This window comes from Lactuca serriola, chromosome 4, assembly GCF_051521515.1.
Source record: "Lactuca serriola cultivar US96UC23 chromosome 4, Lser_US96UC23_V15, whole genome shotgun sequence".
In the NCBI taxonomy this organism is placed as follows: domain Eukaryota; kingdom Viridiplantae; phylum Streptophyta; class Magnoliopsida; order Asterales; family Asteraceae; genus Lactuca; species Lactuca serriola.
In genome coordinates this window covers 95,533,591-95,605,679 of record NC_136411.1, presented here as the reverse complement: position 1 = coordinate 95,605,679, position 72,089 = coordinate 95,533,591, and the positions used below count along the sequence as shown (strand labels likewise).

Below are 72,089 nucleotides of genomic sequence, written 5' to 3'. Positions count from 1 at the left end.
GAATAATTTATACACTATTCTTGCATATGTTCCTTTTTTGGTTCGTATTTTTTCTACTTCACTTTATTTTTTTATTTCACTTTACTTTAACCAATCAGGTGAATTTTTTTACTAGTTTTATTGTCGAATCTAGTTTCTTTAATCTGCTACAGGTCGAATTAACTGATAATTCAGAGAAATTGAAGCTTAGGTCTGAAATTAACCGATTAACTGATAATTCAGAGAAATTGAAACTTTAAAATGCTGAATTAATGATAAGACTAAATATATACTTTTATTATGTTACAAAATAAGTGGAAGGAGGTATTGTCTCTGAGCACCACTAACCTGGTATAAAGAGTGGATAACAGTTCAGGAGAATTATATGAAACCAGCAAAAATACAATCATAAACACAAACACAAACACGTGTCAACTTCGTGACTCAAGTCCAAGGGCTGATGTTGTGGTTGCTGGCTAGCTACTCAAGTTTTATAATCCATTATCCTATGACAAACATACAAACAAACGATAAAGTAATGTTTTTAGTTGTTGGGTTTTGTTTTTTTCCCAAGATTTTTGGAGTTATTTGATTATCTAACAGGATATAGTTGGTTAGGGTGATATAAGAAATGAGTCCAAGGGTTTTAGAGTTTGGTCTGAATCTGATTATATATGGTGGTTTTAGATTTCGAGGGGCAAATCTGGAATGTTTATTTAGTTCCATATTTTGCATTGAAACTCATAGAGTTTAGTGTAATTATAGCATATGGTCTGTCTCTCTGTTTGTCTGTGTGAGATTAATATGAATTCAGGTTGGCATTTGCATTAGTTGTAGGATTTTTATTTTTGGTAATAAACTTTTATCCTTTTTTATATTTGTGATGATTATGTGATTTATGTTTATATTATTCCCCACAAACTGTTTACAATACTAATAATATTCATATTGAATTTTAATGTTTTTAGGTTGTTATTACAAATCTTGAGGGCGGTTTAGTAACAGAACATGAGGTAAAGAAATGGTCAGATGCACCAGGGGATAATCTTGTCAAACATTTTCCTTAAACTACAAGGTTGGCATTTTATTTTATTAATATTTATATTTTTTACCGTGTTCATGTCTTCTTTTTTTGGTCCTATAATATTCTTTATTTTTAATTAATTAATTTTGGCTTTTATCCTTCACAAATTCTTTATCTTTTACAGCGACTTAAAACATAGTGGCTTGAATCCTCTCTCTGGAGAAGGAAAACACTTGGTTCCATTCAAGGTCAGATTTATTTTCAAAATGACGAGTTGTACCCTTGTAGTTTCCAAGATGAACTTCAACATAAGGGTCACAACTACCAGTAACATCTTTTGCAGGTAAATCCCTAGCTTTCACCACATGGACATACATGTATTGCATTTGTCATTATTCAATTCAAAATCGGGTAAAAATCCTTTTAATCTGTGAAAGAATTGATAAAAAGCAGTTTAAAAAAGTTTACATCTTTGGATAAAAGTGCCTCCATGCTAACATCCATCTGAGGATTAACAGTTGCTAATTTCATTGACACAAACTACAACCAAAGAGAACCCAATTTATTTGAAAGAAAAAATCAACATATTTTGGTATTTTTACAAAGAAGTTAAGTACTAGATTAATCTTTAATAACCTCAACTTGTCTCTGTAAGGACTGTATGTAGGTTATAATCTCATCAAGCATTACAACTTTTCCTGTGACCTATAAAATGAAAAACACCATCTTAATTTACATTCAAGAAGTGAAGAAAAATGATAAAAACTGAAGCTTTTTGAGCCATTTTTTATGTTTACCTTGTTACAACTAGGAACAAGATCTTGAAGGAACTTCATCCTCTCACTAATTTTCTCTCTTGATACCTGAATTTGTCAAAAAAGAGAAAGAAATGTGAGATGGGTTTTATGAATTGCATTTATATTTATAAATATTTCACTAATTGTGGTGAATTTAAAGGACTGTTATAGGACAAATTGTTGGTGCTGTTGTTTCCATTAATGCGGGATTGAGGTGAAATCCCTCGGGAATTGCATATACTTCCTATCCTACCAACCAATTCCTTGAGAACAATGCTCTGACCACCATTACCTCAAAGATATCTCTCTGGTCCAATGAATTCTCACAATTGAGGTTAAAGAAGCAATTAGGAAGCTGCTTTGAGCTACAATTCAGCTCACTTCCTTGAATTCCCATTCCAAAGACGGAATTCCAGCCTTGGGGGATTCCATTTCCTTCATTGGTGAAAAACTTCTCCTTTTCCATAATTGAACTGGAATTCCAAATGGGATTATACTTTCTTGGCAAATCTCCTAATGGGTGTCTGGTTTTGAAGAATTAAGTAAGAAAGATTGAAACTTGAGGGTGGAATTGATAGTTTTTTCGGTTCTTGGAATTCACTCAAGTATGTGAAAGATAAAAGGGTAGTGTATGTGAGAGAGAGAGAGAGAAAGAGAAAGAGAGAGAGAGAGAGAGAGAGAGAGAGAGAGAGAGAAAGAGAGAGAGAGAGAGAGAGAGAGAGAGAGAGAGAGAGAGAGAGAGAGATTGGTAATAGGGGAAAGGAAAATGAAGAGGAAGCAATGAAAAAACAAACATTAAAAAGTAGAAGAAATATTTGACTTTGCATTTCTTAGATGTAAGTTAATTTATATAATTTAGTTTTAAGTTATCATACAAATTTATTTACAATAATTGTATTGTACAAAGAAGTGATCAAAACTTATGGATTTCGTATTTACTGATTTATGTTATATCAATAATTTTTTTTTGGTGAGACGTTTTTTATGGAATCATCTAGAAAAATTTCTTTTATGATTTTTGATAGCAAAATTTCTTTATATGATTTTGCAGGTGAGCTTATCTCCTATGACCTTTCCTCCACCCAGGTGGGGTTTGGTCGGTTACAGAAAACATCGAGTCAGTGAGAATGTTGAAGTGTGTTGGATGGGGTGTGATGGCCAGCCATAAAAGTGGCGAAACAGAGGATACTTTTGTTGCAGATCTTTCAGTTAGTTTGTCAACAGTAATAATATTAATTAATATTTTTAGCAAAATTTGAGGTAGTGTTTTGTTATGTTATAACTTATAAATGATACTTATTATGGGAATTTGTGTGTGAAACATGGTCAGATTAAAACTGGAGCTCCTTTTTGTTCAAAACGACTTGCAAAATACAACCATGTAATCAAATTCATCTTTACTTGTATTTATGTAAATGAGTTACTTGAATATATTTATAATTTTAATTTGAAAACTGAAGCTTCTGAGGATAGAAGAAGAGTTGGAGCAGCAACTCGAGATATCATATATTGAGTGAGATGGGCCAATGTACAACTGTTTATCCATATAATCAACTGTTTGGAGCACTAGTATTAAAGAATTATGAAAGGCAAGATGCAACTTTACTTGGTTGGAATTTGATGTACATAGCAGATTAGATGTAAATTTATATATTGTAAGAAATAGAATTGTATGACATTAAATTTATGCAATGGATTCTATTTTTTGTATATGATATTTTATTTTCTATTATGAAACATTAAATACAAATTTAATTTGAAAATAAGTAAATCTATAAATAATATTTTTTTAAAACATTTAAAATTATGATACGCAAAAATGTGTGTCATCTTCATTTATGACATGGCCTTTCTTGACAGGGGCTTTCTTGATACGCATTGCGTGTCATTAACATGCACGTCGTAAGGTTACGACACGCAAATGCATGTCGTCTTGCTTTATGACAGGGTCTTCCTTGATACGCATTGTGTGTCGTAAACGCGCGTCGTAATTGCGCGTCGTAAATGAGCGTCAGTGCGTCGTCTCTCTTTATGACAGGGCCTTCCTTGACGCGCATTTGGGAGTCGTCTAAGCCTTTTACGACGCGCAATGAGCGTCGTAAAAGGCTGTTTTTCTAGTAGTGTAGGTCAAGATAAAACCTGGTTTTTACTTCAAGATATAGCTGCTATACTGCCTAAATATTATGAAGTTAGGAGTAATGTTTAAAAGCATAGTCTAGTAACTTAAGGTTTTAGACATAAAGATGCTTTTGTTGTTAGAGCTATAGGAAGCTGTCAAAGTCTACATGAGTAATTGTATTCATCAACTAAGATTGGGGATCTTAGCGGAAATCCTCTGAACTGTAACTGTTAATCCTGTGTGAGCGAGGAAGTCGTGTATAATTAGTATACGGGCTGACCACCCCACTTGTGACTGTTAGCTACAGTCAACCAAAAACAAGTGATGAACTATCCTTTTATTTGTTATTATTCCGACATCGATGAAGCGTACAGTGTTGTTTCTCATGTTAAATCATGAGTGTATTTGTTCTTATGGTAAATCTTGAGTGTATTGTTCTATCATAGGTATTATGTCATAGCAGCGGTTATAGGCTCAAGGTAGCAAATTGTAGAAACATTATACCTTGTCGTATACAAGTATTAATGTTAAGTATAAGTTTTCCCCTACTTATACCTTAAGATTAAGAAATGTTTAGGTATAACACTTAAATGATAAGTATACTATTATACCTAATGTTGGAGAGTCAAAATGATACTTTCAAAACTATACTTTTGAATGTGTAAAAATGTATTGTTTTATGGAGTCAAAACTTGTGGACTCACCAACTTTATGTTGACGTATTTTAAAATTCATGTGTTTTTAGGAACTTCAAAAGCTGGTATGTATTCGAACAGGAGAAGTTTTACTAGTATCTTTCTGTGCATTAAGAAGTAAGTCATAGTCGGATATTATGTAATAAATACTAGAAAAACAATAATGTAACTTTCAATCATCAATAAAGGTATGTATTTTCTTTAAGTATTGTTCAATGTATGTTATATAACTGTGATACGAAAAATGACGTTACACTACCCGGTGTTTCCGTCGACGGCCAGGGTGTGACATAAGGAATATCCCGAAGTCCCAATTTTCATACCCAAGTCCCGATGGAAGTTTTACACTGCTGAGATTCCCGAGAATCCTGAGAAATCCGTTTTCTCCTGTCGAAGTTCTGCTCGGTTTTCGTCTCACCTTCTTCAATCTATCAAGTGAGTTCATACCCCTATAACTATGTTTTCAAATGTTTTGTAAATGCTTTTATAGACTTTCAGGGGGGGAGTAATACAAGTACACACACGGTTATCCTCGTGTGAAAAACATCAATCTTTTGCTATTCTTTTGTTATATAAATATCAAACACTTTATTTATATTTTGAATATAAATGTTCAATAATGTTATTACAAATGTTATACTTCACATACAAAGTCGACACTACACTAGGGTTTATCATACAAACGAATCACACACATTTGGAAAAACTATAATAGGTATATTATACTAGTTATTCATGAGATTTTACTTACTATAAGTACTATATCAAGGAAATACTTTCATATACAAGAATAATCGAACTTTTCATACGTAAATCTATTTGATACTAAGTCTTGTGAGACATTCAACTTCATGTACTTTCAAGTATGCAATAAAAGTCATGTATTATATACTATAATCTCTTGTAGGGAGAGCGTGATACTTGTGTATAGATCTATACGGGATTGACAATCCCGCACCTAAACTGTTAGCTACAGTTAGACCGCTAGGTCTGGGGTGACAAACGTCATAACATTCCAACGCCTGAAGAACGTTGTTATAGGCAGTTTGGGTCAATAGCGTGGTTATAAAACTCACATGGAGTATTAAAAACACGTTGATTTACGGGGTTATCAAATGCCTTAGTGATGTTATACATACATAAGTCTACTATTCTAGGCATGAAAAACACTATTGCATTACAGTTTTGGAACTTTTAAACTACCACACACTTATGGAAAAATATTGGGCTTCTAGAAGCAAACATTCAAAAACAGTCAGGTCTTGGTAGAAGACTACTTTTATACTAGTAGGAAATATGAGATTTTCTAAGAGTTTTCAAACATCTACAAACAATTGCATTCGATTTTATACAAACATTGACATTAAATACTTATGAACTCACCAGCTTAAACGCTGATCTAGTCTTTCAAATTTACTTGTATTTCTCAGGGATTCAGTAATACAGGTAAACTTCAGCTTTTGGAGAAGTGATGCTAAGGCATCACTTTAAAACTCAATTTGTCATCATGTTGTAATTTGTTTGGAAACAAGTATCATTCAACAATGTAACTTTTAAATTATATATATGATGGTTATTTTACTTTCTTTACTATGTATTTAACTGTTACGATACTACATGAAGTCATCCGCCCTTGAACAATTCCGCCGTTCTAGTTTGGGAGTGTGACAGAAGACAAGAATAAATCAAACTCTATAGTGATGCGGTATTTCTTTGATACATCAATGGTGGTAAGTTAATTACTAAATAAGTATCACTATAAATGTTATAATGTTTATAAATTTTAAATTTATATAGTCATTAATGGATTGAAAATGTTGATCATATAATAAAAAAAATTTCAACAATTCTATATAAGTTATAAAATTTACACAATGAATCTTATTATGATTCACAATATGAATAATTATAAATTTAAAATGTACCTTTTTGTGATTTTAAGAATTCACATATTCACAGTGTGAATAATTTAAAATTTAAAATATACATTATTGTGAATTTAATAATTTTGTTCTTAAAGTTTGATATATATTTATATTTTTTTGCAAAGGCAGTTCGTATATGATAAAAAAATATCCTTTCAGTGAAAGATTTGACAAATTTGAGTTAAATATCAAAGATACAATGAAAAAAGACAAAAAAAACATCTAACATTTGAAAAAGTGGACTTGATAATAAAATATATTTTTTTTCCATTGAAAGAAACGATAATGGATATATTACATCTTTTCAATAAAGTTTAACAATTTAAAATATTAAACAGGTGTTTTTTCCGGTTCATTAAAGAAATCATTTTTACCTAGTCCGCATAAACGTAGAGAAACTAATGGTTGATGTCATTGACAACAGGAATTCACTTGCAAATTTTACAAAAACTTGTCGTGATGCACCTAATGAATTGGTAAGAATAGTAAATTTACATTCTAAATTTTAATATAAATATAAATAGAAAAATATTTTGAATAAAATAATAAGTATAGTAAATAAAAATGTCTTCTTTTTTTTGCAGAAACTATTGTTTTGTAGGTACTTAATGAGTGTCAATCACAAACAAACTTTAATTTTGAAGGGTTTTCAACCAGAAAGGGTGAAATGGAGTTGGTGCACAAGGGATAATGATGTTGACTAAGGAGTTTTTTACATGTGTCATATGGAGATATATATGAGAGATAAAAAATAAATTGGAAATGTGGGTTGCCAAAAGAATAAAAAGAACAACAGTATTATAACGCCCTGATTCTCATATATCGATTTTATATAAGAATTTCCTTGATTTCAAGGTCTACTCGACGAGTTGGTTGCCCTACTCGTCGAGTAGTGGCGGGTTGGTCCATGTGTTTTAGTGACCTACTCGCCGAGTCCAAGAAGGGACTTGACGAGTAGGAGCTGGCAGAGGAAACCCTAAATTCTGGGATATTGCACCCTACTTAAAGGATCACTGGCCTCCCCCAGCCTCCCCTTTACAGCTCCTTAACACTCTTAACCCTAAATCGCGTGTGTGTGTTTCTTTGGTGTGTTAAAGCTTTGAAGAGGGATCTTGGTGAGGAAATATTTGGGGAAAATAAGTAAATTGAAGCAAGAGCTTGTGGGAATCAAAGATCTACTTCAGTTGGCACTCTCTTAAAGGTATTAGGCTATTTCCTTGGCTCATTTCATCTTTAATCTCTTTTGGGTGGGTTTTAGGAAAGGTTTCTTGTGTTTGAGCCAAGATATAAAGTTGCAAGTTCAGATCTGGACTCCCTTTGGCCTCTAGATCCATAAAGTTATCAGCTTTGTCAAGTGTGAGCCTTCCCTCAAGTGTGAGACTTCTTTACAAGCTTGGTGTTGTCATTTTAAGACTTTAGAGCTTTGCATGCACATAAAGTTTGCAACTTTACGTGATAAACATGACTTGGGAAGCTGGATCTACAATTTGGAGCTTTAGCATGGCTTAAAAAATCCTCTGTATGGATGAAGGACTGAAGGGACTCAGCGAGTCGCATGGTCGACTCAGCGAGTCCGATGAAGGTTGTCGTGGGCTCGGCAATTCAGTTGAGTGACTCGGCGAGTCGGCTAGGGTTTTCCCAACCTTTGGACATGTATGAACGCAACAAGTTGTAAAGGTAAAACTTGGCGAGTTCGCCAAGGAATTTCGGCCACTGACACTAGGAACTCGACGAGTCACTCAAGTGACTCGGTGAGTAACTAAGAGTACTCGACGAGTTGAGGTCAACATGGACTGTTGACCTTGATAGTTGACTTTGACTTTGACCAAAGGTTGACTATTGGACTTCTGGGATATTTTGGGAAAATATGAGCATGGTGGGAACATTTAGTCAAGAAGGTCATGATGGATGTTAACTTATTATTTATGGTGTGATATTGTAGGATTCCGGGGAGACAGCAGTCAGAGATTTGCAATAATTCAGCAATACTTGCAAGGTGGGTTATCCTCACTATATCAATAGGGTCTAAGGCACCAAGGTCGGACCTTTATAGATTGTATTCGGTTATGACATGATATGTTTATTGATTACAACGTGGTAGTTAGGGTGGTGATATGCTTATGTGTAGTGACCTGGTTAGGTCGGTGTCCTGGTTATAGGATGATGCTATGTTAGTAACTGGTTAGATCTGTATCTCGGTTATTGGGATGTTGCTATGATTAGTGATCTGTTAGATTGGTTTGACAGTAATATGATATGAGCTAGCGTATGATATTTATGTGTACATGTTTGTTTGATTGGGGTTGGGTTGAGGTGGTCTTGCTTTGTCCTTAAGGCCAACACACCCAGTGAGCAGTCCGGATAGGCTGTAGGCCCTGCGAGGCGGTCCAGTCATGTCGAAGGCTCGGGAGCGGTCCAGATAGGTTGTAGGCCCTGCGAGGCAGTCCAGTCAGTCTGAAACCTCATTACACATGTTGATTTTTGTATTTGTGGATGTGATATGATTATATGAAATTGGCATTTTGGAGGAACTCACTAAGCTTTCGGGCTTACAGTTTCAGTTTATTGTTTTAGGTACATCGGGGGATCGCGGCAAGGCGAAGGCATGATCATACATATCCTCATGATTTGTTTATGTTTCTGGGAGAACTTTGATATTATACATTTTGAAAACAAAGTTGTAATGATTTTAATGGTTTGAAATGTTTTGAAAGTTTAAATTTGTCTTGAAATTTTTGGGTGTTACAAGTTGGTATCAGATCCTTGGTTTGAGTGAATTGGAGGAACATCCGTGTGAATCCAATCTCAAACTACGGAAAAAGATTTTCGAAATAATCTTAAATGGTTTTGAAAATAAGAAAGGAGGATGTGAAGTGTACGATCAGCCGGAGCCAGTAAGTAGACCCCAAAATACCATATAGTTATTTGATATTATGATATGTTAGAACAACATGCTAGTACTAGGCTAGGGATCCTCAGGAATTACATGATAGAAATGTCTGATTACGTGATGCCTTCTAGCCTAGAGTTTCTTTATATGAGATTGACATCAATATTGTAGTTACTTGTGTATGTATCACGGTTGTACATAATTAAGATCTTATGGCCTGCGAATGTTTGATTTGACTTTATGTTCTGTTCTTTTTGATTAGGGCTTAGGGTAGGATCGGATATTCAAAAGTCTATAGGGTCCAGCGTTATGCATGATTAACATACACTAATGTTGCAAGGTTGGTGGAAGTTTCATGAATAGGTGGGTTGTGTGAGGCCGGTAGGTCAGTCGTGATTCAGTTAGCCTTCCTCTAGGAGTAAGGATTGAGCGCTCTCTATGCTTATGTTTATTGTCAGGGTGTTGTGGTGATACTTGAGACAAATATGGGTAGGTGTGGAAGGTAGTATGGGACCATATTACGGAAAGCACAGAACCCATACGCGTATCAAGGAAGTCACAAACCCTAGGGTTTAGTCGGGAGTTGGTTCCCAGTTATTTATGTGGATTATATGACATCTTGTGGTATGTTTCAGAATGGTGATGACGAAACGCTTTGTGACTGGATTCGGTTCAGCATCAGGTTCAGGAGACGAAGGCTAGGAGGGACCAACAACACCTGAGCTTGTGGTGCAGAAGGGTACAGAGGAGTTGGATGCTAGGATTCAGGAGATCCTGCATGATGAGGTTGCTACTACGTTTCGGGGTCCGTTGCCACAGATTTTTGGGTCTATTAAGACCGCCATGGTCAAGTACCTCAATGAGCGATACGCAGCCCTTGCGAAGACGGCTGTCGCTGCAGCTGCATCGACTGTAACAGCGGTAGGGGGAGGAGGAGGAGCCACTCGGGGTTTCCAGTACATGGACTTCGATAACACGAATCCCCTTACTTTCGATGGGACGTAGGACCCCATCAAGTCTATGAGGTGGATCTCAGATGTGGAGGGGTGTTTCTTTACCTGCTCATGTCTTACTGACCAGAAGGTCAGGTGTGCTCTGAACCTGCTAAGGTCCGGGACCAAGGACTGGTGGAGATTGGCAACTGGGTCATACACTGATGATCAGAGAGCTGCTGTTACTTGGGAGTAGTTCAGAGATATGTTCCGCGCCCGATACATTCCACGGGTCGAGCGGGAACGGTTGTCATAGGATTTTTTGAGTTTGAGACAGGAGGGGGAGTCGGTGACGGAGATCACCCGCATGTTCGCAGAGAGGGCGATGTTCTGCCCAGAGTTTGCTTCTAAGCAAGCTCGGGTGACCCGTTATCTGAGCATGCTCAAGACTGGCATCCGTTAGTTTGTGACTACCCAACGATGTGATACTCTTTTGGAGTTTCACGAGGACGCTAGGCAACATGAGTTGGAGATTGAGTTGTAGATGATGGAGCAGCGGCAGGCCCCGGCGCAGTCACAACCGGCGCCTAAGCGGTCTAAGACTGCTGATTCTAGGACCGAGGGTCAGCAGAGCCGCACTTGTGGAAAGTGCGGCAAGAGTCATTCTGGAGTTTGTCGGATGGGAAGTGGGTGCCACAAGTGTGGCAAAGAGGGGCACTATGCTAAGGATTGTCGCCAGACAACCCCTGCATCGGATATACGGATATGCTATCACTGTCATCAGGTTGGTCATGTGAAGACCACCTGTCCACAGCTCGCAGCCAGGCGGCGTAGGCTCCAGCGCCGACTACATTGAGGATACCGGATCGGAGGCCAGCTAAGATAGAGCCTCCAAAGGCTCAGGGGTGTACCTTCCAGCTGATAGCAGAGGAGGCCAGGCCAGCACCGGATGTGGTTGCTGGTATGTCTCTCCCCTTTATTTAATTTATTATAATTATTTTATTCTAATCTGTTTTACCTTTGATTAGGTACGTTTTTAGTGAACTGCTTCTGGTTTGGTTTTATTTGACTCGGGGGCGATTCGGTCCTTCATATATCAGTCGTTTAGTAGGGAGTTCAATGTGCCAGTGGGCGAGTTAAAGTGTCTGTTGCAAGTCTCTATCGCCAAAGAACACGGGATTTCTACTTCTTTGGTCTACCGAGGGTGTGAGTTGTAGATTTTCAAGGTGTCCTTTCCGATAGATTTTATTCTGATCCCCATGGGGGAGGTGTGTGTAATTATAGTGATGGATTGGCTTAGTCGGTTCGGTGCTATGATTAACTGTGAGGGCCAGTGAGTGGTAGTTCGAACCCCAAGTGGGGGAGAACTGATTGTACCTGATAAAAAGAACACCACATCTAGTACGAAACAAACCGCAACTCGAAGTAAGCTCATAAACACTAAAATAGACGAGATCGCAAAACAAACAAGGTAGAGGTTCAATAGAACCTTAGCACTACTGACCAATAAAAACTGTAGGTTTCCTCTTGGTGTAAAAAATAAAATAGGACTCTAAGAAAATAAACACTAAAGTAATGACAAGAAGTTGAAGAACTAGAAGTAGGAGTATACATTCAACTACCTCATGAAAACAACCATTCGCTAGTCAACAAACACCCAACATAACTTAAAACATTTCCAAATCTCATTACAAAAACAAACATAAGAAGAGAGAGAATACTTCGATAAAGCTACGCTATAGGAATAATTTCAAAAGTTTTAGATCCATTAAGATCCTCTCAATAAGGTGCCTCAACATCATGCACTACAAGTTAAATTCTGAGGAAGAGATTTCCTTCAATAAGGGAAGGATGTGACAACCCAAAGAACACATCATAAACCACCTTTAGTATTTAACAATAGAATGTGAAAATATAATAAGGACGACCTTGTAACCATCCGATATATTTTAATATAATCAAATTTTTCGTCCTTAATTACAGCAACCTTTACGCTAAAAAATGAGTGCGCAAAAAGTCGCGTCACTTTGAGAGAAGGTTAGCATATTTAGACTCTTTAAGCCACCGCGATTCCAGAAATATAAATTTCACAAGAATCCGACTTAGTATTAGCGAGATATGGCTTTTATAGTAAATTAATATCTACCATACTTAAAATGTTACAACGACAAAAACTACAAGGAGAATGGTTGACTTTTGGAAATTTTCACCAACTAGGAAATCATAGTACTATTTAAAGTAAGAATTATGAGACAAAGAACGCCTAAAATGGAAGCCATATGAGAGAGTTATAATTTTTATAAAATCATAACGGTAATAAAAACTAGTTGAAAAACGAAAGTCAAAACTAGCCAAAACAACCAAAAGGAAAGTTGTAGAGGACAACAAGACCTACTTAAGAGTCGTTGAAAATGGAGTTCGTATGTGAGAGTTACGAAATTTCAAAGTTGGATTTTTACCGTCACACACGCTCGCGCACAATGCACTATGGGCATTATGATAGTCAATCCGTTTGGATACAGTGTGACGTGACACAAGGAGATGGCGACAGGTGGCAGCCCCCTGTGGCTCATGCGCAAAAGTGCAACACGCACTCCAAAACTTGCTATAAATAGCAAGATTCGGTGGATCATTTTCCTCACCCCTCACACTCGTTCTCTCTTTGCATCGATCCTCGTGTCATTGCCCTGAGCGCCTCTCGAAGTCTTGGATTTCGGTTTCTACCCTACATCAATGACTTCGTAAATTACAAGTGAGTTCACGGCCGGTTTTCCAAACCTTTTCCAAGGGGGGATACCTGTCAGAATGTAACAATATATAATTATTACTAACTTTAGTTAGATAATTGAGCATGGGTGCCTTTTAACAACATTAAATTTAGGAGCTAAGACGTATAGAACCTTTGGCATGATGAAATCTTGAAGAACTTGAGACAAAACGTTGATGATCGAGAGAGCTTTGTGAGAGAACTTTGACTGCTTGGATGAGTTGTAAAAGTGACCTAGGAGAGAGAATTCTCCTATTTTATCCATGGGGTGGTACCTAGTAAGGACGAATTTGTGTGTGTGTGTGTGTGTGAGAGAGAGAGAGAGAGAGAGTTATAAGGACCATTTGTGGGCATAAAACAAAGGGTATTTTTATCACTTCACAAACACATAACAGAATATGTAAACAAATTTAGTCATAAAGACCATTTGTGTGCAAGGTTTGCTCCAAATGGATAATCCATGCAAAAAAAAAGTTTCATAAGGAATATATTAAGGAAAATTGAAAAGCAAAATGATCATTTGTGAAATTTTGTCAACAAAAAGTTTCATAAGGATTGTTTAGGGGATGAAATCAAAACCATAAGGACAATTTGTGAAATCTTGTCTAACTAATACATGGTTCAATAAACTTATAGACTTTTTAAATATTATTGCAAATGGTCGTGTGCAAAGTTTGAAAACTTCATAAATATACCTTATGCGAAGTTTCAGGTAATGTCATAAATGATCCTTATGGGGACTTAGCGTCTCTCTCTAACGGACGTTAGTCATAAGGACAAAATGCAGAAAACCCTTATATTTTCAATTACCTTTCACATTAACTCAAATATTCAGTTTTTTTTAAGAAATTAGTGGTTGTTTTCTCACATGACATTTATGTTTTTCGTTTTTATGTTAATATGGAAACAAAAATAAGTGACGTTGTCTTTTGTCTAAGGTAGAATGTGAAAAATATATCACTTACTTAATGACCATTACTCAAGCAAAAATAAGTGACATTGTTTTTCCATGTCAACCTAAAAACAAACAAGATAAATGTTATGTCTAGAAAAAAAAAAACGGATATTTTGATAAATTTAAAAGGTAATTAAAAATGTATGGATTTTTTCAACATATAAACAAAATATAAGAATTTTTCTAAATGTTGATAGATAAATGGTTGTGCTTTTATGTATTTTGCCTTACTTATAAGGATCATTTTTGTTCAAAGTTTTTTCCAAAATGAACTTTCATGCAAAAAAATAAATAAATAAATAAATAAAAAGATTAGTAAGAACCAAAACTATAGTTAATGCAAATTAAAAAGTAAAATATAAGGACCAAAAGTGTGATTAGCCTAAATTAAAAATTACAAGGACCAAAACATTAATCAATGAAAATTATAAATTAGGGAGGAGGGTACCCTAAGTGGGCTTAAGATAGGTGTCAATGGTACCGAAGGGATAGATACCTTTGTTGGCGGGTTGAGATGATTTATATGATTTTTATTAGGTGAGTGGGAGTACTATCTCGTTATTTCAATTCCCATTAACTTTATATTTTTTTGATTTTGATACTCTCTATATACACACACACACACACACACACACACATATATATATATATATATATATAGGGTTAGGTTCATGTGAGACAGTTTAATTTTGTGAGACCGTGAGACGTATCTTTTTATTTTTTTTATTTTTTTTAGTTAATTCAAGTTCCGAAAATAATATTTAAAAAAAGAATTTTTGGATTTTTCCATTTATTTTGCGTTTTAAAATTATTTTTTAAAATATGTACAGTCTAATATTCTATTAGAATATTTCACGTATTTTAATTTTTTTTATTTTTTTAATTTTTTTTAATTAATTCGAGTTCCGAAAATAATATTTAAAAAAAGAATTTTTAGATTTTTCCATTTATTCTGCATTTTAAATTATTTTTTAGAATATGTCGGTGTAATATTCTATTAGAATATTTCACGTATTTTTCAAAAAAGACGGAATTTTTATTTATTTATTTATTTATTTATTTATTTATTTTATTTATTTATTTATTTATTTTAGTTAATTCAAGTTCCGAAAATAATATTTAAAAAATGAATTTTTGGATTTTTCCATTTATTTTGCATTTTAAAATTATTTTTAGATTTGGTCTCACGGTCTCACAAAATTAGAATGGTCTCAAATGAATCTGAACCTATATATATATATATATATATATATATATATATATATATATATATATATATATATATATCCTCTTTAATAAATGAAGCTTATTTTTGCCACATGTCATGGTTTCCTTTATTTTGACACTTGTCATTTTGTGAGAATTTTAGAAATTTTATTTTTTACTTGTCATTTTATAATAGGGATTTTCATTTTCTTAAATACTTCATAAATATATAGTAATATTAATTTGGTAATAAAATCATCCTATTAATTTGGTAATAAATTTTCATAAATACTTCAAATGATTTAATTTATTTTGCAAATTTTCAAAATATTACATTCTGTTGTATAAAATATTACATTATAAAATATTTCATATATATATATATATATATATATATATATATATATATATATAGTAATATTAAATTTTTATTTTTAATAAACCCGTATAATACACGGGTCTCACACCTAGTATATATATAAAAGGGAATACGTGGCTATTAAATATGGAATGTTGGATATAATTATTTTGATCATACTAAAATTGTTTTATGAAAAAACTAAATGTATTTATTATAACCAATAATGATGAAACTAACTAACAATCTAACATATACTTTCATATAAAATAAAATAACACTAAATAAATGGACATATTTAATAAACATGGTTATACTAAATTTTATATTCAACTATTTCTTAGATACCTTCGTTATATAAAATAAAATAAAGTATATGTGTTCAATTTTGATAAGTTAGTAGAATAAGCAAACAAACAAACTGTATATAAACAAATAAAGTCAGAAGACTTTTTTCTATTCACATATTTAGTTTATCTCCCATTGACTGGTCACTAGCGGAAGAAATCAAAAAAGTGAAAGGGATATAGAGAAACGAAACAGACGTGAGCAGCAAGGGCGAAAAACAGACAGAGCTCACACCAAGGCTTAGATCTATGGTTCGGTGAACAGCAGAGGTGAGGAAGATATGATTTACCAGTGAGATTTGTCCGGTGGGAGAGATAATTTTTCATAGTTTTGTATTTTTATAAAGATTAAGTGAATAATCTTTGATTCTTATAGAGCTCAAAATATCCTATTTTTTTTATTTGGATTCGTCTTTAATTCTTTCCTTAATATCTGGTTGTTTGTTAGTAACTGATTTTATTCCTAACTATTTTAACCTGGTTTGAGTTATTCATTTATTTGATTTTCTTGGATACATATATTATAAAGTTTAAACACCTCAGGGGCCATGAGATTGATTTTTTTTTTTTTTGGATTTGTTACATGTATACAACTGGTATTAGTAAGGAAAAAACCGGGATGGCCAGGGCCCCCCGGCCCTACGCCACTGGATCGTTCGATATACATATTATATCTTTAATAAATATGAATACTTAATCCTTAAATGTATTATTTATCTCCTGTGCTTTGTTAATTCGTTTTATTCTGGCTACCACTATTGCTGCTTGAAACCAATAGTCATGAATTGTTGATTCTTAATATAAATCAATTGTGAAAAGATATATGATTCGACATTAATGATAGAAGTCAAAATATCTGAATTACCATTAAAGTTTTTAATTAAACTTAAATCTCTTTGTTAGTACATAACATGAACATATGTTTGAAGCAATACCTATGTTAGACGTAATATGGCGAGGTGTTATAAGAGAAAAAACAATTAGCATTATTTTTTATTGAAATTCAATATTATCATGGTTTACATATATATTAAACACGATCTTAAAATTTAAAGTAAAAGATATGATAAAATTTACCACAAAACCTCCTTAGTATTGAAGTTCTACACCCAAGATTCAATATATATATATATATATATATATATATATATATATATATATATATATATATATATATATATATCTTCTTTAATTTTCAAAAATATAATAATATCAAATATACTTAATATTTCGTTTTTTTAAATATATTTTTTATTTTATGAATTAATTTATAATTTTCTTACTAGTTTGTGTTTATTTTAAAATTAAAAATTAAATGGGTTGAACGGATTAGAAAATATAGGGTTTCCATATGTTATGGGCTAGGAGGGCTCGAAGAGAAAGAAAAGAAAAAATCGGATGTGACGCTAATGTGACAATTAGTGGAGTGAGTTTGGAATAAATGACGTCTTCCTCCTTTAGATGGATCAAAAGTTTAAGTATTGAAATAGAAAACTAAAGATACCAAAAATGTTAGGCGAATTCCTGCAATTTAAAATGGAAGTAGAATTAATGAAAGAGTAAATTATAGAAATCATCCCTATGGTTCGGGTAAAATTGTGTGTTTGGTCAATAACATTTTTTTTGCAGTCGGACCATTCCTGTGTTTTGTTTTTGTTTCGTTTTTGGTCCCAGATTTGTCACGACCCAATTTTTCCAAATAAATTTTTCATTTTTAAAATAATCAAAACATTCCCATAAACCATAATATCTCAATGACAATTGTTTTTTAAATTCATAACATCAACATAGAGTGTCTCCATAAAAATGAATGAGAGAGTGCGTGCAACTTCATCAAACCTTGTCATTGCCCTTAGGATCAAAAGTACCTGAAACAATCAACAACTTGTAAGCTAATGCTTAGTGAGTTCCCCAGAGCATATCCCACACAATCCACATAATCACATAATCCATATTAGTTACAATATATCTACATAAACCACATAAGCCAAGCATACAACATATACGGATGCCCTGGAAACCCTCCAGGGTCTTACTCCGGGTGCCTCGGGAACCCCCCGAGGTCTTAGCCCAAGGGTGCCCTGGAAACCCTCCAGGGTCTTACTCCGGGTGCCTCGGGAACCCCCCGAGGTCTTAGCCCAAGGATGCTCTGGAAACCCTCCAGGGTCTTACTCTGGGTACCTCGGGAACCCCCCGAGGTCTTAGCCCAAGGATGCCCTGGAAACCCTCCAGGGTCTTACTCCGGGTTCCTCGGGAACCCCCCGAGGTCTTATCCCAATGATGTCCTGGAAACCCTCCAATGTCTTACACATAAGTGCCTCGGGAACCCCCCGAGGTCTTTCATGCAAGTATCACAAATAACTAGCATACCACATATCTCATAACCAACTAGCATGTCACATAACAAATAATGGGTCGGCCTTGGTGCATTCGACCCATTGGTATGGTGAGGAGACTCACCTCTCAAGAATGTTGAACTAATAACATAAGTCCCAACGTGTAGCTCCAACTCAACTACCTACAACCATCAGATGACTGACTTTATCAAAATCCCAAAATACCCTAAAATACCCTGAAAGTCAAACTTGGTCAACCATGGTCAATGTCAAAGTCAACAACCAAGGTCAAGAGTCTATGTTGTCCCAACTCGTCAAGCGCATATAGCAACTCGTCGACTTCCTTCAGAGTCAATAAAACTGAAATCTCGAGTTAACTCGCCGAGTTACCTGAGTAACTCGTTGAGTCCTTTAGTGTCCAGGAGACCGAAAACTCTAATCAGCTCACCGAGATCACTCTAAATCCCGAAAACGGGTAAACCCTGCCCGACTCGTCGAGTTGGCTAATCAAGTGGTCGAGTTCCTTCAGCCCTTTTCATGTTCAGTCCTATCTAGTTGAATCCAAGGCTCCAAACTACAAATCCAGCCCCCTAGGGTGTAGTTACCACGTAAAGTTGCCAATTTTACGTGCATGCAAGGCCTTAAGAGGCTAAAATACTCAAAACTAAGGTTCATACAAGGTTTAGAGCATGGGAAAGGGCCTAGACTAGATAAAGTGGGCAACTTTATGTCTATAGAGGCCTAGAGGTGTCTAGATCTGAAACCATATCCTCATGACAAGTTCAAACCCGAGAATGATACCATTATGCACCAAAAGTGACAATATACTTTCACAAGATGAGATCTAAGCAAATAGTGGTCAAGGTAGCAACTTTATACCTCAAGATGGTTGCCAAAACATAGTAGATGTCGGATCTACTGCCTCTCTCTCTTTACTCCAACTTCTTCAAGCTCCAAATTCCCTTACAACCACACCAAAATTACTCTCCAAATCTCTCTCACACACTCAATAAGGTATAAGGCTCGATCTAGGATTTGTCTGGACTGCAAGCATGATAAGGGAGGCTACAAATGAGCCATAAGTTCTTTAAATAGGGTCCAAATCCCTAAAAATTAGGGTTTTCCTTTACAGCGTCTACTCGTCCAGTTAGGTCTTCCAACTCGTCGAGTAGACACTACGTCCCGCGTCTAAAATGATTTCTACTCGACGAGTTAGAGCTCCCCAACTCATCGAGTTCCAGTCTAAAACCATAAATTCTTGAGAAATAATTGATATCTAAAATGAGCGTTACAAATCTCCCCTACTTGAACTAGACTTCGGCCTCAAAGTCTGCTGATGCAAAAAAATCCGGGTAATGGTCTCGCATCTCAACTTCCGCCTCCCAAGTCTACTCAGAGCCTCTTCGGTGCTGCCATTGCACCTTCACTAACTTCAATTCCTTGTTACGAAGGACCTTACTCTTCCTATCCAGAATCGCAACGGACCTCTCAATGTAGTTCGGGCTCTCATCCACCTGAATGTCGTCCAGAGAAACAACTACGGCCTCGTCTGTGACATACTTCCGAAGCTGAGATACATGGAAGGTGTTGTGAATCTGGCTAAGCTCATCCAGCAAATCCAAACGGTAAGCTACCTTGCCCACCCGGGCGGTAATCCTGAACGAACCAATATATTGGGGCCCTAACTTGCCCCTCTTCTGGAACCTAATGACACCCTTCCATGGTGACACTTTCAACAACACGAAATCTCGCACCAGGAACTCGAGATCCGATCGACGCCGGTCTGCATAGCTCTTCTGATGGCTCTGTTCAACTTGCATCCTGTCGCGCACCTGTTGAATCAACTCATTAGTCTTGAGCTCTACCTCGGTGCTCCCCATGACCTGATGCCCTACCTCACCCCAGCAAACAGGGGTCCTACACCTCCGACCATACAACCTCTCAAACGGGGGTCGGTCGATACTAGCATGATAACTATTGTTATACAAAAACTCTGCTAGTGGGAGGTATGTATCCTAACTCCCTCCAAAATCCTATACGCATTCCCGCGACATATCCTCGAGCGTTTGAATAGTCCTCTCACTCTGGCCGTTTGTATGGGGGTGATAACTCGTGCTGAAATGTAACTAAGTGTCTAGTTCCTTGTGGAACTTCCTCCAGAATATGGATGTAAATCGAACATCCCGATCAAAGACTACTGACACTGGCACACGGTGCCTAACCACCACCTCTCGCACGTAAATATCTGCTAATTTTTCAACAAAAATGCTCTCGGAGATCGGAATAAAGTGGGCAATATTCGTTAATCTATCCCCAATAACCCATATGGCATCCACACCCCTCGTCGTTCTTGGCAACTTCGTGATGAAGTCCATGGTGATATGTTCCCACTTCCACATAGTATATCCATGGTTTATTAATATATTATGAGTTGTAATATATAAATATGAAATCATATTATTTAATTAGTATTGATCAAGAATTAATTTAGAATTAATTTAGTGATCAAAAGGAACTAATTAAATATGGACTCTTATATATAGAGCATGGGCCAAGTTCATTTAGGTTGGGCTAAGCTTGCATGGATAGTCCATGGAGTTTTTAACCCATGGATCCTATGGAAATGAAAGGTCATGGGTATTAGGGTTTACATGAATGTAACCCTAATCCACCATACTATATAAAGAGGTCTTTGGCACATGAAATGGCACTAGTGTATGTGTAAACAAGAGTGGGCCAATTTCTAGTGTGCTTACTATTCTCTCAAGCTTTCCGATGTGTTTTTGGTGATTTGTGATTCCAATTGAGGCTTCCACACTATTGGGGCTAAGCTCATAAAGTTCAAGACTTCAAGCTCCATCAAAAGGTATGTCATCTAACTAGGCTTTTGTAGTATAGCTGCTTCACATTATGCTAATTAAGATTAAAACCTTAGAATATCAAATATGTGCATGTATAATAGAGAAAAAATAGATCCAAGGTTTTTAGAGTTGCATGTACACCATAGGAGTGTTAGAATGCTCAAAACCCATCAGTGGTATCAGAGCCTAGGGTTGTTTTCAATTATACTTGATGTTATCTGCTTTTTAAGGCTGAAAATCAAAGTTTTTTTGTTGTCTGGACAGCTGAATCGATGAGTCCAGGGAGTGACTCGACGAGTCCATGCCTAAAAAGTGCCTAAAACCATCCAACTCGTCGAGTTGGTTCATGCACTCGACGAGTTGGACCCCCAGACAGCATATTTTCGAGTTTTAAGGATGGAATTGGACTAGAATCATTACCCTAAGCTGTTTTTGAACTTATAAACATGTTTTTGATGTGGTAATGATCATTCTAATCCAATTCAAAAGATAATTGTCAATAGATTCATGTTTTTTATTAGTTTAATTGTTAGGCTAATTACATGAAAATTGTTTGATTTGAATTGTCTTGTTCATATGAGTTTAATCTAGATCATAGTTTACCTTGACATATTTGTTTGTTTATTTGATGATCTAAATGGCCTTTAATGGATTCCATAACTTGTACTCAAGTTGTGGAAAACCAAAAGTTTTTTCTTTAAAAGAATTATTAAAGAGTCTTAGGTTATGAACTTGAAAAGTCTTTTCCCATAAATTGTTTTATGAGCTCCATAACTTGTCCTCAAGTTATGGATGTCCAAGAGTCTTGCCATTAAAAGCCATATTAAATTCATATGTTACAGAAATGAATTTTTTTTTAATAGTTTCAAAAATTGCCCTCAATTTTTGGAATTTGTAAAGTATCACACACACTTTAATTCCAAACCCTAGAGTTATAAAAGTTAAAATTCAACCCTTACACTTTATTGTATTATGAGTTAATAATATATATATATATATATATATATATGTATGTATGTATGTATGTATAAGACCAAGTCAGTCTTACCATTAGTAGGCCTCATCAACGAAGCCGGTCTATAAGGGGGTATAAGGTTACTGCTTATAAAATGGCAGTTTAATGGGTGTCCACTCTCACCCACCGCTTCCTTGACTGGTGGAGGGTCGTCAGTAGAACGGGTAGGACAAGGACTATAATTCTCATTATAACTATAATGATAAATATAAAGTAACTAAACCTTTTATAAATTCCCAATCTTAGTTACTTTAGGAAAATGTGAATTTGGTGCTAACCCATGAAATTACACTTTGCACCTTGCTTAAGTCGTTAGTGGAGCGCGTGTGGTTAACCGGCATACTAACTTGGATTTAACAAGGTTGGCAAATGGTGGCTTAAGGTTTATCATAGATCGGTGGAGCACGTATGGTTAACCGGCACATCCATTAGGTGATAAACATTAAGAGTACCAAGTTAATTTTCATGGTTATTCACACCTTGTTTGTGATCCTCGGCATCCCAGTCACAAACTTGAGAGGTCACAATTGAGATTTAAACATGTCATTGAAAAGTTCAATGAATCTCAAAAGATCTAGGAGTTTCAATCCAATTAATACCTAATGCCTATTTCGTTTTTCATGGTGGAAATTGGTGAATCGTCATTCGCCTACCTTCAAATATTTTATAGCTTGGATTATGACATCCCTCTTCTAAGTTATAAAATATTGTGTTGGGTCCTAGCCTTAATATTTCATATTGGGTGTTATATTAAGAACTTAAATCAACTAACTTGAATTTCTCCCATTGAAGATGTCTGGTTCAGACAACTATGATCATCCCAAATCCCTTGGAACAAGCTTTCCTAATGAAGATGATGGCCCGTGGTTGCTGTTGGGTTTTGGTATAATACAACATCCTATGGTGCACATATGTAACGCCCGTAGATTAGGGCTAGTCAATTTAGAGACGATAAGCATCAAAAATGACTTTTTAATGGAAGATTATTTAGAAGGATTAATCTTAACCAAGTTTTAGTATATGTCACAAGGTTTCCGTGCATATAAAGAACGCCGAAATCCGAGTTATAACGAAGAAGTTGTGACCTGTCGAAGTTTCGCGACAAAACTGGCACGACCTAGCGCGACCCAGCGCGACGTAAATAGTAAACTTAAGGTAGATAGATATCTATCCTTAGTGATCTAAACGAGAGTCGAATATTTCTTCGATAGTAGTCCAACGATAAAAAGACAGACGAAAACGGAGTTCGGATGAAGGAGTTATGAGTTTATAACGGAGTTTTCCTGTCCCGGCCTACTAAAGATAATATATAAGTAATATACTTATAATATATTAAAAATAAAGTCAAAATTAGCCAATGGAGTCTAAACGAGAGTTGTAGATCATAATCTCACCTTCACGTCGATATAAAGAACGTCGAAAACTGAGTTCGTATGCGAAAGTTATGAATTTCTGAAGTTCGGGGCGCGAAACCCCAAAACTGTCAGAGACCACGACGTGGCAAGCAGTGCCACGACGTGGCAAGTCTCCTGACACCTCCAGGAGGCCCCCAGATGCAACTTGGGATGACGCATGCAATGAAGACCAAGCCCACGACGTGGAAAAAGGTTGCCACGACGTGGCAAGGGCCAAATTTGCCCTATAAATAGATTTGAAGGGCCAGGCGTTTAGGGTTGCTGTTTTCTCTCTTCTCTCTCCCGTTTTACCTCGATTTGCGTGCCAAAAGTACCCCGAAGCCCCGGTATCATTCCCGAGTCCCGAAGCAAGATCCGAAGCCCCAAGAATCCCGAAGAGCGTGATTCCCGAGCCGAAGCTCTGCCCGCGAGAAGTTCGATTTTTGTGAAGATCTTCCAGATCTGCGGAGAGATACTACTTCTACAAGCCGTAGTGCTGTCCGATCATCTTCTGATCAAGTGGTGTGTAGTTACTTTCTTCTAACACATAAATATTAAGTATTTTCTATAAAATACGTGCTATGTGTATAATATAAAATTGTTTATACGTGTGGGTGTATAGTCCCTTTCATAAACACGGGTATAATACAAGTATTGTTTGAATGTATTAAGTATATGTTTGGGAGAGTGTGTGGTTACTTTCTTCTAACACATAAATATGAAGTATTTGTTATAAAAATACGTGCTATGTGTTTATATATTGTTGTTTATTTGAGATGAGTATGGAATGAATGTTTTATATAGTTTTTAAATGAGTTAAACTCTATATGTATTTTATATCTACAAATATGTTGGGTAGAACATGGGTAGATGAGATAGTTGGTATGTGATAAACTGATGAGGTATGAAAGATGATTAAGAATGATATTGGTAGATGCACCAATTAAGGAATGTTATAAAACTAGCAGATGCGCTTGAGAATAATATCGGTAGATGCACCAAGTAGTAAATGTCGTGATCTTGGCAGACGCGCCAAATAGAGATTGTCGTAACAATAGTAGATGCGCTTATAGGGTAATCTTGGCAGATGCGCTTATAGGATAATCTTGGTAGACGCGCTTATAAGATAATGTCGGCAGATGCGCCTAAAAGAGAATGTCATAAACCTGGCAGTCGCGCCTCATAGTGTATGACGTAATCATGGCAGAGGCGCTTAAAGGATAATATTGGCAGATGCGCCTTATGTAGAAATGGAAGTTTGTGCTAATTCCTTAGGTCAATCCTTAGGAATGAATTAAGGAAGGATAGTTGATTAATAGGGTAAAACCTTAAGAAATAAAGAAGATAATGGTGATGGGTAATTGGGTTGATTGTTTAATGGTTGAATATAATAATTATATTATTGTGGGTCGAAAACCCTATATGCTCACCAGGCTCCCAAGCCTGACCCACTCAGTTTAATTGTATCACAGGTATCGATACGAAGCTGCTTTGCACTGAGAGATTAAAGGAGATGTAAATCTTTAGTGTAAATAATGTAAGTTCTGTTTATGCTTATGTGTCTGTATCGGAACATGACATCCCGAGATTTTGTTATATAATAAAAATACATTTCTTTAAAGAAATGCTTTGATAAATCTTTATCATATTTTGGGAACAAATTTCGCAACTGTTTTCTTTAAAAGATTACTCTGAGTTTAAAAACAAGCATAAACAAATCGGTCTTTTCTGGCCGTGAAATTGGGGATGTCACAACATACAACCCTAAATACCTTGGATCTATGTTTTCACTAATTATACATGCAAATGGTTTCCAAGGCATTAAACCTATAACTAGCATGCATTTGACATAAACCATATAATATACTAGTTAGGGAAACATACATTTTATGTGGCTTGAAGTCTTGATGTATTTGGCCTTAAGAGCTTAGCACCAATAGTATGAAATGCCTCAAATGGAATCACAACACACCTAGTACAAAGGTGGCTCTTGAGAGAGAATTCCATGCACCAAAACACCTCCATATTTCTCTAAGAAAAGAAGTGGTGATTTTGGCTATGGAGTAACCTATTTATATGTAGGATTCCAAGGGTCATGGGTATAACCCATAATCCATACCCATGGGTTTTATGATCCATGGTTCATGTGGCCCAACTCTTTATGTATCCATACATAAACTTGGTCCAACATGGGTCATAAGCCCAACACATATAAATATAACTAATTATCATAATTAGTCCCCATAGATTTAATTAGTCTCTTTTGATCACTAAATTAATTCCAAATTAATTCTTGATCGATACTAATTAAAACATATGATTTCATATTAATATATTATAACTTATAATATATTAATAAACCATAAATAACCTTCTCTCAAAATTCCATCCTAACAAATTGTCCTGATGATATGCAACCCAAATGGATCATGCTACTCTTGGGTCAAGTACATACCAATAATAGTTATGGGCTTAGACATCTAATCCAATAGTTGGTTCATGGAAATTATACTTCTCTTCCTCCTCCTCCTCCAATTATTCTCCCTAACTCACAAGTTCTTCAATAGTTCAAGGTCACTCAAGCCCTATTGACAAGCAAAGTCTATGTGGGCTCACATATTGGAGATGAAGTCACATATTGACAAGTCGGGAGAGTTGGGTGTCAAGATCTTGAGGAAGTTGTGTAACGCCTGTGTTTCCGGACTTGCCATTTGTAGCAATATAATAGTCTAGATTAACCTTTGTAACCCGTTTTGAAATAATAAGATTGTATTATTTGAGTATTATGTGTTTTGTGCTTAATTGCTTAATTATGTGGTTTGATTAATTAAGAATAAAAATAAGCGTCAAAATTTAAGTGTAAAATAAACTTAATATCTTTGGTTAATGTTGTAGTAGTTGAAACGAGGTTTCCGAATATATATAGAACGCCCAAATCTGACTTCGTATGAGGAAGTTATGATTTATCGAAGTTCCGGCTTAGCGGTATACAGTCTGAAATACTCGATTTGAGATCGAGCGGTTTTTAGCCGAAGCAATCTAAATGAGAATCGAAGGTCTCGTTGTTGGTATCGAAGCGATAAAAAGTTAGGCGAGAACGGACGTCAAACGAAGAAGTTATGAATTTATAACGAAGTTTTTCTGTCGCGGCCTATTAAAAATAAATAATAAAAATAAAGTCAAAATTAGCCGACGGAGTCTAAACGAAAGTTGTAGAGTGTGGTCTCACCTTTCCGAGGATATAAAGAACGTCGAAAACGGAGTTCGTATGAAGAAGTTATGAATTTCTGAAGTTTAGTAATCATTTTGTATTTAAATTTAAATCAAAATTCGGAAGCATTATCCGAAGGAGTCACCGATCTGATCCGAGGTACGCCCCGCGTACTCCGAGGGATGTCGACACTCGCACTCGAGCACTTCGGATACGTAAGCAATGACGTTTTGGGCAATACGCCCCGCGTACTCCGAGGCTCCAGCCTCTATATAAAGGAATCCGAAGACAGCCTTATGTCTTGTTCATTTTCTTCTCTTCTCTCTAGTCTTTTGCATCGTTTTTCGTGTCGAAGCTATCCCGAAGCCCCGGTAATATTCCCGAGTCCCGAAGCAAGTCCCGAGATCCCGAAGATCCCGAGAAGTGCAGTTCCCGAGTCGAAGCTCTGCCCGCGAGAAGTTCGATTTTCGAGGAGATCTTCCAGATCTGCTGAGGAATACTACTTCTATAAGCCGTAGTGCTGTCCGATCATCTTCTGATCAAGTGAGTGTATACTACCTTTCATAAACACAATAATAATACGAGTTTGGTTCGAGTGTATTAATTATATTGTTGTTTATAAGTGTGAGTGTGTAGTTATTTTCTTCTAATACAATAATACGAAGTATTTTATATAAAAATACGTGATATGTGTATATATTTGGTTGTGTTATGTGTGAATGAGTATTCACTCTCTTCTATCTTATAGATCTGCTTATTTCTTTATGAGATACGTGTTATGTGTGTGTGTGCCTCATCTGTTATGTGATATATGTGTTGATTAAAGTATGCTATACAGGTTTTCTTTAAACTATGTATACAAATGTATATTTTTATCTACTAATATGTTGGGTAGAACATGGGTAGACCGTTGGTGTGTAATAAACAGATGAGAGGCCTCGTTGTTGTTTGATTGAGTCATCTAGCGGAGTTTAGATGACGACCACTGGCTATTCTAGACAGTCTTGTGGAAACATTAGCAGGTTCGCCACCTGTAGGTGTTAATGAACTTGGGTGTTCATTCGCTGTACTCCATCCCCCTCATGGTTGCCTTATTTGACTTATATTGCTGAGGTACCCCCGAAGCATGTGTTGTCGCCCCGATGAAATATTCTTAGACTAGGTCCCTTATGTTAGTTGTTTTAGGGACATTAAAGTGAGAATAACGGGAATGGGTAATTGGGTTATTGTTGGTTGGTGAAAATTAAATATGATATTTATTGTGGGTTGAAAACCCTATATGCTCACCAGGCTCCCAAGCCTGACCCACTCAGTTTTAAATTGTATTACAGGTAGTGGCGGAAGGGCATGAGATGGATGAACCATCAAGTTGTTTTGTTTACAAGTCTGCATATGTTTATATTTGTTATATGACTTGTAATGTATTCGTTTATGCTTATTGGTCTGTATCGGAACATGACACCCCGAGTTTTGATTATAATGAAAATACATTTCTTTTATGAAATGCTTCGGTAAACAATGTTTTATCATGTTTTGTTTTTGGGAACAAATTCCGCAACTCTTTCAAATCAAAAGGATTTACTCTGAAAATATTTAAAAGCATAAATGAAAATCGGTCTTTTCTGGCCGAGATTTTGGGGATGTTATAGTTGGTATCAGAGCATTAGTTTAAGCGAACTAGGAATTTGTAGGATTTCTAGACTTAAACTTAGAATGCTAAGTGAAGTTTTGAGATGTGTGTCTGTTGTGATTTAGACACGAGCACTAGTTTATTTTAGGAAAGTTGCCTAAAATGCTTTATGTGCTAAATGTTATATGTTGCCATATATGATATTATTTGTTCGGATCTATGGTATGTTGCCGACCGGATCTAGAAACCTTATGTGTGTAGGATTCTAAGCGTACGTCTACGATATTAGAACTAGCATGTAAACGTTTCGGAGTGATAAGGATGATTTGAATATCTATCATGATTGAGGATCTAATTTCACCTTATTCGGTGTAGATCAAAATGGTGAGAACAAGAAGTGGAGTTGGAAATGCTGACGAAAACAGGAATCAACCACCAGTGATTGAGCCAATACCTGTCGTAGCAGCAGCACCTGAGCCGATAACCATGGCTGGTGTGCAATTGATGATTCAGACGATGTTGGATCGTCAGATGGATGAAACTAGACGGTTGCTTCAACAAAATCGTGAAGAACTGTCGATTCGTGTGGAAGAGCCTGAATTAAATGAAGGGCACTCGGAAGGTGGAAACTTCAGTGGGTCTATTGGTCCAGCCAACCCACCGATAGTTAGGCAAGATAACCATGATGGAAGGAATGATGGAATGGGATGCAAGTACAAGGACTTTTTGACTTGTAAACCATCGACCTTCAATGGAAAGGAGGATCCGATTGGGGTTATCGATTGGATCTCCGAAATGGAGCTAGCCTTCATGACGTGTGGCTGCAGAGGTAAGTTGCAAACTATCTATGCCGTGCGTCAATTCCGAGGTGGAGCTGTTCGTTGGTGGAACACTCTAGGGAAGACCTTAAGCCCTAATGAGCCACTGCAATTGTCATGGGCAGAATTCTTGGTGCAGTTCAAGCGCAAGTTTTGTTCGGCTCAAAATCTGTTGGAGTTGGAGAATAAGTTTTTGACATTGACGAAAGGTAGCATGTCAGTTGATGAATACACCAATAACTTCACCGATAAGATGGAGTTTGCCTTGCGTATCGTTCCAGACGAGCTGACAAAGGTGGATCGGTATGCGAAGGGACTTCCATGGGAGTACGAGGTGCCGGTACGTCAGGCACTTACTCTAGAGGCAGCTATCTGGGCTGCCAAGTCTGTGGAGAACATGATCAAGGGGAGAACCACCGTCAAGGTTGAGGTTGGTGAGAAAAGGAAGTTTGAAGGAACATCTGGTTCCAGTAAGAAGAGCAAATTTTCGAAATCTGATTCGAAAAAGTTTGGAGGAAAAGGAGGCGAAGCAAAGTGGTGTGATAAGTGTAAGAAAAAGCACTTTGGGAAATGTAGCGAGGATGTGACCTGCTACAAGTGTGGAAAGGTTGGACATTTTGCCAATGAATGTCCGAACAACAAAAGGATGTGTTTTGGGTGTAATGAAGAGGGGCATATTTTGAAAGACTGTCCGAAGAAGAAGGAGGCAGCTAGGCCCAACATTCCACCAAAGCCAAAGGCGAGAGCATTCCAGATGACACTCGAAGCTGCGAAAGATGAAGCTGATGTCGCTTCAGGTACCTTTCTCGTAAATGATTTACCTGCTCAAATATTGTTTGATTCTGGAGCCAACTACTCCTTTATGTCGCATGAGTTTGGTAGAAAGCTAGCTTTTCCTATTGATAGACTAGATGATGCTTTATTAGTCGAAGTAGCTAGTGGCAAGTTTGTACCTGTTAGCCATCGTATGAAAAACGTCTTGATCGACCTTAATGGGAATAAGTTTCTCGAGGAATTATTGCCTATCGAACTAAATGGTTTCGACATCGTGTTGGGAATGGATTGGCTTAGCGCCAATGATGCCGAAATTTTGTGCAAGAAGAAGATAGTTAAAGTAAACCCGCCTGGAAAAGATTCGTTTATGGTGTATGGGGACAAACGACGAGTGAATTCTGGGATCATTTCTCTAATGAAAGCCAGAAAGTGTTTGACCAAGGGATGTACATCATATTTAGCATTTGTGATTGATGCTAAGAAGGAAAAGAAGGATTTTCCGGAAGTGTTCCCCGAGGATCTTCCTGGATTACCACCTGATAGACAAGTGGAGTTCAGAATAGACTTGTTACCAGGAACCACGCTAATAGCAAAAGCACCTTATCGATTAGCACCGACGGAGATGAAGGAGTTAATGATGCAACTTCAGGAGTTGTTGGACAAAGGTTTCATTAGACCTAGTTCATCGCCCTGGGGAGCTCCGGTGTTATTTGTAAAGAAGAAAGATGGAAGTATGAGAATGTGCATCGATTACAGAGAGCTGAACAAGGCAACAATAAAGAATAGATATCCGTTGCCGAGGATTGATGACCTGTTTGATCAATTGCATGGTTCGAGCTATTTCTCGAAGATCGATCTTAGGTCAGGATATCATCAGCTGAAAGTAAGAGAGCAAGATATCGAGAAGACTGCATTCAGAACTAGATATGGACACTACGAGTTCTTGGTTATGTCGTTTGGACTAACCAATGCTCCAGCAGCGTTCATGGATTTGATGAATAGGGTTTGTAATCCTTTCCTTGATAAATCTGTGATAGTGTTCATAGACGACATTCTGATCTACTCGAAAAGCCAGGAGGAGCATGGCAGGCACTTGCGAGAAGTGTTAGAAGTTTTGAAGAAGGAGAAGCTTTATGCGAAGTTCTCCAAATGTGATTTTTGGATTCGTGAGGTCCAATTCTTGGGTCACGTGGTCAACCAAGAAGGGATAATGGTTGATCCAGCGAAGATCGAAGCTGTGACGAAGTGGGAACAACCGAAAAGTCCCACGGAGATTCGAAGCTTTTTAGGATTAGCCGGATATTACCGAAGGTTTATCCAAGGTTTTTCTTCGATTGCTACTCCATTAACAGCTTTGACCCACAAAGGAGCAACTTATGCTTGGAGTGAGAAGCATAAAGAAGCATTCGAGAAGTTAAAGAAGAAGCTATGCGAGGCACCGATACTTTCTCTACCCGATGGAGTTGAAGACTTCGCTGTTTATAACGATGCGTCTGGTGTTGGATTGGGTTGTGTTTTGACTCAAAGAGAAAAGGTGATAGCATATGCGTCTCGACAGTTGAAAGAGCATGAAAAGAATTACCCGACTCATGATTTGGAGTTGGCAGCGGTAGTTTTTGCTCTGAAAATATGGAGGCATTACCTCTATGGCACGAAGTGCAAACTTTTCACTGATCATAAGAGTCTCCAATACCTCTTTAATCAGAAAGAATTGAATATGAGGCAACGACGCTGGCTAGAATTACTTAAAGACTACGACTGCGAGATACTTTACCACCCCGGTAAAGCTAATGTTGTTGCTGATGCTCTCAGTCGGAAGGTCAATCTTGAAAGGAAGAGGCCAAGAGCGTTGAGAATTGAAGTTGTCTCGACCATTGTGGAAAGTATAAAGAAAGCTCAAGAGGAAGCTTCTGAGAAAAATGACCGAAAGGAGGAACGTTTGGGTAAAACGTTGGTGTTTGGTACTAACGGTCATGGACTGAAGGTATTCCAAGATCGTATTTGGGTACCTAAGTCAGGAGGAATTAGGGATCTTCTGATGGAAGAAGCTCACAAGACCATGTACTCGATTCATCCGGGTAGCACTAAAATGTATAGGGACCTGAAACCCTACTACTGGTGGCCGACGATGAAGCTTGATGTTGCAAAGTATGTGGCCGAGTGTGTGACTTGTGCGAGAGTCAAGACACAACATCAGAAACCGTACGGGAGTTTAGAACCTTTGCCTGTGCCTATGGGTAAGTGGGAAAACATTGCTATGGATTTTGTCACTAAACTGCCCAGAACAAAGAATGGTCACGACATGATTTGGGTGGTCGTTGATCGATTCACTAAGAGTGCGCATTTCATAGCGGCCAGGGAGAAATGGTCTATGGAAAAGCTTGCGAATTCTTACGTGAAGGAAATTGTGAGGCTTCACGGTGTTCCGTTAACGATTGTATCGGATCGTGATAGCCGTTTCACCTCAAGGTTTTGGAAAAGTCTACAAGAGGAAATGGGTACCAAGTTATGTTTAAGCACAGCTTACCATCCGCAGACTGATGGTCAGAGTGAAAGAACAATACAAACACTTGAAGATATGCTGAGAGCATGTACCTTGGAATTCCTAGGTAATTGGGATGAACATTTACCGTTGGTAGAATTTTCCTATAATAATAGTTTTCACTCGAGCATTAAGATGGCACCTTATCAAGCTTTGTATGGACAGAAGTGTCGTACGCCGTCTTGTTGGCTTGAGGCTGGGGAAAAGCAGTTTATGGGACCGGAGATGGTTCATCAAACTGCTGAAAAGTTGAAAATAATTAGGGAAAGAATGTTAGCAGCTCAAGATCGTCAAAAGAGCTATGCTGACAAGAAGCGAAGACCGATGACTTTTGAGGTTGGAGATTCGGTTTTGCTTAAAGTCTCGCCGTGGAAGGGACTTATAAGATTTGGAAAAAGGGGAAAGTTGAGTCGAAGGTTTATTGGACCGTTTAAAGTCCTTCAGAGGATTGGGAATCAAGCTTACAAGCTCGAATTACCCGAAGAACCGAATGGAATTCACAACACCTTTCATGTGTGTTATTTGAGGAAGTTCACGGGAGAAGTTCCCGATATAATTCCAATTTCTGAATTGAGAATTGATGAGAACAAAAGGTTGATTGAAGAACCAGAGGCAATTGTTGACCGAAAGACTAAGAAGTTGCGATGCAAAATGGTTGGGTTAGTGCTTGTCCGATGGAAACACACGAATGGGCCGAATCTCACCTGGGAGACGGAGAGTGACATGTTGAGTCGCTATCCGCATTTGTTTGTTGATGTGTGATTCCGGGGACGGAATCATTCTAAGGTGGAGAAAATTGTAATGCCTGTGTTTCCGGGCTTGCCATTTGTAGCAATATAATAGTCTAGATTAACCTTTGTAACCCGTTTTGAAATAATAAGATTGTATTATTTGAGTATTATGTGTTTTGTGCTTAATTGCTTAATTATGTGGTTTGATTAATTAAGAATAAAAATAAGCGTCAAAATTTAAGTGTAAAATAAACTTAATATCTTTGGTTAATGTTGTAGTAGTTGAAACGAGGTTTCCGAATATATATAGAACGCCCAAATCTGACTTCGTATGAGGAAGTTATGATTTATCGAAGTTCCGGCTTAGCGGTATACAGTCTGAAATACTCAATTTGAGATCGAGCGGTTTTTAGCCGAAGCAATCTAAATGAGAATCGAAGGTCTCGTTGTTGGTATCGAAGCGATAAAAAGTTAGGCGAGAACGGACGTCAAACGAAGAAGCTATGAATTTATAACGAAGTTTTTCTGTCGCGGCCTATTAAAAATAAATAATAAAAATAAAGTCAAAATTAGCCGACGGAGTCTAAACGAAAGTTGTAGAGTGTGGTCTCACCTTTCCGAGGATATAAAGAACGTCGAAAACGGAGTTCGTATGAAGAAGTTATGAATTTCTGAAGTTTAGTAATCATTTTGTATTTAAATTTAAATCAAAATTCGGAAGCATTATCCGAAGGAGTCACCGATCTGATCCGAGGTACGCCCCGCGTACTCCGAGGGATGTCGACACTCGCACTCGAGCACTTCGGATACGTAAGCAATGACGTTTTGGGCAGTACGCCCCGCGTACTCCGAGGCTCCAGCCTCTATATAAAGGAATCCGAAGACAGCCTTATGTCTTGTTCATTTTCTTCTCTTCTCTCTAGTCTTTTGCATCGTTTTTCGTGCCAAAGCTATCCCGAAGCCCCGGTAATATTCCCGAGTCCCGAAGCAAGTCCCGAGATCCCGAAGATCCCGAGAAGTGCAGTTCCCGAGTCGAAGCTCTGCCCGCGAGAAGTTCGATTTTCGAGGAGATCTTCCAGATCTGCTGAGGAATACTACTTCTATAAGTCGTAGTGCTGTCCGATCATCTTCTGATCAAGTGAGTGTATACTACCTTTCATAAACACAATAATAATACGAGTTTGGTTCGAGTGTATTAATTATATTGTTGTTTATAAGTGTGAGTGTGTAGTTATTTTCTTCTAATACAATAATACGAAGTATTTTATATAAAAATACGTGCTATGTGTATATATTTGGTTGTGTTATGTGTGAATGAGTATTCACTCTCTTCTATCTTATAGATCTGCTTATTTCTTTATGAGATACGTGTTATGTGTGTGTGTGCCTCATCTGTTATGTGATATATGTGTTGATTAAAGCATGCTATACAGGTTTTCTTTAAACTATGTATACAAATGTATATTTTTATCTACTAATATGTTGGGTAGAACATGGGTAGACCGTTGGTGTGTAATAAACAGATGAGAGGCCTCGTTGTTGTTTGATTGAGTCATCTAGCGGAGTTTAGATGACGACCACTGGCTATTCTAGACAGTCTTGTGGAAACATTAGCAGGTTCGCCACCTGTAGGTGTTAATGAACTTGGGTGTTCATTCGCTGTACTCCATCCCCCTCATGGTTGCCTTATTTGACTTATATTGTTGAGGTACCCCCGAAGCATGTGTTGTCGCCCCGATGAAATATTCTTAGACTAGGTCCCTTATGTTAGTTGTTTTAGGGACATTAAAGTGAGAATAACGGGAATGGGTAATTGGGTTATTGTTGGTTGGTGAAAATTAAATATGATATTTATTGTGGGTTGAAAACCCTATATGCTCACCAGGCTCCCAAGCCTGACCCACTCAGTTTTAAATTGTATTACAGGTAGTGGCGGAAGGGCATGAGATGGATGAACCATCAAGTTGTTTTGTTTACAAGTCTGCATATGTTTATATTTGTTATATGACTTGTAATGTATTCGTTTATGCTTATTGGTCTGTATCGGAACATGACACCCCAAGTTTTGATTATAATGAAAATACATTTCTTTTATGAAATGCTTCGGTAAACAATGTTTTATCATGTTTTGTTTTTGGGAACAAATTCCGCAACTCTTTCAAATCAAAAGGATTTACTCTGAAAATATTTAAAAGCATAAATGAAAATCGGTCTTTTCTGGCCGAGATTTTGGGGATGTTATAAGTTGGTTGTTGATTAGGTTCTTCAGTCACTTTCTAAGTCACATAGTGAGTTCCTTTAGGACTACTATATGACCGACCATGACATGACCCTTAATGATCTTACTATTTTCTTGATGTTGTTAAATCAGCAATGATTAGGAGCACTGGTAAAGCAAATTTGATTGGAAGATCGACTTCCCAAACTTCCATGGACATTGACAATGGTAACATTGGAAATACAAAAAAGCTTTCTCTTCCCAATGGAAAGGGATCAGCCATAGTCAACTCGGTTGACCAAATGGTAAAGAGAAAGGCTAAGTCTAAGATAGTCTCGTGCACCATTCCTAAAGGGTCCATATGTTTCTATTGCCAAGAGAAGGGGCATTGGTTGCGAAGCTGCCCTAACTACCTGAAAGATCTGAGAGAATGAAGAATCAAAAGGTTTGACTCTGCTTCAGGATCAAGCAAAGGGAAGGTAACTAAAAAGAAGAGTATGATGAATCTAATCGCGAAGATGGATTTCATTCTCATGGTTTGACATCGGATTTTTGAGCTACTACTTAGGGGTTATGATAGATTGCTAGGAAATATGTAATAGCATAGTTTCCATTTAAAGTTGCATTGTAAGGAAAAAGTTTTTTCCAACATTTTTTATAAATAAATAAAATTTGTTTTATTTTATATCTCCTTGCAATGGCATTTGTGGAAAATTGATGTTTGTATGGTTCTAGCAATAATGGAAATATGAATTTGATTCTTTCATTTGTCGTAGTGTCTAAATTTACCAAATAAGGAAAGATTCTCATCACCCAAGATTCAATTTGACAGAAACTTGGAATCATGCAAGTTTTATTGTATGATGAATGTGAATTTTCGTCTTTGGAAAATTAAGACTGATTCCTTGTTCACATGTATATGCGAGTCAAGTGAAGGACTAAGGGATCGAGTATACATTCTTGTGCACTGGTCAAGTCCACCACAAAGATCGATAAGACTATTCGTCATGATTTACTAAAGTTTAGTAAAATATGGTTATACTTACAAGTTTAAGTATAATTATGAAACATTGGAAAAGTTTCGATGTATGGCAAAACGAATGAGAAGAATCAAATTAGGCAGAAAGATAAAAGTTTCTTAAATCTGAAAAGATGGGAGAGTACTTTAGTATCATGTTTTGTGATCATTTTAATGATTAAGAAACCATATCACAATTGGTCTTCTAAGGACATCTTAGTGCATTCCTATGGCTAATAGCAGGAATCATGATATGTTGAAATGGTTAAAATCAAGAAGATGAGTCATACTTCGTTCCAAAAAAATTCTTAGAGTCATACTCCAAGATTGTAACTTGAGTGACAGATCTTAAAGAAGGTTTATAACACTTGTCAAATTTAAGAGTAAAATGTGTTCTACTCTTGAAATTGGTAGGTTGTGATGTTTTGGATAAAACAAAGACCAACTAACGCCAATTATGTGAAGTGTTTGTCTTTATGAGAATCCACACTATCTCTTGAATATTTTTTTGTCAAGGAATGGTTCTTGGCAAGAGAGTCTTATATGACAAGAGAATAGTGGGAGTCTAAAACATCCTGAAAGAGTTTCAAGAACTAATCAAGAATAAAACATGTAGTTTATCACTAGTGCACGACTTGAGGTTTGTAACCTATCGTGTTGACATATTCTTATTTTTGTGCCCATTCCAGTTAAAAGTTGACTATGCATCTAAGTTCTACAAGTTCTCAATTGTTTGCATAACAACTTGGAAGCAATGGTAGGCCTTTGTGCTGCCAGGTGGCAATAATTTAAGATTGCACAAGTTTAGTCCATATGAGTTTGGATTTGTCACTAACCCTGCCTTGTGATTATGGTTTTGACAAATTCACATGGATAGGAAAACATACACCATAAAATCTAAGTGTCATAAGGTTTCTCTCCGATTCATGAAAATGATGATGAGGAAACGCTTTCACTGAGTAGATTTTAAGTAGACAGCAATTGTGATATTTGCATTCTCAAAATCGTTAGTGGAGCATGTGTGGTTAACCGACACACTAACATGGACTTGTGAGAAATGGCAAAGGTCTAAACAATTGAGACTATGATTGCGGCATCCCTTTTCATAGTACTAAAAATTGTTTAGACACACATGTAAGCTATCTAAGGAAAGGTGTATGATTTTGATAAAGTTTTATCAAAGAATCTCGTATCAGAAATCTAAACTTTGGTAAGAAAGTCAATAAAGTATTGATTTATAGAAGTCCAGGTGATTTTTGAGTACATGTCAAAGCTAGTGGGAGCATAACTGTTATGCTAATAATTATCATGTTAGTGGGAGCATGATAATTATGATAAATATTGCAAGTTAGCAATGATAATTATAGAAAACAAAAGTTTCAATTGGGAAAAGTTGGTTTGCTATAATTAAGGGAGAGGAAATTATACTTCATTTCAATTCTAAAAGCTTAGATTGAGATTGTAATCATCTTTAGTCCAGGAAATATATATATATATATATATATATATATATATATATATATATATATGAGTTTTATGTTGGAATGGTTCAACTTAAGGAAATTCTATATATATTGCGTTCTCAAAATTCAATTATGATTACGGCATCCCTCTTCATAGTCAAATTTTGAGAACATGACAAATAAAAAATATTGTAGCAAAAGACTGGTCTAGGATCATGTCTTTATGTGAGACATCATGAATCATGTTCCATATGTTTCGGATGTAGGATCGATTATATGTGCTATAATATTTATCCTTTCTAAATTTCCTAAAATTCTTAGGGCATTAAAAGGGGAAAAGATCTAGAATCGGATATGACTAAAATGATTAAGCAATCGTTAAGGACAATCTAAGGTTTTACCAAAGATTGGTTGTTCATGGACAGTTGGAAAGTATGGTGCAAATTTTTGGAAAGGACCATATTGAAATATTCTAAGCCCATAACTATTACTGGTATGTATTCGACCCGAGAGTAGCATGGGCCATTTGGGTCGCACTTCATCGGAACAATTTGTATGGATAGTCTTTTGAGAATAGTATGTCTATGGTTTATTAATATATTATGAGTTGTAATATATTAATATGAAATCATATTATTTAATTAGTATTGATCATGAATTAATTTAGTGATCAAAAGGAACTAATTAAATATGGATTCTTATATATATATATATATATATATATATATAGCATGGGCCAAGTTCATTTAGGGTGGGCTAAGCTTGCATGGATAGTCCATGGAGTTTTTAACCCATGGATCCTATGGAAATGAAAGGTCATGGGTATTAGGGTTTACATGAATGTAACCCTAATCCTCCATACTATATAAAGAGGTCTTTGGAACATGAAATGGCACTAGTGTGTGTGTAAACAAGAGTGGGCAAATTTCTAGTGTGCTTACTATTCTCTCAAGCTTTCCAAGGTGTTTTTGGTGATTTGTGATTCCACTTGAGGCTTCCACACTATTGGGGCTAAGCTCTTAAAGTTCAAGACTTCAAGCTCCATTAAAAGGTATGTCATCTAACTAGGCTTTTGTAGTATAGTTGCTTCACATTATGCTAGTTAGGATTAAAACCTTGGAATATCAAATATTTGCATGTATTATAGAGAAAACATAGATCCAAGGTTTTTAGGGTTGCATGTACACCATAGGAGTGTTAGAATGCTCAAAACCCATCAATAAGATCCCGTAATCATAATCTTTCGGTACATCCAACCACCTCCTATGTCGTATGTTGAGGTTCTGCTGATCCATCAAATACTTTAAACTCTTGTGGTCAGTATAGATGGTGCACCGCACCCCGTATAAGTAATGCCTCCAGCTTTTGACGGCAAACACCACTGCCCCCAATTCCAGTTCGTGAGTGGGGTAATTCGCCTCATTAGGATTCAACTGCCTCGAGGTGTATGTGATCACATGCCCCCTCTGGATCAGAAACGCCCCTAATCCCGAGATTGATGCATCACAATACACCACCAAATCCTCCAACCCCTTGTGTAGTACTAGTATTTGGCCTCACATAACCTCTGCCTCAAGGTCTCGAATGCCAACTGCTGATCTGGACCCCACCGAAATGTCTCATTCTTCTTGGTCAAGCGGGTCAAAGGCACCACAATCTTGGAGAAATCCTGAATGAATCTTCAATAGTACCTCACTAGGCCCAAGAAGCTACGAATCTCAGACGCATTATTTGGCACTTCCCACCGCATCAATGTCTCAACCTTGGCTGGATCAACCGAAATACCTTCTTGGTTGATGATGTGCCCCAAAAACTGCACCTCTCGCAACCAGAAATCACACTTTAAGAACTTGGCATAAAGCCTTTCCGTTATCAGTGTCCCAATACCTCCCTCAGATGCTGCTCGTGTTGCTCCATGGTCTTAGAATATACCAGAATATCATCGATGAAAATGATCACCGACCGATCCAACATCGATCTACACACTTTGTTCATGAGGTATATGAACGATGTTGGGGCAGTGGTGAGCCCGAATGGCATCACCGCAAACTCGTAGTGACCGTACTGAGTCTTGAAAGTTGTCTTCAGTATATCCTCATCTCTAATCCTCATCTGATGGTACCCCGACCGAAGATCAATCTTGGAAAACCAAGTGCGCCATGCAGCTGATCGAACAAATCATCGATCCTAAGAAGCAGATAACGGTTTTTCACTGTGAGATTGTTTAGCTCCCTATAATCGATACACATCCTATGTGACCCGTCCTTCTTTTTCACGAACAAGATCGGCGCTCCCTACGGGGAACTACTCGGACGAATGAATCCTCGGTCTAGCAGCTCCTGAAGCTGCATAGACAGCTCTTGCATATCGGGCGGAGCTAGCTGAGACGGTGCATTAGCTATCGGAGCGTCACTCGATACCAAATCAATGCGAAACTCTACTTGCCTCTTCGGAGGCACTCTAGGTAGATCCTCGGGAAAGACATCCCGGAGCTCCAGCACAACCGGTACACTATCCAAATCCGTCAAGGCCTCAACCCTCGTATCGGAGACATACACCAAGAATCTTGCACAACCCTGTTGAAGAAGTTTCCTAGCCCTCGCAGCTGAACAGAAAGTTGGCCCCTGCGAGGCTCTCTCTCCATCGATAGACAGTTCTCTCCCACTTGGGGTTCGAACTCTCACTAGCTAGCGCTCACAATCTATCATGGCCCCGTTGGACCCCAACCAGTCCATCCCAACGATCACCTTCAGTCCTCACAACGGTATTAGGACTATATCAACACGAAACCTCTCTCCAAGCACATTCAGGAAACAGCCCCGATACACCCCCGCAGGACTCACATTGCGGTCATCTGCAATCTTAACCTCAAGCGTGGAATCCAAAGTTCTCGGCGCATCCCGGAACTTCTTGCTAAATGCAAGAGATACGAACGATCGGGTAGCTCCCGAATTGAAAAGAACATGAGCTGACATACCGTTGACCAAAAAGGTCCCTATTCAGGAGCACGCACACACACACAGACACACACACACACATATATATATATATATACACACACACACACACATAAGCAATACGAATCAATATCAAGCAGGAAAAATAAAATATGTACCATCCACGACATCTGGCGCTGCCCGGCCCTCCTCAGTAGTCAACTGAAATGTGCAGCTCTTCACCGCAGGAGCATCCGCCTTAGCAGGACGGCCATTAGTGATCCTCATTGTGGTGAGCGTAGGCGCCGCCACTGATCCTCCCCCTCCCCACAACCTCGAACAATCGGCCCGCTTATGGCCAGTCTAATTGCAGTGGAAACATATCAAGCCCTTCTTGGGGCAGTCCCTGCTCACGTGGCCCGACTGACCATAGGTATAACATATCGTGCCCGTCACTCGACATACTCCACCATGCGATCTCCCACATTTGGCACACCGGACACGACCCTGTTGTCCCTTACCAAAAGACTCTGATGTCTTAGGTTTTTTAGCCTAACCTACAGCTGTCTGAGCCAGTTCTGGTTTCTGCTTGGTGCGGAACTCCAACTCCATCTCCCACTCACGGGCCTTCTCCACCATCTCATTCAGGGTTTTGCACCTTGTAAAGCTCACAAACTCACGGATATCATTCCTCAGCATGGAATGATACATCGTCCTCCTCATGTCCTCATCTGTAGCATACTGTGGGATCAATAGTGCTTGTTCCTGAAACTTGGTGGTGATCTCCGCCATTGTCTCAGTGGTCTGATGGAGCTCTTGAAACTCCCACACCAACCGTTACACCCCAATAGGTGGTGCAAACTCCAGATCAAAGCATCTGACAAACTCTGCCCATGTCATCTCAGCCATACTGGCTGCTCCCACCTGACTAGTCACCTCCTCCCACCAATCCCTGGCTTGGTCCCTCAACATACACGAGGAAAACCCCACCTTCACCGCATCGGGGCAAAAGCTCGTGCGATGGGTGTTCTCCATGTCCGCCACCCAACGTCGGCTAACTATGGGGTCCCTGACCCTAAAGAACTCTGGCGCTCCGCACGCTTTGAACTCCCTGAACGAGGGAGTTTGGACCCCAACCTGGCCCACACCAATCTCGGCTCGGAAAGAACTGAGCCGCTCCTCCATGATCTTCATCATCCCTTCCTTGATTGTCCCAAAAATCACTAGGTAGCGTCAAGGATGCCTCTCATAACCTCAGTTGCGATAACCTCGCGCAGCCTCTCATCAATGGGCTCAGTAGCATCGCCCAACCCAAATCCGGATCCTGATCCTGATCCTGACCCCCCTGCTCCAAATCGTATCACCACTATCCTGATAAGACATAATGATCAAGATAATGAAAAAGGGGATCCTCCCACACTGGTTGTCCTTTGAGCTTCCAGATCTAACATCAGTTCGGGTACAGGTCTTGTGCATTCAGTAGTACAGGCCTAATACTACCTTCCACACCTATATGTACCTTCCCCAAGTCTCTACCTGATCACTCCAATTCGTCCCAAAACAACATATATCTCACAGGCTACCGCATAGCTCAAATTCTAGGCTATCCTAAGATTTGCTCCATCCATATCAAACCAGAACTCAATCATAACAGGTTTCCTTATGCATGCAAATTATACACATAACAGGATCAAATAGACTTTCAAATAACAGACTCTACCCTAAGACCACAACCATACAAAGAACAGGAAATAAGGCCAAATCATTCATTAAGGCAATAAGATCCTAACCGTATACAATTTTTAAAGCATACACATAACAAAATCCATCCGTCTATCATAATCCAAATATCAATATAACATGGCTAACATATTAGGGAACCACTTACTTGAGCTCGGCCAATCACGTGCATTGACTCTCCCCTTTGTCCATTTTAAGAAGTTTTTAACCTTTGGTTTTTGAAAACAATTTTACCATTTCCTTAGTTTGAGTCTTGACACACCCGAGAGTGTGCCTAAATCCCTCAAACAAAGGCTCTGATACTAACTTGTAATGACCCAATTTTTCCAAATAAAATTTTCACATTTAAAATATTAAAAAACATTCCCATAAACCATAAAATCTCAATGACAATTGTTTTCAAATTCATAACACCAACATTTTATTTCAAATATCAGAGTGTCTCCATAAAAATACGTGAGGGAGTGCGTGCTGCGCCATCAAGCCTTGCCCTTGCCCTTAGGCTCAGAAGTACCTTAAACAATCAACAATCTGTAAGCTAATGCTTAGTGAGTTCCGCAGAGCATACCCCACACAATCCACATAATCACATAATCCATATTAGCTACAATATAGCTACATAAACCACATAAGTCATGCATACAACATATAGGGATGCCGTGGAAACCCTCCACGGTCTTACTCCGGGCGCCTCGGGAACCCCCCGAGGTCTTAGCCCAAAGGTGCTCTGGAAACCCTACAGGGTCTTACTCCGGGTGCCTCGGGAACCCCCCAGGTCTTAGCCCAAGGATTCCCTGGAAACCTTCCAGGGTCTTACTCTAAGTGCCTCGGGAACCCCCCCCCCCAAGGTCTTATCCCAATCATGCCTTGGAAACCCTCCAAAGTCTTACACATAAGTGCCTCGGGATGACCCCCCCCCCCCTCGAGATCTTTCATGCAAGTATCACAAATAACTAGCATACCACATATCCCATAACCAACTAGCATGTCACATAACAAATAATGGGCCGGCCTTGGTGCCATCGACGCATTGGTATGGTGAGGAGACTCACCTCTCAAGAATGTTGAACTGATAAGATAAGCCCAACGCGTAGCTACAACTCAACTACGTACAACCATCAGGTGACTGATTAAAATCCCAAAATACCTTAAAATACCCTCAAAGTCAAAATTGGTCAATCATGGTCAATGTCAAAGTCAACAACCAAGGTCAACAGTCCATGTTGACCCAACTCGTCGAGTGCGTCTAACAACTCATCGAGTTCCTTCAGAGTCCATAAAACTGAAATCTCGAGTCAACTCGCAGAGTTACTTGAGTAACTCGTCGAGTCCTTTAGTGTCCAGGAGACCGAAAACTCTAATCAGCTCACCGAGATCACTCTGAATCCTGAAAATGGGTAAACCTTGCCCAACTCGTTGAGTTGGCTAAGCAACTCGTCGAGTTCCTTCATCCCTTTTCATGTTCAGTCCTTTCCAATTGAATCCAAGGCTCCAAACTATATATCCAGCCCCCTAGATGTAGTTACCACGTAAAGTTGCCAGCTTTACGTGCATCCAAGGCCTTAAGAGGCTAAAATACCAAAACTAAGGTTTATACAAGGTTTAGGGAATGGGAAAGGGCCTAGACTAGATAAAGTGGGCAACTTGATGTCCATGGAGGCCTAGAGGTGTCCAGATATGAAACCATATCATCATGACAAGTTCAAACCCAAGAATGACACCATTATGCACCAAAAGTCACAATATACTTTCACAAGATGAGATCTAAGCAAATAGTGGTCAAGGTAGCAACTTTACACATCAAGATGGTTGCCAAAACAGAGTAAATGTCGGATCTACTTCCTCTCTCTTTACTCCAACTTCTTCAAGCTCCGAATTCTTTCACAACCACACCAAAATCACTATCCAAAGCTCTCTCACACACTCAAGAAGGTATAAGGCTCGATTTAGGATTTCTCTTGGCTGCAAGGACAATGAGGGAGGCTACAAATGAGCAATAAGTTCTTTAAATATGGTCCAAATCCCTTAAAATTAGGGTTTTCCTTTACAACGACTACTCGTCAAGTTGGGGCCTTCCAACTCGTCGAATAGACCCTAAGTCTCGCATTTAAAATGATTTCTACTCGACGAGTTGGAGCCCCCCCAACTCGTCGAGTTCCAGTCTAAAACCCTAAAATCGTGAGAAATAATTGATATCTGAAATGAGCCTTACATGATTGACTTAAAATGACCATACTACCCTTAGTATATATTTTTATGTATTTTTTTAATTGTGAATATTAACTAATTTATTTATTGTTGTATAATTAACAAAGGTGCAAGCCCCGATGTACAACCACACTCATAATAACCTGTTCAAAGTGCATAGGTCGTCTTGATAGCCACCACCTGAAACTTACTCCGCTGTCGTATCTCTCTTTTCTACCTGTCACCACCTACTAAAACGACCTCCACTAAGGCTGTGAGGAGTGGTCACAGCCAACCCACCGAAAAAGTGTTGTCATATTTGCGCCACGTCAGCTTCACCACCAACCCACTAGACATTGGAAATGGTTACCACTAACAATATTCCCTTTATTTTATTTTTTTTATTTGCTATAACATTATATTAAATAAAAAACATAATTTATAACATAAATAAATTTTTTTATTTTTTTATTTTTGGTAGCATTATATTAAATACAAAACATAATTTATAACATAAATAAATATTTTTATTTTATTATTTTTTGTAACATTATATTAAATAAAAAAATATAATTTATAACATAAATAAATTTTATGAAAACACAAAAAAAAAAAAAAAAAAAAAAACACATTTCATTAGTTAAAAGCATAGAAATTTAAAACCTAAGTTCCTAAAATAAACACAAAACATAACAAGCAAAACATTACACTACTTAATTAAAAAAAACATAAAAACCATAGACAAATACTACTCGTCGTCATCACCATCTTCGTCGCCTTATTCGCCTCATCGGCACCGTCTGCATTCGCCTCGTCATCATCACCCTCATCCTCTTCGTCATCATCGTCATTTCCCCCTTCGAGTTGTCTTCCCCATATGTGTTCGGTCAAATCGTGACGTAGATTGTAATGTGTTTCACGATTTTGTATTTCCAAAACCCTAGAGAAGTATATCGGGCTGCCAACTTATATTACTATAGGTGGATTAAGTATATCGTTCCCGATATATGAACAAATTGCCCTGCCCTCTTCTTCTATTATCTTGTTATGTAAAATAACACCAGCAGTCAACATCGTCGTTAGTTTTTCCCGATCTCATGTTCATGTCGGATGTTTGATTATGTGTCACTTTTGTTTTAGGACTCCAAACGCTCGTTCCACATACTTCCATGAAGATTCATGTGCTAACTTGAACATTTTCGTTTTTCATCGGCTGGAAATGAATATGACTTGAAAATTGTAGCATACTCTGGATATATCTCATCACCTAGGTAATACTCATACTTATATTCATTTCCATTCCCAACGTATGACATTTCTGGTGCTTTACCCTGCAAAATATTGTTAAATAATAGAGACGCTTGAAGCACATTCAGGTCATTTTTGAACCCCGCCATACCAAAGAATGCATGCCAAAACCATAGTTCATGTGAAACAACTGCCTCTAATATAACAGTCGGGACCCCATGTGTTGGATTAGTGTCTAAGCCCGTAACCATATTTGGTAAGTACTTGACCCGGTTGTGCATGGTCCTTTTGGGTTGCCTTCACCAAAACAACTTGACTGGAGAAATAAGTAGAGAAAGAGGTTATTATGATTTATTAATATATTATAAGAATAATATATTAAAGGAGAAATCATATTTGTTTAATTAATATTGGTCAATAATTAATTAGGAATTAATTTTGCGATCAAGTGTAATTAATTAAACTAGAGGGGCTGAAATGTAATTATGTGATAATTGCAAAGTAGGGCAATGGTTACCCTAGATATAGGTTGGACGAATTCAAGGGATAAGGAATCCTTGAAATCGTCCAAGGATAAGGGTTATCAAGGTTTATCTTATGGTTACTTGGTGGGCAAACAACTAGATAAGGATAAGGACTGAAACCCTAATCTCTACCCTATATAAAGACCCCTAAGGCCATAGAAATCGTCCCACTTGATCCCTAGGGTTCCCAGAGCCGATTTCTACCTTTCCACTTCTCTCTCTATTGCTTCTCCAATTGCTTGTGGTGTTTGTGAGCCATTAGAGGTGCTACACTTGTGGTACTTGCTTTCAAGACTTAGGGTTTGAAGATTTTAGTTGTTATTGCAATATAACAACAAGAGGTATGTGATCTATCTTTCTATGTGAATTTCGAAAATAATAGGAGCATGCTAGGGTTCTTCATGTGTTCATAATGTTGTGTATCTAATAGTGAAAACATAGATCCAAATCTAGGGTTGCATGGACACAGAGGATTGTTTGTTCATAACCCATCAGTGGTATCAGAGCCTTTGGTTAACTTGTTTTCAATTAGTATTATACAATTGTATGAACTTGACATATTAGGGTTTATAGCCAATAAACCCTAGGAGGCAAGATTTTCGAGATTAGGGTTCCTAAACCCTAATTTGCGAAAATTTGAAAGGGTTTTTCAAATCCTTTCCTTTAGTACCAAGATTTCGAAATCTAGGGTTTGCAAACCCTAGGATTTTCGAGATTAGCCTCCTTCCCAAAATAAGATCCTAACTTTTAGGGATTTGGATTATCTCATATCTTGTAATTATCCTTTAATGGTTATATATGGTAATTAAAGATTTTGAATTATCCTATCCCATGATTTTTGAAATTTAGAGGGATTAAAAGGATTATGATAAATTAATTGTTTAATTGGTAATTATCCTTCATGATTTAAATAATCCCTTATGATTTAATAATTTAAATTAATAGTTTAATTCAAGATAATTATTAAATCAAGAGTTTTAATATTTAAAATTTTAATGTAAATGGTATTAAATTTCGAAAATTTTAAATTGAGATTAAAACCCTAGTATTTTGAAATGCTTAAAATACACCCTATACTATTATATCATTACAAGATTAATAAATATATATGTATAACTAAAAAGCTAGTCTTACCGTTAGTAGACCTCATTCACGAAGCCGATCTATAAGGGGGGTATAAGGCTATGGCCTATAAAATGGTCATTTAATGGGTATCCACTCTTACCCACCGCTTCCTTGATTGGTGGAGGGTCGTTAGCCGAACAGGTTGGATAGGGCAATCCTCTCTTCATTAATAAGTATAATGAATCTATGTAAAGTAACTAAACGCTTTTACAAATTTTCAATCCTAGTTACTTTAGGCAAAAGTGAAATTGATGCAATCCCATGAAATTGCACTTTGCACCCTTACTAAGAAGTTAGTGGAGCGCGTGTGGTTAACCGGCACACTAATTGGTTCTAAGCAAATGTGGGAAAGGGTGACTCATTGTTTGTCATAGTTCGATGGAGCGTGTGTGGTTTACCGGCACATCGAATAGGTGATTGTAACAATGAGAGCACCATGTAGATTTGCATGGTTATTCACACCCACTTTGTGATCTTCGGCATCCCAGTCACAAACGAGAGGGGCATATCGAGATTTAAACATGTCATTGAAAAGTTCAATGAATCTCTAAGGAAATCTAGGAATTTTCAATACATTTAAAACTTGAGCGTTATGTTTTTCATGGTGAAGAATTAGTGAATCGTCATTCACTTACCTCCAAATTATTTGCATGTTGGATTACGGCATCCCTTTTCTAATGTGTAAATAATGTTGTTGGGTCCTAGCCCTAATTTTCCATTTTGGGTGTTTAATTAGGGATTTTATTCTAATCAAACTTTGTTCCTTTCTATTTGTAGATATCTAACGTAAACAACGCTGATGCTACCTCATTCTCGCTAATGAGCCTATGTCAAAAGGTGACATTTGATGGATCGAACTTTAGCGAATGGATAACATACACTCGCACGATTGCTCGCTACAAGGATAAAGAGTATGTCCTCGACGAGAAGCTTGAAAAGATCAATCCAGAAATCGCTACTCCCGAAGAAATGGCTGTCTTTGAGACCCATGAGCGTGATGCTACAAAAGTTCATTGCATTATGCTAGCCACAATGAACCCCGAACTCCAAAAGTCCTATGAGGACATGTATCCGTACGAAATGCATCAAGACTTAATGGAGAGATACCAACAAAGCGCAAGGCAAGAGCGCTATGAGATCATCACGAACATGATCACCGCTAAGATGGGAAGTGGAGAGTCTCTAACCGTGCACTTGTAAAAGATGCAAAGGTATGTTGATCGTCTTCACAAGTTAAATGTTAACTTTGGGGAAGATTTGGCAATTGACATCGTTCTTCACTCCTTGCCCTCGTGCTACAACCAATTTAGGATGACCTACCACATGAACAAGGAAGAGGTCACCCTAAGTAAACTCCAAGGGCTCCTAAGGACTACTGAGAGCAACCTCAAGGACAAGTCTGTTGCATTAACTCCCACTCCACCCGTTGCTCCTGTTTTGGCTATTGGGCAAGGGAGGGGCAAGAAGAGGAAGGCTCCTTCAAAGAGCCACCACAAGGGAAAGTTCCAAGATGGTTCCTCTTCTAGTGGGACCAAAGTTGGTCCTGCCAAGCCCAACTCGAACCCAAAGGAGGCAGAGTGTCACCACTGCCACAAAATAGGGCATTGGAAAAGAAGTTGCCCGGAATATTTGCAAGCCATCAAGGATGGGAAGATCAAGCCATCTTTCGTAGGTATTTACACAATTAAATCTAATGATTCATCGCATGTTATTTCTTGGGTTCTTGATACAGGATGTGGTTATCACATATGTTCTGATTTGCAGGGACTAAGAAGAAATAGGGATGTAGAGCGTGGAAGAATAAATATAATCACGGGGAACAGAAGATCGTCGCCTGTCACCAAGATTGGAGTGTATTCTCTAATGCTTAGTAATGGATTAGGTTTAGATTTAAATAATTGTTGCTACTCGCTAGATATGGCAAGAAATATCATTTCATTTCATGGTTTGTTTAGACAAGGATTTAGATATCCGTTTAATAATGAGAATGGTTCGATTTATGCTTATCTAAATGGTGTTTTATATTTTGAAGCATTGCCTTGTAATGGAATTTATGAAACTGTTATGGTTGTAGATAACCTAGGGAATGATGTATTGTGTGTGGATTCTTCCAATAGTATAGATTAAGCATGCTTGTGGCATTGTCGTCTTGGACATGTCAACAAGAAGCGCATAACCCAACTCCAAAAGGATGGAGTGTTGGAGTCATTCGACCTTAGGGAAGATGACACGTGCGAGTCTTGTTTACATGGAAAGATGACCAAGTCACCCTTCACTGGCACTTGTGAGAGGGGTGAGGGTTTATTGGATCTCATACACACCAACGTATGTGGGCCCTTTAGATCCACCACAAGGGATGCGAACCGCTTCTATGTGACTTTCACCGATGATTATAGTAGATATGGGTATATTTACTTAATCAAGCACAAGTCAGAAACGTTTGAAAAGTTCAAAGAGTTCAAACAAGAAATGGAGAATCAATTGGGTAGGAAAATCAAGATGCTTCGATCCGATCGAGGAGGAGAGTACCTAAGTCTTGAATTCCACGACTATCTCAAGGAATGCAGAATAGTTTCGCAATTGACGTCACCTAGGCTACCACAGTTGAATGGTGTGGCAGAAAGGCGTAATCGAACACTGTTGGACATGGTTCGTTCAATGATGAGTCGTACTTCACTACCTATCTCATTTTGGGGGTATGCCTTAGAGACTGCCGCCCATATCCTTAACCGAGTCCCTACAAAGAAGGTTGCCAAAACACCTCACGAGATGTGGACAGGGAAAGCTCCCTCATTAGCACATATCAAGGTTTGGGGCTGCGAGGCTTTCGTAAGACGAGAGACTAACAACAAGCTTGAACCTCGTAGTGAGCGATGTATTTTCATCGGCTACCCACATAAATCTTTTGGATATCTCTTCTATAGACCGAGTGACAATGTTGTCTTCGTTGCGAGGAGAGGGGTTTTCCGAGAGCGAGAACACATAAGCCAAGGAGACAGTGGGAGGCAAATCGATCTTGAAGAGATTCAAGAGTCGAGTGATGAAGGAACCTCTATCGCTTGCGCTCAACCCGAGGAGGAAACTTCGGTTGAACCGATTGACGAGTCCTTACCTCTTAGACGTTCCGAAAGAGTTAGAGTTCAACCCCAGTTTTATGGTTTTCATATTACTACCGAAGGGGACACGTATATTAGTGATGGTACACTAATAAATCTAGATGAACCTAATAGCTATAAGGAAGCCATGGCAGGCCCAGAGTCTGCAAAATGGAAAGAGGCGATGGACAGCGAGATTCAGTCCATGTATGACAACCACGTTTGGAATTTGGTTGACAATGTGCCCGGACGTAAGACGGTTGGGTGCAAATGGATCTTCAAGAAGAAGACTGACGTGGATGGGAATGTGCACACATATAAGGCGCGATTGGTTGCGAAGGGCTTTACTCAAACTCCCGGAGTTGACTATGATGAGACCTTCTCGCCAGTTGCTAAAATAAAGTCTATTAGGGTGATGCTAGCCATTGCTGCATTTCATGATTATGAGATATGGCAGATGGATGTCAAGATCGTTTTCCTTAATGGGAAGTTGGCTGAGGATGTTTACATGGCTCAGCCATAGGGTTTTGTCGATACGAAGCATCCCAATAGAGTGTGTAAGCTTGAGAAGTCCATTTATGGACTTAAGCAAGCATCTCGCAGATGGAATCTTTGCTTCGATGAGAAAGTCAAAGAGTTTGGATTTGTACGAAGTGAAGATGAATCATGTGTATATGTCAAGGCCAGTGGGAGTATAGTTAGCTTCCTCGTTTTGTATGTCGATGACATACTACACATAGGAAACGACATCCCGACTCTGCAGGAGGTTAAGTCCTAGCTCGGGAAGTGCTTCGCTATGAAGGACCTCGGAGAGGCTTCCTATATTTTGGGAATAAGGATAGTGAGAGAGCGAAGTAAGAGACTAATAAGACTTAGTCAGAATACTTACTTGGATAAAGTACTAAAATGTTTTAGTATGGAAAACTCGAAGAAAGGAGAATTACCAATACAAAGTAATGCCAAGTTAAGTAAGACTCAAAGTCCGAGTACCGAAGCCGAGATAGCAGAGATGAGCCGAGTACCTTACGCTTCTGCAGTTGGCTCCATCGTGTATGTTATGACTTGTACTCGCCCTGATGTGGCCTTTGCTTTGAGCATGGTCAGTAGATATCAAGGGAACCCTGGCAGAGCGCATTGGACCGCGGTTAAGAATATCCTTAAGTACCTCGGAGGACCAAGGAATGGTTTTTGGTCCTCGGAGGGAGTGATGACTTGAAGGTGCGAGGGTATAGTGACGCCAACTTCCAGACCGACAGAGACAACTATCGTTCGTAGTCGGGCTGGGTCTTTACCCTTAATGGAGAAGCAGTGACTTGGAAAAGTTCCAAGCAAGAAACCGTAGCTGATTCAACGTGCGAATCAGAGTACATTGCAGCGAGCGAAGCATCAAAGAAGGCGATATGGTTGAAGAACTTCATTGGAGACCTTGGAGTTGTACCTGCCATAAAGGAGCCTGTGGAAATTTTTTGTGATAATGAAGGAGCGGTTGCCTTGACCAAGGAACCGAGGGATCATGGTAGATCTCGACATATCGACAAAAAATATCACTTTATTAGACATCGAGTAGAAGAAGGACACCTCGTAGTTAAGAGGATATCGTTAGAGGATAACCCAGTAGATCCGCTTACGAAGGGACTGAGTAGGGTTAAGCACTTGCAGCACGCTAGGAGCATTGGGCTGAAGGACGATATTAGTTTAGATTAGATAGTTTGGAAACATGTAATAGATAAATGTAATTGACATTTGATGATTAAATAAAGGAGTATTATTTAAAGGTTTCTATCTTATGTTAATTGTTTAACTATTGTTTCACTTTGCATGTTTTGACTTCCAGAATAATTGAGTTTATTAAGAATAATAGAATTATTTAAACGGTCCACAGTCGTTCATATGTTGGAAGTAGGTATGAATGAAGACTGTCATGAATTGGTGTGTAGATTGTCTGAAAGGTATTAGACATAACAAAGGTTTGTTACAATATTCATGAGTGCTTATGAAAAAGGTTTGAGCATTGGAATAAACCCGCGCTTGCTGGAATCACTTTATGGAATGTACCACAAGTGATTGCAAGACGAATATATCATATGGTCTTAAAACCAAGATATATGGTTTATTGTCTACTACTTAATTGTGCATTGATAATGCGAAACCGCATCGGTAAATTGATGTCATAAAACGCATTGTTGTGTATAGTTGATTAGTGAATAATAAATGCATATAAGTCGAAGTTTATCTGTTACTTTTATCCTAAGAGGGTAAAAGCGATATCAGGGCCCCTCGATGATTTGATTTGACTTAACTGTCGGGCCCGGTCAGGACTGAATTGATGTGTTCAATTAAGTTCTATGTCAAATGAATATGAGATCGAGAAACAAACTGTTGGACAATAAGTATGACAAGGTTTCATGAGATTGTCCGCACGATATCTAAACAGAGGACTATACGATCCCTTATCTAAAGGACATGTTACTGATAAGATCAGAGTTCGACAGCGTCTTTGAGAGCTACGATTGCTAATCGAGTTGTACTTGCATTTGTGGTTACTAGACTTATCCAAGTGGGAGACTGTTGGATTAGTGTCTAAGCCCGTAACCATATTTGGTAAGTACTTGACCCGGTTGTGCATGGTCCTTTTGGGTTGCCTTCACCTAGGGATGTCAAAAACCCCCGTGGGACCCCGATACCGTACGGGACTAATTTTTTTAAAAATTCGGGAGCGGGAGCGGGGGCGGGGGCGATATTAACTCCTGTTTATTTTCGGGACCGGGGGCGGGAGTGAGTATTTCCTTCCCGTACTCCCGCGGGGGCCCCGTTTATATTTATATAATATATATATATATATATATATATATATATATATATATATATATATATATATATATATATATGTGTGTGTGTTTATAACTTTAGTGATGTTTTATGTTTGATCAATTCTTGATTTATCAAGGGCTTACATGTTTGTTTATATACAAAAGTTATTAAAAAAACTATTTTTAGCCAAAAACAAAGTAATTTTTTAGCAAAAAAAATCCATTTTTAAGCCTATAAACCGGGAGTACCGGGGGAACGGGGGCGGGACCAGGGGCGATGGAGGTAACCGGGGGCGGGACCGGGGGCTGTGTAAGCGGGGGATCCGGGAGCGGGACCTGGAGCGAGGGCAACAAGGGATTTCGAGAGCGGGGGCGGGGGCAACCATTTCCGCTCCCGTTTGGTCCCGTTGACATCCCTACCTTCACCAAAGCAACTTGACTGGAGAAATAAGTAGAGAAAGAGGTTATTATGATTTATTAATATATTATAAGAATAATATATTAAAGGAGAAATCATATTTGTTTAATTAATATTGGTCAATAATTAATTAGGAATTAATTTTGCGATCAAGTGTAATTAATTAAACTAGAGGGGCTGAAATGTAATTATGTGATAATTGCAAAGTAGGGCAATGGTTACCCTAGATATAGGTTGGACGAATTCAAGGGATAAGGAATCCTTGAAATCGTCCAAGGATAAGGGTTATCAAGGTTTATCTTATGGTTACTTGGTGGGCAAACAACTAGATAAGGATAAGGACTGAAACCCTAATCTCTACCCTATATAAAGACCCCTAAGGCCATAGAAATCGTCCCACTTGATCCCTAGGGTTCCCAGAGCTAATTTCTACCTCTCATCTTCTCTCTCTATTGCTTCTCCAATTGCTTGTGGTGTTTGTGAGCCAATAGAGGTACTACACTTGTGGTACTTGCTTTCAAGACTTAGGGTTTGAAGATTTGAGTTGTTATTGCAATATAACAACAAGAGGTATGTGATCTATCTTTCTATATGAATTTCGAAAATACTAGGAGCATGTTAGGGTTCTTCATGTGTTCATAATGTTGTGTATCTAATAGTGAAAACATAGATCCAAATCTAGGGTTGCATGAACACATAGGATTGTTTGTTCATAACCCATCACCATGATCACCTAGCGTGAATTGAACACGCCACGCATTAGGACAATTTGCCCACACCCAACTGTTTGACATCACTATCAATACTATCAAGCATCCCTGGAAAACCATGTTTAGCTTGATGCACGACATACAACTGTTCAACATCACTTTTAGTCGGATGTCGCAATTATATGTCATGGTAAAGCTCTATAACATACTCACAGAAAAGATATGTATATTCTCGACCCGTCCTTTCAGACATTTTCAAATACTCATCTGATGCATCTGCGGTTATGCCATATGTCAATTGTCTAAGAGCGGCCGTACAATTTTGTATTGTAGTAAAACCACGTTTACCTCTAACATCTCATCGTAATTGGAAAAGCTTATAATTACGTTCCAAAACTCTAGCTATATGTAAGAATAAATTTCTACTAATATGAAAACGTTCTTCAAATCATATAAACTATCAGGGGCAAAATAATCACGTACCAAACGTTCTTTTGCCGTCTCTCGATCCCGGTTGATCCATTTTTTATGCTTCTTCTCGCTGTTTAAACTTTCCCCTCTCTCACGAACCATGGCTTGTGCCACAGACAATAGTGTGTGCAATACCAACTCATCGTCAGAATCATTATCCATTTTTTTTTAGTGTGTGTGTTTGATTTGAAAGAGTTTATGCATTTGGTTTTGAAAAATATGTGTAAAATGGATGTATATATATAGAGAGAGAAATTAAATTAAAGAATTTTTTTATTTAATGCCCAAACGGTCGAAAAAGTAATCCACCAATAGCCTTACGCGTCTTGTTCCGTCCTAGTAGCCACGCCACCGCCAACCCACCGAAGCGGTCAGCGTGGAGCTCCTTCCACTCCGGGCAGCCTAACCACTGAAATCAAACATGATGCAAACTTTTTAGAAAAAATAAATCCAGAAAAATCTTGAATCAAGCAAATGAAGAAAACTAATGCAAACCTAAAACAAACTTGAAGCAATCCTACAGTAAAGCTAACCAAACCAATATTTCAAAAAAAAATCCTCAAGCAGACGTGATGCAAACCCAACCTAATTATATTTGTAAGCTAATCGATTTCAAAAATCTATTTCAAAAAATCAAGTGAGAAAAAAGAACACTGAAGTGAGAAATCGATTTCAAAAAACCCACAAGCAAACTTGATGCATACCTAACCTAAAACACATCCAAATGATAAATCGATTTCCAGAAAATCGATTTTGTGTAAACTCAAACCCACTTCGCTTAACGGTACTTTAGAAAGAAGGATGAAAGTGGTGAACATGAAGAAATCGATCTCCGATGACGAGCTTTCTGTCGTGCATCAGATTCGTCAAGTTAATTCGGGTTTGCAAAGTTAGATCTTCTAGCGAATTCAGAATGTAAGAAAGGGAGACATAAGGTGGCGGATGCTTGTTTAATGGCAACATCGGATTCCGACGAGAAAGGAAGAGTCGAGACATGCGAGAGAGATGGCGGTGGGAAGAGGCTGGTTGAAAGGGTCAACACAATAAGGGGTTGTGAGTAATATGTAGCATGATGATATGCCCATATCTTATAAACTATTTGTTTTAATTTAATTTTCATATAAGGATAGTATGGTCATTTTAAGTCGGCCGGGGACCAAAATCGAAAGAAAAACAGAACATAAGGATAGTCCGAGTGCAAAAGAAAACATTAAGGACCAAACATGTAATTTTACCCAAACCACAAAGACTATTTCAGTAATTTACTATTAATGAAATATAAACCACAGAATTATACATGATCTTATACATGATTATTTTCTGCTTTGCAAGATCGTAATCGTAAAACATATATCCAATATGGCATTTAACGATAAATAATTCAGTTAACAACAAATAAGTTAAAACATAAAACATATATTCATTACAGCATTTATTGATAAATATTTCAAAATGGTATTTTATGTAATTGCTTTTAGAAAAATATTAGATTTTCTTTTTAAATAGTAACGGTTTTATAATGTTATGATCGATCGTACAATCTTACAATCCAGTGCAACGATCCTACATCGATCTTACCGAAAACAACCTAAGTTCATGATCAATTTACCTAGGTGTGATCCTATCAAAATTTTAACAACCTTGATTGCAACCATAGCAAAATAAGTTAAATAATTATATCGATCTTGCATGTTACAACAAACTAGATTATAACACATGCTATCGGTTGCGATTATCGTCTATAAGATTTAAGAAATCCAATCAATATGATATCTCTCCAACCTTGTATGTAAAATTAGTATTCTCCAAATTTTGCCACATGTCAATAACAAAACACATAAGGTCTGCTTCTTCCTTGGCGCTAGAGCCACCTTTGATAATACTTAAAATGCATACCATACACCAAGCAATCCACAAAATTCATATGTAATATGTACAACATACGTTAATATACTCTTTCCAAAAAAAATACTTTGATATTGTGATTAAATGAGTTATGGAAACAAAGCCAAAGTAGGTTTTTATTTTTTTATTGTATGAAAAAATAAAAATAAAAATAAAAATAAAATAAAATAAAAAAAAAAGTAGAGTTTTTATGTATTGATTTGATGAGAAATACATGAAAAATATGCAAAACCTTCAAAAAAATGTCACTTGTTGCATTTATGTTGATTTTGAAAGAGCTTGGGCAAATGTCAAAGTAAGTTGTTATTTATTGTCTATGAGAGAAAGAGAGAGAGAGTCCAAAGATGAGAATTTGGGCGAATAAGAGAACACAGCCAACAAGAGAATATCATTAAGAAAGGTGAGAGCTTTTAATCATCTTCATGAATTGGTTGATCCTAGGGTTTAAAAAGACTTCGAGGATTTTGTGGATTTCGGCTAATGAACCAAATTAAGAGAATTTCGGCTAACGAAGATAATATAGAGAAAGGTGGATAATATAGAGAAAGGTGAGAGCTTTTAAGTTCTTAAATTTTTGGAACCAGTCCTAGGCGGTTTCGGTTTCGGGACCAGGTAACTCGGTTAAGTCATTTTTTTTTAGTTTCGTTAATACAAAATAACTCTAAGCCATTGAAACCAAAAGTAAATATTATAACTAGTTCAATACAATACAAGTTACAAACAGAAAAGAAAAATAAATAAATAAATAAATAAATCTTTAAAAGATAATCCAAGTCGTCAAATAACTCATAAACCAAAGTTGATGTTTTTACTATCAGCTTGTTAATATTATTTAACATAAGATATTTCCTTGTTAATATTATTTAACATAAGATATTTCCTTCATCTATGTTCAAAGTTTTTTATAATCATGCATTCACATTCACATTCAGATCATATGTTATTAAAAAAAATAAAAAATAATAAAAAAAATAAAAAAAAAACGTTTAAAATACGACTTATTAGTATGTTACCACAAAAATCTAATTAGATAGTCATAACAAATGTCTTAGTCATCAACATTGTTATAACCAACTCATTTAAATTTTAATGTTTTGGAACCGGTTTCAACAATTACCTGAAGGATAATAGTCCTAAAATGGAAACCGAAACCGGTCCTTGGCGGCCCCCACTTTTAGGAACCGGAACCAATGACCTCGATTCTGGTTCCAAAAACAGGTACACGTTTTCCGTGCTCACCCCTACTTTTAATCATCTTGAACGATGTTAATATCAAAGAAAATAATCTAATAATATATATTTTTTAAGTGACCAACAAATCTGAACACCACAAAAATATTTTTTTCTAGAAAAGAATACATTTAAACTGACATTTCATATTACGGATCAATATTCCGGATTTCGAAAAAAATACTCTTGAATTTCAAAGAAATACTTCGTTTATTACAAAAAGGTAAGACAACATAGCAAATAAGAAATTATATTATACTGTACAAGAGCTTAAAATCAGACATTTAATTGAAAAATAATGATATTAGACACTTAAAAATTTGACATTTTGGACATGAATAGAATAGAGAGTTTTATGAAAAAATTTGTGGAAATAAAAAAAGTTCCGGAATTTCAAGAACAAATCCGGAATGTGGTATTCCAGAGAAAAATGTCAATTTTTAAAAACCGAAAACTAGTAATTTCTTTTAATAAGCACATTCATAAGGGTTAATTTAGTTAATATCCCTAGAGATAACATATATTAACCCATTCATTAGCTTGAATTACATGCATTTGGGGATCAAAATCCCAAGATAATATCTTGAAAGTGAGATTTTGAAACTTGAAGGTGGAATTCATCTATCAACTTCAACTATGATATTGAGCTAAAATAGATATTTTGAAAAGCATACATTACTTACAATTTAAAGATAGCAACCATCTTAAGGATAGAATTCTATTGAAAATATGAAACAGTTGATTGTTAGTATAAACAGAAACAGAAACCATATAATCGAATCATCAAGAGTGGGCAAAATTAAGACTGTGAAAAAAAACGGCATGTGAAGTGAGTCAATCACATAATTCTAGAAGTAATCGATTCTGGAAATGAAAAACAGGAGACTATTAAGAGTAACAATAGTTCTTTAAACCTAAGGTTTTGAAGGAATAACATGTATAAAAGCATAATGAAGCATATTCAGCCATGGCTATTAGATAAAATTCAAAAAAAGTAGAACAAACCAGTATCATTGCTTCACCAACTGGAAGGCAAATAAGCATGAACAGCATAACCAGTCTTCCAATTATCCAAATACACAACTTTCCTCACAGCCCATACTGAAATTATCATGGCAATGATCATTATCGTCCTCTGTGCAATCCTACTCTGCACCCTAACCAAAACATGAGTCATAAAAGCCAACAACAGGCCAACAATGGTGTAAAGAAACCCGATGGCAAAACCCTCAGCACCCAACTGCATTCCAGATCCCTGATAGAAGAAGACGAGCTTGCTTGGATCATTTCTATCGGATATGAACATCGGCATTTTGCGAATTATGTTGTGCATAGTTCCCGAAACGCTAAAGAAGTAAATGAACACAGAACCGGATAGCCAAACCCTCTTATCGTGTAGAAGTGTTTCACCAGCTAATAGTCTTTTGAACAGGAATGGCAAGGATATCAGGAATGCAGCGATTAAGAACCCTATTTGAGTTTTTGAGAGAATTGGAGGACGGTGAATTTGACCCATTTTGAGTTTAGTTCTCGATTCGATAAATTCCGCCATGGATTCGGCTAAACGAGAGAAATCACCGGCGTCCATGGAGATCGAGTCGGTTTTTAAGGTGGTCGCATCTGGTGGAAGGAGGCGGATGTGTGGCAAGGCGTTAACACCGAATTGGGCGAAAGATGATTGCGATTCTCCGAATTCGATGTCGCAGAAAAAGAGCTTGGAAAGTGCTGATGGGGAATTCTCATTGTTGATGCCGAAGGATTTGGAGAGGAGGAAGAATTCGGATTTGAGTGATTTGAGGTGGAGTTCGGATTTATCATGGAGTTGGATGGCGTCGAAGAAGATGATTAAGGAGAAAGATCGTGGTTTCGTGGTAACGATACGCCGGAGAAGGTTGTCAGAGAGGTGAACAACGCCGGAGGAGGAGCGGGATTGGATGGATTGAAGTTCGGAGACTAGATCTGCATCGGCGTTGGCGTTGGCGGCGCCGGTGAAAAAAAGGGTTGTGGATAGTGAGAGAAGTGTTGTTGTTAGTAACAGGAAGAGGGTCGGAGCTGATCTCGGAAAAATCGCCATTGGTAGATCTAGTGAGGTGTTAGGGTTTCTTTGAAGATTAGAGAAGAAAAGAAGACGATGACTAGAGTTGACTTTGACCGGCTCTGTTTGAGGTATACATCACTCTAACCAATCAGATGTTGCCATGTCAGCATTTCATGAAGCCACATCGGTGTGGCATTTGAAAGTTTTAATTTCGTTAAAGGTCATGTCATCTATGATTCTATTGGTCCAAACATTTTTATTAAAAAAACTAATTTTTTATTTTCTTATTTTAGTTAATTGTTTAAATAACTATTACATTAGTTGCTAATTATAGCAATATTTTATATATTAAAAGTGATTTAATGTACATTTTAATAATTAAAGTATTTGTTGATAATATGAAATAGTTGTTGTCTTGACAGTATAGTAGAGGCTATCTTTGAAATATGATAGTATAATTACATTGATATGGATGGTTTATTTTGGTAGTTTTTTTTTACCTCATCACAAAAATACCTAAAAATAGAAAATAACATCATATAACACTTTAACATATCTATTTTAGTATATCATCAATTCCAAAAAAAAATAATTAGGAAATTTACATAATTATTCGTTCATTAATCCCCACATCATATAACGCAAGAGTTTTGTAAAAAATATCAATTTTTTTTTTTACAAAAATAACTTTATTTTGGCAAATTTTTAAGTAGCTTTTCCAACACAAAGCTACCACATGACCAAAAGATAAAATGTGTAAATTGTAATTTAGTGGAGTTATATATGTATCATAAAAATTCAAACAAATAAATACTAATCTAACCATTTTTTTTTGGCATTTTTTAAAATGTATAAATTGTAATTTAGTGGAGTTATTATATCTATCTATTTTTTGTCGCAAAAACTTCTACGGGTCATAACTTCTTTGTTATAAGTCGGATTTCAGCATTCCTTATATCCCTGAAATCCTTGTTTCGACCACTCCAACTTTCTTTAAAGATATTGGGTCAAATCTACGTTATATTTTTTACGATACTTTTATTATTATTTTATTATATCGTTATAAGTACGTATATTGCACATAAATCACATAATACCCAACTAATTTCTCTTCATTACTTCGAAATATGTTACAATTATTGACCATAACTATTATATAATTATAATAATGTTTAGCTTAGAAAGACGAGCGTTACAAAATATGAGAATAGCTAATCCACAGAGTAGCTAATTAGTTTGGGAATCTTATTTATTTGGATTCAAATCATTGAGAAAAGTTGCATTGAGGTTGATTTTTTACATGCCACTTCATGTGGGTTCAAATTGAATTGGTTATTTTCAAAGAGGACTCAATCAAGAAACTCGATTGAAAAGGCTGAGAAGTTGATTTTTATTTCTGCTGATTCAAAGATTGAAATTTAATTATTCATTATATATTTATTTCTTTTTTTAGTCTTTTTATGTAATGTTGTTTAGAGATTGTGACTTCTTTATGATAGATCTCTTCATCCAAGAAGACGTTTTTATAAGTTCATGTATTTGTTTTATGTTGTCCTTTAGGATCGGGGGCATACTATAGCATCTATAAATGCTCCCTTCTCTTTGACAATAAATGATGGTTTTAAGGTAATTTTCATAGGCTTTTTATAACTTTCTACTATTATTTTTTTCTATTACTATGTTATAATTAAAAAAAATATACGAAAGTACTATTGTGATTTTTTTTTGTATATCCCCTGGGTTTTAAACATTTTTACATTGTTTGTCGTTGCTTATGGCATCTCCAATCCACCCTCAAATTTTATTTCTTCCTCCATTTCTTTCCCTATTCTTCTCCAACCCTACCACATTTTCACCTCCATTTTTGGAGATATGAATATATTATTCATATCTCCAAAAATTGAGGTGAAGTTTGGTTGCCAATTTTAGTCCCTCTTATTTTTATTTTATACATTTCTAGTTTATTTTATCTACTAATTATAATTTAAATGTAATATTTAATATTTATAATATCATGTTATATACTAATTTATATTAATTAATCATAAATATATAGTTTAATTAGTAGAGGAGTGTATTTAACAATATATATAAGTTATAAAAATGGATACTTTTGGGGTTAAAAAATAGGATAGAAAATGGAGTAGGGTTGGAGATGAAACACTATTTACTCCAATTTTTACTCCATTTATAGGAGGAAAAATGGAGATGAGTTGGAGATAGTCTTAGGCCTGGGATTTTGTCAAGTCAGATGAGAATGGATCGGCATCTCAAATTCGTTCGCCATATCTGTCTTAAGGTTGTTCGCCATATTTGTCTTAAGGCTGTTACGACTTATGATATATTCTGAATATTTATAAAATGAAACACGTTGAAGGATAACACTTATACAAAGAAACAACATACAAACAAGTTCCATATTGTAGTAGCTTCACCAACACTTAAGTTGTATATAAAAGAATGTAACCTAACTAGGGATAAACTTCAATAAGAGATCTTAACCCCAAAATTGGAGTTATTTTATAGTCGCTAAAGTCGGCATCAAGGAAGAGCTTTGCCCATTCTTTTTCGCTCCTCTCTTTTCCTGTCAGCACAGTCATCATAAGCATGTCAAAATAGAGTTGAGTCATGAGTAAATTGTTGTCCTCTTTGTGAGTCTTCACCACCATGTCTATGATGATTAGTTTTCCTCCATTTTCCTTACTCGGGATTGCCTCTTTGCATTGCTTCAATATCTTTATGCATTCTTCGTCACTCCAGTCATGCAATATCCACTGTTTTTTCATAAACCAAAATCACGAATTAACATACAAAATTATTGCATATATATATATATATATATATATATATATATATATATATATATATATATATATATATATATATATATATATAAACTTTCAGTCTAACTAGTAATGTATAACTATAGATAATATATTTCAACAACATATGTGAGTTGGAAAATTTTGTCTTCATTGACCCCCACCAATAAATATTTATTAGAAATTATGTCTTCAAATAGATTGAAATAAAATATCCAAAAGAAAATAAACGCTACTTTAAAATCAAAGTATACCTTTAGCACAACTGCATCCGCTTTGGGAATAACTTCAAACATGTCTCCACCAATATACCTCAAATTCTTACTTCCAACCAAACCAATAACGACATGAGGAAGATCAAAACTGATACAACTTATATCAGGAAAAGCTTCGGCAATGGCTTTGGCAACAGTGCCAGTACCACCACCAACATCAACAATTGAATTCAACGTTCTAAAAGAGTCTGCGCAGTGTTTTAGAACGACACTCATAACAAGCCTTGAATCATTGGCCATTGATTCGTTGAAGAACTGTTTAAGCTTCGGCTCTTCACCTAAAAATTCCCAATAATGACTCCCATGGGTTGTGAGAAAGGGGTTGGCATCATCGTTTTGAAACCATTTGCTCATTTGTTGCCATGGATTCATCAGTATTGGATCCAACATGGCAAGCACAAGGGACCTACTGCTTAGTGGCTCTTCTGTTAGAAGGTATCGAGAAGCAGGAGCTAACAAATAGCCTTTTGTTTCCTCCTCATCGTTGTCTTCAGTTGTGGATATACTTTGTTTTACAAAGAAACCAGAGTGAACAAGGATGCGCATAAGTCGAAAGACATACTGGGTTTTCTCCTTGTTGATGGAGAGGGCTTCCACTAACTCGGAGAGCAACATTGGTGCACCATGGCGATTGATGATATCAGGTATTTGCAGCTGAATAGCACATTTCAGTGACATGGAATTTATAAAGCTGTAAATATGGTTCCATATGTGTGCTTCTGAACGAAGCAAGTCTAATGATTGCTCATCATTTTGCAATTCCATCTCTCTTTTGGTAAGATAAATACGTGATGGATAATTTGACATGGGTTATGCATCATATATATATATATATATATATATATATATATATATATATATATATATAAAGAGAGAGTTATATCATATGAAAATGATAGGTATAATGAGAATATAAAAAGAATTCTAGAGCTTAGGATTGAAAAAATCAAGTATTTTGAATGATTATTGTGTGTTTTGTTAAAGTCTTCATAAATTAAATAAATTTATTTATGATAAAAATTGACTGCGATTTTCATCGACGTTCAAGAATCCTTCTTACCATGGTTGTCAAAATCGTGATCCTGATCGTGGGATCGTACGATCCTACGATCCTAGGTATGAAAAACGATCTGGATCGTAAAAGGATCGTATTTGGGGTAGGATCGCAGGTAGGATCGTAAGATCGTAGGTAGGATCGTAGGATCGAGATCCGATCCGATCCTACCTTCCTTTGATTTTTTTTTTTTGCAAATGGTATTTTTTTTACCACTTTATGTCTTTTACCCTTTACCAATCTACCATTTATCATTTTTTATTGTGACTTATGACTAATATTTTAAAGTTTTTATAACTTTTGAACGAAAAATTAAATGTTTGAAATATTTTTCATGATTAAATATTATAAATTAAAATTATATTATATTTTCTGGGATCTTAGGATTTCAATCTCGATCTTACGATCCCGATCTTGCAAACTCAAAAATGATCCTAGGTAGGATCGTGATCTTAACAACCTTACTTCTTACATTTACAAAATATCACAAGGGTCACCTATGAAATGGGATTTCTCAGGGTCACATGCCAAATGTAGTTGAAACTTGTGAAATAATATTTCGCATGCATTTTTAATAATTTGGCGAAGGCGACCTATACAACTCAAAAATATTGAAGATGCATTAAAAAATTGACTTATGTAAGTGGGCATTGACGGGCCCAATTTGAAGGCAAAAAGCCCAACTTTTGCCTAAATCTTGGAAGAATCTTAAGTGGATTAATCAAATATGTCTTTTTCGCTAATGATATTGGCGCATCATTTGTAGTGTTAGATTATATAATTTTAGAGTTTTGGTTCTGAATTTACCATTCAAGTTATAATTTTGTAAACATATGAGTGTAGATTATGAGATGACTTTTTTTTTTTGTCTTGCATGTTTTTATTTGTTAATGTTAGAAAATTGAACCTTTGTTGACTTAAGATTTGAAGTTCAAAGTTTAAACCAATTTGTGAATTAACTTATAGTTAATCTTTTAATTTTATAAATTATACATACTATGAAAATGGGGAATAATCTGTACACAACACTTTTAGTCATACACAACAAATTACGGTTTATACAGTTATACAATATAATCGTATAAAACAAAAATCGTTGTGTATGGCTAAAAATAATTGTACAAAATAGAAAACCATTACTTCATATTATTTTCTGAAATCTAATAAATATACAATTCCCCTATGCAATTATTTATGTATTTCAATGTCAAGCTGGAGATGTAGTCATGTAGATTATATTTATTTGTTAACAATTATGATCATCGAATTCCCATCTATTTGTTCGTCAATTATCGAGCCAGTGAGATCGAACATTACATGTGTCTGCGCTATATTTCTTTTGAAACCTTTCTGTGCATGCCTAGCCGAATTTCTGTGGCCAATTAGATTCGACAATTACATAACGGCTATGAGGACCAATTAACATTACATAAAACTTTCGCAATTTGTCACGAACAAAAATATGATGCTTTTGGCATTTTGCATCTTGAACCATCTCCATAGAGCATTACTTTAACCACTTGAAATTGCTTTTGTTGTCGAACTATCCCTTGATAAAGTGATTCTCATGCACTCTACATATAAGAATCCGTTATTATGATTCTTATGGGGACCCTAACATGTGGTATGTAAAGAAAGGGAAAATATGAAAGACATTCTTTAGGAACCTTATTTGTTCTAAAAGTTATTAACTCCTAACATTAATTTATTAGGGAATACCCACGCAAAGCGTGGGAATATAACTATATAGTTAAAATCATAACAAATATTTCTTTAGAATATCTATGTCATTATCATTAACTATGAAATAACTATTTTTTATACCAAATCAAAAGGTTGATGTAAAACATTACCATATATGGAACCATATGAAAAAATGGATTAATTTTAATCTTGAAGTTGAATATTTATAAACAATGAAAGTACAACTGAAATCTTAACTATCAACCACATTATATACAAACAAATGACCCAACAAAACCTTAACTGATATAGAGTCGAGAACAACTGCTCAAACCGACTATCAATAAATGTCCATACCGTGTGAGGCTCCATTTTGATTTTGAGTTTTACACTATACTCGATTGGGTCGACATCTATTTAATTCATCAATTCTCAAATCATATTTTACGGTATCCATTATATGAGATCCTCTAAGTTTTTTTTTTATGAAGGCTCACCTTTTGAGATAATTGAATCAAGAATCAGAGCTAAATTCATTGTATAGTTGATCAAGTTATAATCACACATACAATCAATAATGAGTTTTTTTGGATTAGGTATCAAATTGATTATCGATTGTCGATGCATGTCATTTTCAATGCATATCATTAATCGGCTATTTGGATGTACTAATTAAAAAGTAAATGTAACATCCTAAAATTTAAGGTAATGCTCTTAAACTAATTAAATAATTAAATAAATGATGATTTTCATAATTAAATCATTAAATGATGATCATATCATTAGTTGATATGAATCTTAGAAAGTTAAAGGTTGAAATGATAACATTTCAAAGTTAAAGGACCAAAATTATCAATTTGAAAAAGTATGTTTGACTAAGTGTTGACTCACTAAGGTTAAATGGATGAGGAAGGTTAAGAAGGTGAGGGTTAAGGAATTATTATATCAAAGCTTAAATTAAAATCTAAAATATTAAGGTTTAGTGGGTTTTGGCCAAAAGATGTAAATTACAGGGACCAAATATGAAAAAGGTGGGGAAATAAGATGCACACACCTCCTCATACCTTCTTCCAATCGTGATTTGCAAGAAATAAACTCTTTAATGGTGATTTTTGATTCTCAAGAGCTTCTAGGGTTGATTCAAGTGGAGATTTAAATGTCCAAGCAAAAGAAAGAGGAATCAAAGGCATCTAAAGTATAATTTCTCCTCCTCTAACTCTAAAATTTGAATTCAGGGTTTGGGGTGAACCCCAATGTTGAAATTAGTTTGATTCGTTAATTAGGGTTTTGGTTTTTAAACTTCCTTGGGTGATTTCCATGGTTCTAATCTCAATCCAATCATCCAATTAATGGATTTGATGATTTGGGTAAAAAGCTCCACGAACCCTAGAAAACACAAATTAAGAATTTTGAATTGATGGTGAAATGGGATTGGATTATGTAACATCCCAAACAATTAGAGTAAAATTTTTATTTTTCCAAAACAACCCCAAGTCAATAATTGTTTACAAAAACGTTGTTTCAAAAGTAACATAAAATTCGAAGGATGTGCACGATTAGATGTGCAACATCAGAATGGCTCTTCGATTAGAGGGAAAAAAAATATGTCCTTGAAGAAAAACTTGTTGAAGTCAATGAAGCCACTGCTACTCCTGAACAACTAGCTTCCTACAGAAAACACTGTGATGATACAACAAAATTTACTTGCATCATGGTCGCCATAATGACTCCTGAGTTGCAAAGGTTCTATGAGGACTATTAGCCATTTGAGATGAACAATAACCTTGTGCAAAATTACCACAATAGAGCCTGTCAAGAAAAGTTTGAAGTGGTCAAGTCCCTCATGGCTTTCAAGATGAAAAGGGGAGAGTCTGTCTGTAACCTCGTGCAGAGAATGCAAAGATACGTGGAGCGCCTTGTTAAGCTCAATGTGCATTTTGGTGAGGAGTTGGCCATTGACATGTTCCTGAACTCTTTGCTAAATTTTTATTATTAGTTTATATTACCTTATCATTTGGACAACACAGAAACCACATTGGCTCAACTCCACAACCTGCTACAAACTACTGATTCAGGATTGAAGGGAAAGAGTCAATCCCCCTCCACTACTTCTAGTGCTCCCGTTCTCACAATTGGTAAAGGAAAAGGGAAGAAGAGAAAGGTTGATCCTAAAGCTAACAGGAATAACAAGGCCCAAGTTGGGTCATCAAGCAATGGACCAAAGGCGAGGCCAACTCATACATTCCAGCTGTTAGTGACCTCAAAGAGGCCACCTACTACTATTGCAATGACAAGGGCCATTGGAAGAGGATTTTCCCCAAATACTTGCAAGACATCAAGGATGGTAAGGTGAAGCCATCATCGGCATGTATACACACTATTCAAACTAATAAGTCACCATCTACTTATTCTTGGGTCCTTGATACAGGATGTGGTTTTCACATTTGTTCTGAATTGCAGGGCTAAGAGAAAGTGAAGAGGTGGAGCATGGGAAGATGAATCTGATCATGGGCAATAGGCGATCTTCTCCTGTGATAAAGATTGGGACTTATCAACTTATGCTTAGTAGTAATGTTATTTTAGATTTGATTAATTGTTGTTATTCTTCAAAAATGACACAAAACATTCTTTCATTTCATGCATTGTTTAGACAATGTTTTCGATACTCATTTAATGATTTGAATGGTTCAATTCTTGTTTATAAAAATAGTGTTTTTATATTTGAAGCTTTACCTTGTCATGATGTGTATGAAACTATGACTTGTGTTGATAGCTTAGGTAATAGTGTATTTCACATTGATTCATCCAATGGTTTAGACAAGGCATGCTTGTGGCATTGTCATCTTGGGCACATTAACAAGAAACGCATCGCCCAAGTCCAAAAGGATGGAGTGTTGGAATCATTTGACCTAAGGCTAGATGATGAATGTGAATCTTGTCTTTTAGGAAAGATGACAAAATCACCTTTCACTGGCCTAGAGACTCATGACCAGCACCACATGGGCCTAAGGATACCCAACCATCATCCCACTGACTTGAAGAAATCTAGACAACATCTATTTCAACACTTACCAAAACCATAGCATATATACCTTTCTATAACACACAACCCTTCCACAGTCAAGGTTTCCACCGACGAACCATGCCATAAAGTCGGACCAAGTATTCTTATGCTATCATACTCGGTCCACGTATACCCCTCACAATATTATTTATGGAGCTGCCGACATTTCACTCTCCAGGAAAAAACAAAATGCTCAACATGTTGATCGTGTCCCTTCTTCATCAGAACCTTACCCAAAGGGTGGAGTACCAATGAATCCATTGGGTGACAAACCTCAACCACTAATAGAAACCTCCTCATGAATAACCAAAATAAGATCCCACACCTAAGTTGAAACTGAACAGATCCCACTAATGCCTAAAGAACCTGATAATACTTCCAAGTTCATAGGAAAATTCAAAAATATCTAGCAATGTTGTTAGAGCCCTGATCGAATCAACCTGATTACCAACCCTGTCAATGCAATATGCCTAAATCGAACTATGCATAAATCCAAGGTCATACCTAAAAATCGAACAACACCGCCCCAACATCCGAACTCCCAATAACCAAGAATAATAATTCCATAACCAACAACTAAGAGTATGCATATCCAGAAACCAAAATGTACACTTTACAAAGCTTGACAAATGGTTGACGCATCAATTAAACTTCCAACCGATACAAATCGAAACCTTCGAACAACCCTATTTGTTGACGATGAACGAAATAATCAACGATTGAAGATGTGTCGACCACTAGTAACAATGACACACATACTGTTGGATTAATGTTTAAGTTCATAACTATTTTGGTATGTACTTGACCCGATTATAAGCATGGTCCTTTTGGGTTGCCTTCACCATAGCAATATGTAGGATGAATTAAGGAGAGAAAGGTTTAATTATGATTTATTTATATATTATTAGAATAATATATTAATGGAGAAATCATATTGTTTAAATTCTAAACCCTAAAGTTTTTGAAATGTTTCAAAACTTGCCCTCAAGATTTGGAATTTAAAATTTTGATTATGTAACGCTCTTAGATCTGGGCTAGTCAATTTATAGATAATAGGGGTCGAAAACGACTTTTCGACAAAGTATTATTTATAATAAATAATCTTAACCAAGTTGTAAAATATGTATCAAGGGTCCCGTACATATAAAGAACGCCGAAATCCGAGTTATAATGAAAAAGTTATGGCCCGTCGAAGTTTTTCGGCAATACCGGCACGACACCGGGAGACGTAAATAGTGAATTTAAGATAGAGGACTTTTTAACCTTAGTGATCTAAACAAAATTTGTAGTATACGTTAAACTGATAACATACAAAAAAAGAACGCCCAAATGTGACTTCGTTTGAGGAAGTTATGATTTTTCTAAGATTTGGCATAGCAGTGCACGACCCGAAAGTCGAATTTTAGCTCGAGCGGTTTTTGGCCGACGCAACCTAAATGAGAGTTTAAGATCTCATTAATAGGAACTCAATGATAGAAAGACAGACGAAAACGGAGTCCATATGAAGGAGTTACGAATTCTTCGCGGTTATTTAACAGTCTAATCTCTTCCTACTGTTAAATTTAAGATTGCTCGAGAATTAGCCGACGGAGTCTAAATGAAACTTGTAGATCTTGTTTTTACCTACGCGTGGATATAAAGAACATCGAAAACGGACTTATATGCGAAAGTTACGGGGTTTAGAAGTCGGGAGGGTGCTGTGCGAAATCGGGTGACGTGGCTGAATAAGGGCCAAGGCTTTCTCCCCAAGGCAAGCCACCAGAGGGTGACACCTGGCATGGACTCGACGAGTAGGAGGACCTACTCGACGAGTAGAGCTGTTTTCCAGCCTATAAATAGAGGTGTTGGGCTCCTTCATTTTCACACCTTCCCAACTTCACTTTCTCTCTCTAAACTCTCTCTCTAACCCCCCCCCCCCCCAAACCCCCCAAAAAGCCTAGGGAGCCTCTCTAGCACCCGAAGGAAGCCCCGAGGCTCCCGAAGTCCCGAGAAAAAGGGTCTTTTGGCTCGGAAATGTTGCTCCAGCGCAGCCCGGTTTTGCGAAAAACCCACTGTTTTGTCGAGGGAAATTGTTTTAAGAGTAACGAAGTGTTGTCCAAGTACCGAGTCACCACCGTATCAGGTGAGTGCATAGTCCCTTTCATGAACATGATTTTAATACAAGTATTGATTGAAGTATTAATTATATGTTTATGTGCGAGTTAATTGATGTTGCCTGAAATACGTGTTAAAGAACATACCTGATTATATATGATGATTTAGGATAAAGAGTAGACCTAAATTAATTAGGAGGAATATTGGGTAGTATTTTCTTTCGAGTACAAGTGAGTTATACTCAGATAATAGAACTTTAGTATATGGCATTTATCCGGGAGCATGAATTAGACACAGTCATTGTCCCTAGTCCGAGAGTATGGATTGGACATAGTCAACTGTCATTAATTCGGGGGTATGGATTAAGACATAGTCAGTTGTCCTTAGTTCGAGAGTATGGATTAAGACATAGTCATTCGTCCCTAGTCCGAGAGTATGGATTAGGCATAATCATTCGTCATTAATCCGAGAGTATGGATTAGTCATTCGTCCCTAGCCCGAGATTATGGATTAGGTATAACCATTTGTCATTAATCTGAGAGTATGGATTAGGTAAAGCCGTTCATTTCTGATCCGGGAGTATGGATTAGGTAAAACGGTTAATCTTAGGTTTGAGAGTATGGATAGTCTCGTTGTGAGGATCGACGGGGTGGGA

General features: G+C 37.0%; 2 protein-coding genes across 3 annotated transcripts; both read right to left on the bottom strand.

Moving 5' to 3' along the window:
- Nucleotides 1-17,698: 17,698 nt before the first annotated feature.
- On the bottom strand, nt 17,699-60,542 carry LOC145102137 (putative dolichyl-diphosphooligosaccharide--protein glycosyltransferase subunit 3B). Of its 2 annotated transcripts, none has more exons than XM_079039498.1 (3): nt 59,410-60,542; nt 55,282-55,678; nt 17,699-17,862 (listed from the first exon to the last, which is right to left on the bottom strand). In XM_079039498.1, exon 1 carries the CDS (start codon nt 60,476-60,478, stop codon nt 59,423-59,425), a length of 1,056 nt encoding a protein of 351 aa, XP_078895624.1. In that variant the 5' UTR covers nt 60,479-60,542; the 3' UTR covers nt 17,699-17,862; nt 55,282-55,678; nt 59,410-59,422. The 2 variants fall into 2 exon arrangements, with proteins under 2 accessions (XP_078895624.1, XP_078895625.1); XM_079039499.1 differs by lacking the exon at nt 17,699-17,862 and adding an exon at nt 45,480-46,432.
- A 2,234-nt stretch (nt 60,543-62,776) lies between these two features.
- Nucleotides 62,777-64,337, bottom strand: LOC145100257 (trans-resveratrol di-O-methyltransferase-like). Its single transcript, XM_079037599.1, has 2 exons — nt 63,519-64,337; nt 62,777-63,216 (listed from the first exon to the last, which is right to left on the bottom strand). Exons 1-2 carry the CDS (start codon nt 64,302-64,304, stop codon nt 62,914-62,916), a joined length of 1,089 nt encoding a protein of 362 aa, XP_078893725.1. The 5' UTR covers nt 64,305-64,337; the 3' UTR covers nt 62,777-62,913.
- Between the last annotated feature and the right edge of the window lie 7,752 nt (nt 64,338-72,089).

What these genes read in the sequence shown, in the direction of transcription:
- LOC145102137 (XM_079039498.1), bottom strand. Translation starts at nt 60,478, where the DNA reads ATGGCGATTTTTCCGAGATCAGCTCCGACCCTCTTCCTGTTACTAACA.
- LOC145100257 (XM_079037599.1), bottom strand. Translation starts at nt 64,304, where the DNA reads ATGGAATTGCAAAATGATGAGCAATCATTAGACTTGCTTCGTTCAGAA. An exon ending in CGGATGCAGTTGTGCTAAAG is followed by an intron (nt 63,217 to 63,518) that starts GTATACTTTGAT and finishes ATGAAAAAACAG; the next exon opens with TGGATATTGCATGACTGGAG.